This window comes from Tyto alba, unplaced genomic scaffold (genome assembly GCF_018691265.1).
Source record: "Tyto alba isolate M040663 unplaced genomic scaffold, T.alba_DEE_v4.0 Super-Scaffold_2, whole genome shotgun sequence".
Lineage (NCBI taxonomy): Eukaryota > Metazoa > Chordata > Aves > Strigiformes > Tytonidae > Tyto > Tyto alba.
In genome coordinates this window covers 75,172,821-75,244,909 of record NW_024881282.1, presented here as the reverse complement: position 1 = coordinate 75,244,909, position 72,089 = coordinate 75,172,821, and the positions used below count along the sequence as shown (strand labels likewise).

The 72,089-nt window shown below is 41.1% G+C and overlaps 1 protein-coding gene across 2 annotated transcripts; it reads left to right on the top strand.

Moving 5' to 3' along the window:
• The first annotated feature begins 17,654 nt into the window (after positions 1-17,654).
• On the top strand, positions 17,655-53,327 carry PIK3CG (phosphatidylinositol-4,5-bisphosphate 3-kinase catalytic subunit gamma). Of its 2 annotated transcripts, XM_042793099.1 has the most exons (11): positions 17,655-17,825; positions 24,009-26,012; positions 30,312-30,377; positions 30,482-30,707; positions 34,527-34,630; positions 36,930-37,076; positions 38,336-38,426; positions 42,503-42,633; positions 44,321-44,432; positions 46,324-46,481; positions 51,298-53,327. In XM_042793099.1, exons 2-11 carry the CDS (start codon positions 24,021-24,023, stop codon positions 51,577-51,579), a joined length of 3,309 nt encoding a protein of 1,102 aa, XP_042649033.1. In that variant the 5' UTR covers positions 17,655-17,825; positions 24,009-24,020; the 3' UTR covers positions 51,580-53,327. The 2 variants fall into 2 exon arrangements, with proteins under 2 accessions (XP_042649033.1, XP_042649034.1); XM_042793100.1 differs by lacking the exons at positions 44,321-44,432; positions 46,324-46,481; positions 51,298-53,327 and adding an exon at positions 42,759-43,026.
• The last annotated feature ends 18,762 nt before the right edge of the window (positions 53,328-72,089 follow it).

The window sequence follows — 72,089 nt, the reverse complement described above, 5'->3', positions numbered from 1 at the left end:
GGCTCCATGCGTAAATTGGGAGACTCCTCATCAGAAGCCCTTGTCCTTGAAGATTAAGGCCCTCTGAAAAATAATGAACTAGCTGAAGCTAGGCAGGAGATAAGAAAATGCAGACATAAAACAAAGAAAGGCCAATTCCAAAGCACAGAAAAAGTTCAAGAAGGGTTCCTCTCCAAAGACCACTAGAGACCACCAATGACTTCCATGGAAGCCCCTCAGAGGATTAAACCACATGCGTAATAATTATGTAAATATGATACTGAGTTTTAGGAAATTGATGTATATGTATGTAACAGAGTGATATAAACTTTGACTATTGTAACATACGGTGGACATGTTAGGCAGAGTGATTCCCTTATTTCCCTGGCTGAATAAAGTAATGCTGGCTCATTAATGCTAAACCCAGCGTTAAGGAGTTTTCATTCCTGATCTCAGTGACACAACTACATCTTAAAAACACCTTCCCCCTACCCGTCCTGTCTTCTGGGCTTGGCTCCACTCCCAATTTCTCTACCTCCTCCCCCTCAGTGGCCCAGGGGGGCAGGAAATTGGGGTTACAGTCAGTTCCGCTGCTTCTTCCTCTCAGGGGGAGGACTCCTCACATTCTTCTCCTGCTCCAGCATGGGGTCCCTCTCACAGGAGTTGGTCCTCCATGAATTTTCTCTGATGTGAGTCCTTCCCATAGGCTGCAGCTCTTCCCAAACTGCTCCAGTGTGGGTTCCTCCCACGTGTCGTGTTACAGTCCTCCCAGCAACTAAATGCTCCAGTGTGGTCTTCCCAGAGTCCCAGCATTCTTTGGGCTTAGCCACCTACTCTAGCATGGGGTCCTCCACAGGCTGCAGGTTGGCATCTGTTCCACCAGGGACCTCCATGGTGCAGGGGGGATAACCTGCCCTCTGACCACGGGCTGCAGGGGGTTCTCTGCTCTGGCAAACCTGTCGTGGTTTAAACCCAGCCAGCAGCCAAACACAACACAGGCACTCGCTCAGCCTCCCCCACCCAGGGGATGAGAGAGAAATTTGGAGGGTAAAGGGAGAGTCATAGGTTGAGATAAAACCAGTTTAATAATTGAAATAAAATAAAACAATAATACAAAGTACAAGCAGGTAATACATAATGCGATTGCTTACCACCCACCAACTGATACCCAGCACGTTCCTGGTTAGCAATCCTGAAATACCAGGATCCCACAATCACAATCCTGGAAGTGAGAGAGAACCCCCTCATTCCCAGTCACCCCTTTATATACTGAGCACAATGTTGCACGCAATGGAATATTTAACTGGCCAATTCGTGTCTGGCGCTCTGGCCATGCTCCCTCCCTGCTCCTTGTACACCTGCACACAGGCAGGACATGGGGAGTTGGAGAGTCCTTGATCTCTTAGCAACAACTGAAAGCATCAGTGTATTATCAACATTCTTCTCCTATTAAATCCTATACGGAATCCAAAACACAGCACTATTCTAGCTACTAAGAAGAAAAATCATCCCAGCCAAAACCAGGATAGCACCTTCCCCCCAACTCCCCTTCGCCTTTACTCCACTGAACTCAATGTTTGCATAGGTATCTCCTTCACAACTCCAACTCCTCCCAGGTTCCCCTTCTTAAATATGTTATCACAGAAATGCAGCCACCGTTACTAATTGGCTTGGCCTTGGCCAAAGGCGGGTCCAACTTGGAGATGGGGAAGCTTTGAGAAGCTTCTCACAGGGCCATCCTTGTAGCCCCCTCCCCTGCTACCAAAAACACCGCCACACACACACACCCCCAGCACAGAGGGGCAGGCCCCCTCTCTTAATTTCCTTTGCAACAGCTCTTACCAGTGAAGAGGCTGAGCTTGATTCAGCCAGCCAAACTCCCTGGAGCTGGGTGAGGCACTGAGGGCTCTGGTAATGGCATATTGGGATAGACTGAAGGTCCATCTATGATAGTGGCCAGCTTTAGAAAAGAACTGGCTTCACCCTCTTTGTAGACCAGGCACTCTCACTGAACAAGAAGCTCTGCTCTTAGCTGTTTCTCTGTATTTTCTTCTCCCCTAACACCCAAGTACAAAGAGGTAGAAATAAGGATGAGAAGAACCAGCACCACTATGGCTGCAGCCCTCAAGTATCCCCATCACCAGTATCAACAGTGTGAGAATTGCCACCACCTTCTGAAGTTGCATCTCCTGTTATGTTTGGAAGAGCCAAGGACTCTGCAACTACTGCTGCACCCAACAGCAAACCCCACAAATCATCACCCAAAGAAATAGCTCCCGCCATTCCCAAATGTTCCTCTGTGCCCCCAAGGCTATGGGGGTCAGCCTTATTTTGTTAGGTGTATCACTACCCTCAGCTACTGCTTCTCCTGTCCCTCCACCTATTGCCCCCTTTCAGCACAAACAAAACCCATTCACCTTTCACTTCCACTCTCTCCAATGTTTCTTCTGCATGCAGTTCCTTCTGCTCTCAATATGTTTACATTTTCTTCTTTGTCCTTTTTTTTTCATCTTTTTTTCACCTGCCACCAAACCATGTCATTCCTTTCCACCTGTCTACAGGCAAAGAGTGAGCTGTATTGGATTGGATTGCACCTCTTGGCTCCTGCCATTTGACATCTTTAGGTGGTGGTACTGGTGGAGGTTCAGCCAGCAGTGGTAACAGAAGCACTGCAAATTTCGGCTGCAAGGTGGAAATTGTGTAGTGCTGTGGTGGTGCTCCTTATTTCTTTCCCTGTGCAAGAGTTGTGAGGCACAAGAAAAATGTTCCAGTTTACTCGTACATGCCTCCATTTCCCTTTGTGCTGGATGCTGAGGGAGAGAAGATCCTCTGATCACAGGTGATGGCAAGTGGTGGCCAGCAGCTGGGCTATAATCTGCATTAGGTGGAGCACTGCTGCTCTGGAGCAAATGAGAGGCCACAGAGTTCTCCTCCATGACTGCGCTCAGGCTTCCCCTAACCCTTGTGAATTTTTAGCATTTACATCACCACTTGCCCAGAAGCAAGGTGGGTCTCCTGTGCAATGAACAGTCTGGAAACCAGTTTAGATTACTCTGGAAAGAATTGCAAGGAGAATATAAAGTGTTTTAAGAAGACCTACAGAAAGGCTAAGGGCAACAGTCCAGAAGAACCTAATTTTACAAAGATACAAACCACATTACTGCTACCACAAACTAAAGGTATCTGATGCAGTGCACAGAGCCAAAGGCATTATAAAGACGAGGAGATCAAGGCTGAAACTGGATGTCTTGCAGTGGATTAACTAGACATGTGTGGTTCGGTCATTCCATTTTGGAAGGAACATTTGTAGTTGCTGTTGGCAAAAACATTCTCCCTAGCTTCACAAACATTGTACAAAAGATGTGATGTCTCTAGATGGCTGTGGCCTTTCTTGCACTGCAATGGCAACCACTTGGAAATCACCATGGCAGTAGTTTCAGTTAGGCAGCAGCACACACTGCTATCATCCCTTTGCTAGGGATGTATTTGCATAGCATGCAAGCAAAGTTCCTGAAATAAAATTAATCATAGCCAGCCAGTGAGAAGCAAATCCTTTCTGTGCTTGTGTTTGAATTGATTGGCTCTGGTAGAGTGTTGGACTGCCCATTGTGGGTACCTCTTTAGCATCTGTTGTCACAACTCTTCCTAAATCTTTGGGTAGCATGAGACAGCAAGTGCAGATCAAACATTCTCCTTTCTCCAAGGGGCAAATGACTCCAAGTGATACATTATTTGTGAAAAGGCATTATTAGTAAAGGACAGGAGACCAAAATAGAAAACATCAGTATGCAACTATAAATCCATGGTGCACCTTTGAATACAATGTACAGGTCTTACCAATATCTTTGGTATAGCAGACCTAGAAAAATTACAAGGATGAAATTTAACATGGTGAAGAAGCAATGGCATGGTTTCTGTACAAGGAATAAGTGCTTGGGCTTTTAGCTTGTGAAAATAGGTTTATGTCAGAGAAACAAAATCACAAGTGCATGGGAAAGACAAATGGGGAATGATTAAGTGTTGTCTTTCATAATATGAGACCTAGAAGGCATAAAAACAAATTCTCAGGTAGGAAACAAAGGAGACACTTTTCTATGAAGTACATAATTAAGCTGTGGGACTAATTGCAAGATGCTATGGGTTTCAAAATTTTCCATGATTCAAAGAACAATTAGACAAATTCATGGCTGAAAATAACCTACAAAGCACTACTAGAAGAAATCATACCACAGGATCAGGCCTTGGTCTGGATGTGCTACTGAGAAGCCTGGTTGTCTCCCCAGGATTAAGCCCAGAGGATAGCCTGAAGATGCTGATCATCTTCCAGGTGCATAAGTGGTAGTTGCTGTATTGATGATGATGAAAATAATAATTAACATTACAGGGCTAGATAAAATTATAGTTCTGAAGGATGCTGCAACACAGTGGACCTAATTTGAGGGTGGGAAGTGTGGCAGAGACAAGGGCCGTGGGTTCCCCTGTAGCATGTGAAAACTAAATCCTATGAGGAAACTTGTGATTTTCCTTTACAGACTCTGTAGTTATTAATTTAAAATTTTAAAAATATTGGTAAAAGCTATCTGTCATGATTGCTGTAACCCATAAACAGGCCTCAAAGACTATAATTAGAAGAGGGAAAAAGTAATAAAAGGAGAGTCTTACCATAACCAGTTTTGACTGAGAATATGTTAATACAAGGTGGCACCTGCTACACATAGTAGTTTAACAAGAGGAAATAGAAACCTGGAAGGCTGATAAAAATATCTAATTTTTCCTAATGCAGCAGGTGAAGGTTGTAATAATATACTTATTTTAGGCATCTAAGATGTGGAAATGCCCATGGAAAATGCATAACTCTTCAATTTAAAAAAAAATGTGGCCTTCTAGTTTCAGATGCTCTGAATTTGTGTTTAAAATAGGCTAAGGTAGATAGTGTGCATGCCCTGGGATGGCATTCTTGTATTCTTCCAGGCACTGATGTCCAGTGTACACTTCCATTTTCTAAGCATTAGCTGTACTGAGGTGACACGAGGGAGTTCTGGATCCACTACAAGCAGGAAAAATATTAAAGGCTAGCAATGAGACAGTCATCACACTTCACCCAAGATAAATGGACATCAGGATCAGCACAAAGCAAAGGAGAACAAGAGAGATACTACCCTGAAGAGATGACTGTCACTTCCCTAAAGATTTTTTGCCAGAATGGGTGCCAGTCTTGGGCAGGTGCTGTACAGATATTCACTCTGGTTACCTGTAGGAAACACTGAAAAATCCTGAAATTGGGCATCCTTTGTGCCAACACAGGCAGATGTGTCCTGGGCAATCCACCTGTGCACAGTAAACCTCCCTACACCGAGTGTTGCTCTGAAAATAAGGCTACCCTTAGGATATTGTGCTTTAGTTAATGCCAAACAGCTGCAATCCAGTTCTGAGTTCAGCATACACATTTGTAGCTAGCTGTTTGCAGCTGTCTAGCTGTCTGCCTGCAAAGGTTCCAATAATATCAAGGTTATTTTATTAACACTCACTTTCTTAATAAATGGATTTGGTTATGTGACATGTGGCTCTATAAGCACTTGCAAAAAAATGCAAGGCATTGAATCCAAGCCATAAAATAGCTACCTATCTTAAAGTATCATAAAACAAACATCAGACAAACAGTAGTAAGACAACTGACTGAAAAGGAATAGGAATATGTACTCTTCATTGCACAGTACTATATTCTTCCACTGCAGTCTAAAATGTCCTCATCTGAATTCTTACCATTTGTCACTGCAAGGCTGTGAGCACAAGACGTGCCCTGTTTGTGTTACCATTCCTCTCCAGATGGTATGAGCCATTTACCTCCTAGCTGCCTGTTGTACATCACTGATGCCTTAACTTCACCTCCGTGCATAAATTTCTTCCTTCTCCTGATAGGTACTTTGGAGGTCACTGCATGCAGCAGCAGTACAAAGGCCATTGGCTTCGCTAGCGTAGGCAGAACCATCCTGCCCTTGTCCCAGCCATATGCTCTCCCGTCACTGCAGAGTGGCTGAGCATGGTCAAACCTGTTCCCCGACGCAGGACAGCTCACCCGCCCGTGCGGCCCCTACGTCTGGCAGGAACAGATTGAAGGCGGGAGCATGCCAATGTGGAAAGTCCTTGGCTCAACATGTCAGCAAGATACACCCACTCCACCCAAAACAAGCCAAATGGCAGATATTTTCTCTTTCTAAAGGGAAACAACCAGCTTCTTGGCTTTCCCCTTTCTTTACTCTGGGAGTAAACAAACTTTACAGCAGACTTTAGCTTAAGATCACCAAGAGAGTGCCCAAGAAAGAGCAGCATCTGCCAATGGTACCTTGCACTGAGGCTCCCAGTGAGTTCCAGCTCTCCCTGTTGGAAATAAACTGTTGTGCCCTCACTGGTATTCAAGGTTTCTTCCTAGCCAGTGAAGGTCCAAGACCACCTGCAGCTTAGCAAATATAGTCCTTCTCCCATGGCCAGTGACTGAGGACAGGGAGGCAAGGAAGGCCATGCCACCACCAGCTCCAAAGGGTCAGTTCATGCTTCTACCTACCCATACAGATTTTCTGGAATACTTTTTAATCCAAGGAAGCTTTTGGGGGGTTTTGGTATTATTCTAAATTTATTTAAAACTTATTAATGGAGGTCTAACTTTTCTAAATTTCTGTCTTTCAACTTAAAGCTAGAGGTTTCTTAAAACTTTCAATTTGCTCCAGAAAAGCCTAGTGTTGAAACTAATTAATACTGCTAACTTCATACCATTCAACATCATATTGTTTCCCAGAAATTGTGACTTTTCCTTTTTAAAATATAATTTCCCATAAGTCAGCATGCAGTTCGACTTGTATGCTTTTCTTTCTCTTTTTTTGAATACAGTATAACTTGATCCCTTTCTCATGTTACTGGAAAAGTATTTGTTTCGTAACTGTTTGGCTTCTTTTACTGAACTTGATAATATTTGCTATATCCCTTTTGCTAATATCTTGACTAAGATCTCTACATCTGAATTTAATAATAACTTTGTCCTGTACTCTGTTTTCCTGTGTCAGGGATAACTACTATTTTAGCTTGAATAGAATCTGGCTTATCAGCTCCCTATCAGATCAGCTGGTCTTGTGAGGGTGCAGAGTCTTACCATCCTTCATGGTGATATTCTGGCAGGTAATATTCTGTCATAGATATCCCACTGTGTCTAATAAATGGAGTGACAATAGCTTTCATTTAAGAGTTTTCAAAGATTTTTACCTGAGAAGCTGGAGAGAGAAAGTGACTGCACGAAAGCAGAGGGTTTGAGGAAAAAGGCTAGACTGGGCGTGAGGGGAAGATTTTAACACCTTCAAGTTTGTGCTTGGCATCACACATGGCAAGGTCAGTATTTCTTATATCACTCATGCCGCCCCTTGTTCTTGGGGTGGTTTTCTGACTCAGATAGCAGGAGAAATAAAGCATGTAGGTTCCTCAGATCTAACCAATGCACAGCTGGGAGAAGGGAGAGTGCAGGGCTGATGGAAAGGTTTGACAAAAGCACAGGCAGTGCTCAGGCTCCTGGGTACATGTATAAGGTAGGGAAACGTTATGCAGAAAATGGAGTCAGGAAGATGAAAATAAATTGAAATTAAAATGGAGTCAGGAAGATTCATGTTGCTGGGGAATTACAGCAGCCAGAAAGCCTGAACCAACCTCAGCATCAGCAGCCACCTTGTCAAGCAACGCACGTTCCTAAATGCTGATTTCAGACCGACCTTGTATGTGAGAAAGACCTATACGTTAGCAGCCTAAAGATGTCAGCAGTCTCACTGGTCTGTGTGGTGCCCCTGGGCAAGTGACTTTTGCTGATCACCCCCAGCTGTAAGCCCTGGCAGAGGCAAGCTGGAAAGTTGTTGAGGTCCCCAGGCCCACATGTGAGCTCCTTAACCTGAGCTGTCTGCCCAGCTCTGGTAAAGCCTTGGCTCAAAACATGGTGGGCAGCTGGCAAGCAGCTCTGGAACAGGCACTTCCAACAGACAGAGTTCTCGCGTGGAGCCTGTCCTCAGCAAGAGAAGTCACTCTCCTTCCTCTCTTGCTCCTCTCTGCCAAGTCATGTCCAGAAGAAGATTTTGGTGCTCACATGAGACAGTTTACATGGTGACTTGGTGGGATGTGAAAGTTCTGCTAACGCTCATTTTGGAGGACATCTGTAGCTGTAGCATAGATATGCTAAAATCACATCACCAACTCTCTTCCATAAACACACAAATAGTTTGCATTTCCGTACCCTGAAGATCTTCAGTTACTTCAGATACTAATGTATAGAAACATAGAAGAGCCCCATGGGTAACTTTGGTAAGCAACAGTCTCCACTCCCCATGGACGGACCAAGAGGCAGGTGGTGACAGAAAGCCAACTACTTTCCTTCCAATCACACTGGAAGTGTGAAGACCCGGATCCATCATCTCTCAAGTCTCCTCATAAAAGTTCTGTCTTCCAGTTTTGTTTCTAAGGGACGTGAAAATACGAAGGAAGAGGACACACTCTTTGAGGTACAGCTTTCCCCTGGGCGTATTTTCCTCGCCCCCATCACCAGAGCAGCTCAGGCCCCTTGAGGCGGGCCGCCCCGTGCCGCGGCAGGGGTGTGCTGCCGCCCCGCTCCTGCTGCCCCCCCCGCACACGGATGACGCCCGCGGGGACGCGGTGATGTTCCTACTGGCCCAGCAGGTGTCACCCCAGCACCAGGGTCGCCTCTGTCCCGGCGGCATGACGCAATGGCGGCGCGGGCCGGGCGGGTGCTGACGTCACACGCGCGGCCGGTGACGCAGGCGAGCGGCGGCAGCCATAGCGAGCAGGCAAAGGCCAAGGGCTCAGGAGAGCAACAGTTTGCCAGGAGCGACCTCGTTTTGCAGCCTGTGGCCTGGCCACTGTTGCCATTATTTATGGCGTCACAGCAGGGCACTGATGCCTGAGGAAGGGCCGGGGCCCCGCTGCGGTGGGTGAACACAAGGTGGGTGCCCATGAAAGGCTACCCGCTAAACTGCCAGGGCAGAAAATTGGGGGCAAGGGGTGTACCTTCAGCTGGGATGGCAGGTCAGAGAGTTTAGGTAGCAAAGCTCACGGCACAGTAAAGTCACAGAGAATTTGTGGTCAGTGGCGCAACTGAAAGGCCTAGCTTCATGCCAGCTAATGCAGTCATCACAGATAGATACACGCCTCCAAAGGCTGATTTAAATTCTCCTCCATGGGCTGAATCCGGACTTGTGTTCAATTTCCTGGCAAGTTACAGTGGCAGAAATTGCTCATGTATCTCCCCAAGCGCATCAAAGACAAGACCTTCCCATCTCCCTGACTGCGGGACCTGTGATGGATTTGCTTATCTAAAAAATCCACAGTGTTTCAACATACATAATTTGTTTAAATGGGATTATCAGACTAAGATTCAAACAGCTGTTTTTTTCCCCAATCACTACCAAAGAGAATCCTTGCTTTTTGCACTACTCCTTTCATGGAATTAAGGCTGGACAACCGGGTAATGCCAAGTCCCTTTGAAATGACTGCCAACACAAACACCGCCACCACAGCATATGCATCCTGTGTGCACAAAATCAGATCCTTTTGGGACCTCCAGTGTTCTTGGCTCTGCACTTTTCATCCTTAACTACAAGGATCCCTAAAATATATTTTTTTACCTGTGCATTGACCATGCATTACCTAAATAATGCTTTTGTTAATTAAGGATGGCTTGTATAGTCCACTGGCCTCCATACATTTTATCTGCCATAAGTTTCAGTGAGGTTAGTTCATGGTACTCACCTCACTGATACTGGAGCATCGTCCAAGCTAAATCTGGGACTTCAGATCAATCAGCTTTAGATAGGCCTTCACCCTTAGCAGACAGACACTGCCCTGAGTATCTTGCTGTTTATCTACACTGAGTGACACTAAGAGAGTTAACTCAGCCAACACTCCTCTTTCCTGAACTATTAGCACAGGCAACTCATGTATTGAGCATGTCACAGTGTAGCCATGGTCTTCTGAGCTGATTCCCTTTGTTAGTACCCTCCTGGATGCAAACCCTCAACTCCTAAACTACCAGCAATACCTTTTCAAAGGTCCCTTTCATCTACAACTCTTCTGATGCCAATTACTTGAAACAGAGGCAAAAATAAGGAAAAAGCTGAACCAAAGTGTGGTTGCCACCCCCAGTACTCAGCCTGCTAAGATACAGGAGTCATTACACTCTTCTGAGGTTCACTTTTTGGGAAAAAAGTCTGAGAAGCCCCATGCTCTGCTCAAGTGCAGACACCCGACGGACCATGCAGGCTTGTGACAGTGGGTTGCCCTTCCTCAGGGCCAGCTCCACAGCACTGATGCAGTACTTACCATCCTCATTTGTAAGCACCAGCTTTGTACCACATCTGCAGCCACTCCTCAGAGGCTGGCCCTGCAGTGCCTGCTATCCCAGTACCAGCAACTTCTGTTCCTAAAACAAGCTCTGCTATGTAGCCTTCTGTGGTCCATTGGGGCAATCACCTCTTCCTGGGGGATTTTCAAAACACTGCTTTCAAAGACACTTATCCATTTGGGTTTGTTACACAACCCTAATATTTGTCATTCCTCCAAGGTGTTCTCCTGTCCTCCACCTATGGACATGCAGGGATTCACCTTCCATGCATCTGTTTATTCTTTCTAGTGGAATCGAGGAAGAGCTCAAGGACAATCTGGAGTATTTTAGATCATAAGACCAGAAAGGGAATACCCTTTTAGTATCCTCCCATGTGTTCCTCATCTCTATATCCTTATTCTTGTCAATTTACCAGACAGTTTTGGGGTACTGTTGTACTTTGGAAAGGCTGCAGCATCTGGCCTATCCAGTATTAGGTCACCCTCTTCAAAGAGGAAAATCACACCGTCTCAGCCAAAGCATTTTGTTATTGGAGGCATATGGGAAAAATACTGGGAAAGAACATCAGCTTCCCAGAGAAGAACAATTGCTCCCTGCTGGGATGAAACACAAGGCTCCTGCATGTCTGCCTCATTATGTGAATTTAGGAAGACTTCCCGTAGCTTCTGAAATGCATCAAAGAGACTCCGAATGTTGTTCAAGAGATGAATATTGTAGGCTATGTCTGTTCAGTAGCTGATAGACAACCAGATGAACAACTATAAAGACTCAAGGGACTGGGAAGCCTGCCATGTGAGGAAAGGCTGAGAGAATTAGGTTTGTTCAGCCTTGAGAAAAGAAGGCTTAGGGGAGACCTTATCACCATGTCCAGTATTTAAAGGGCGGCTACAAAGAAATGGAGACTCCTCTTTTTACAAAGAATCACACAGAAAAGACAAGGGGCAATGGGTACAAGTTACTGCTGGGGAGATTCCAATTGTACACAGGAGGAAAATTTTTCACAATGAGAACAACGAGACACTGGAATAATCTCCCCAAGGAAGTGGTGGATTCCCCAACATTGGACACTTTTAATATTCAGCTGGACAGAGTGCTGGGCCAGCTTGTCTGGACCATGTTTTTGCCAAGAAAGGTTGGACCAGATGATTCTTGAGGTCCCTTCCAACCTGGTATTCTATGATTCTATGATCCAACTCCATGCCCTGGTTGTTTTCAGCCACATAGCTACATGTAGGCAAGGTGGCCTAACAAAGCCTGGAGGTACATCAGTCTGATCAATGTACTTGGAATCACTGTGTCCTACACGCTCCAGAAAGCATGATCTGGCTATCTGCCAAACCGTAACTGCTGATACTTGAGGTGGCCGACTCCAGCTGAGCCATGGTGCAGAGACAGGCATTGCAGCATTCCCTTTGGGCTTTGGGCTGCAGAACTGGAGATCAAGGGAGAATAAAGCACAGCTTACTTTCCTGGGCACAGGGAGCATGGGAAGAGTAGGGTCTGACCAGCACTTTGCAGCAATTACCACCTCCCACGAGGGACCAGGATAGTCCCACCCAGCCTGGGTTCAGTTACGTCTTCCCCTGCTGAACAGCCCAGGCTTCGTGCTGTAAAATAGAAAATAAAGAGGCTTCACAAAAGTTTGGTAAAGAGCCCTGGCTTTCCACTGCAGCCAGGAAAGAATGGGGACATTTTATAGATAATGTAGTATCTGTGATGGTAATTCAGGGAATCCTAAAATACACGGGATGTCTGGCAATACCAGCTGTTTTATCTGGACGATGCTTCCATGTTTGTCTTTAGCCATCCCTAGCAGACATAGACAATGGAAGACCATCTATACAGACCAGACTGCCACATGATGAAGCACTAATATCCACAGCATAATGCTGCCCTCACTTTGTATGTAAGTGTTGACACTTCCCATCCCACATGTTCCCATCTTTTCTTAACCTTACATTTCTAGGAAGCAAGTATACAAATTTCCAGGTCTGAATCTGGCTTTTTACTCATTGTGCTGGCTGTCTGTTAATGCTTTGATTTGTCTCTAAAGACATAAGCTCTATATTCCAGTGTGAGGAGTTTATTTAGCAAAGCTACCACTGTGATTGAGGTACTGTCTCCTGCGTATGAAGTGCTGTGTATGAAGTGTAAGATGTGACCCCAGCACCCCAACGGGATCCCCAGCACCCAGATGGGATCCCCAGCACCCAGACGGGATCCCCAGCCTCCTCCTGAAAGAAAGAGACCTGCCCGCAGGCTCTTGGTACAAATGATTCAGCACTTTGGAGAGAAATCCTCTTACTCACTCCAAAAAAACCCAAATGCAGTGATCTTCTGGGCACTCTGCTAACAGGCCACCTGTTAAAGCTGCTGGGGAAGGTTAAGGATATGTTTCCAGAAAAGATCGGGCTGGGAAAGAGCTTTCTTTGTAGATGGTTTTGTATTCAACTAAACTCCGTGGAACAAATATATTCCTACTTGAGTGGTTTTTTAGTATTCCAGAGTATTATGATAGAAGATCAATTAGCCTGCAGGATGCCTGGAACTCTGGTAAGAAAAACTTTTGTGTGTAAAGGATACGTTACTTCAATATAGAGAGGCAATGAGGTAGTTCAAAGGGAAAACGTTTTACATTACTCATTTACAACAAAAAAATACAGAAAACCTCTGATAAAAGTCTACCCTTACATAACTCCTATGCAATGTGAATATATTTACCTCTTCACAGACAGGAGGATGCACCAACAAATAAACTGAGCAAATTTTCAAAGACTGAGAGTAATAAATGTCAGGACAGGAAGATAACACAGCCAACACAGTTCAGAGAGCTTGTCTAGAGAAACCTTGCAATGTCATCTCCGGGCAGCAAATTAGACTCATTATTTGCAGTGTCAGAAACTTCAGAGACTGAGGAAATCCTATCTGTACCTTATATGTACGAGTACTTAATATAATGCTATTAGGCTAGAGGCCTTGTTGGAAGTATGAATGTCTTTTCTTTCTATTTCTGACTTCTTTTGTTCCCTCTGTCAAGTCAACACCACGGGATGATGCAATATTGCATCACCACCTAATATGGAAACCTCTGACAGCAGCCACAAAAACTTGGGAGTTTCCCCACCCCTTATGAAGACCAGCGGTTTTAAAGATCTCCTTACATACACTCTGCTACCACAAGGGGTACATCTCTCTCTGACAAACTCATACACATATGAACAGACAAAAATAGATATTCAAGCCAGTAAGAGGTATTACGTGTGTTTTACATCTCAGCTGATGTGTGTACATATGTGGTATAGAGGAAACAGCTTGCACTCCCACCCCTGTACTTTAAATACCTATTCTGAAGTATAAGAGCCTAAATCAGTAAAACAGGAGACAAAGCTTTCAGCAGATGTATCTCAGAAGGCTTCCGAACACCTGCTATTTCCTGTTTTGAAAGCTTTAGATGTTTGAAGTGAGGGATTTTGTGCAGAATCTTGATCACCAGGAGCACCAACCTGGCAGGAGAAAAGGAAAGAGCGGGTATTGCTTGGAGGAGAGGGACTAGAGATAGACAGGACTCCTCTTTTCCTTGTTTGAGCTTTCCTGACTCTGCTCTGCCTACAGAGGTTCACAGAAATCATTGTGGATCAGGCCACACGGCTGTTTTCATGCCCAGCAGATCTTAAAAGATTCCCCTGGACTCCTCTCCCTGGGAACCCAAGACAGGAGACATCTTACAGAGGATTTAACTGCACACTGGCATCCCTTCATAGGGATGCAGCAAGAGCTCACCCTTAATTTATTAAATTAATTAAATTTAAATTAATTAAACCCCTTAATTTAATAAATCCCCCAGGGCCTTCTACTGCTTCCCTAAGCAAAGACCCAGAACCAGCGTAAAAAGAGGTGGGCTGCCTTTCCCATGAAATAAAGCTGCAAAAGGAGGACAAATCTGCAGGTAACACTTACCTATCAGTTATATTCATTACACGAGCAACCTAGAACATGGTGCAAAAGCCAAACTAAAATCAAGCTCACTCCTCCTCTGCTTGTTGGCAAGTTATAGCAAGAAGAAAAATGTATTTTTGATACCAAAGTTACCATGTGATCATGCATATGGACAAAGCAACTGCAATGATGTTTAACACAACTGATTTCATATTTACATGATCGGTTTTCAGAGCAGAGCTGTAAAATAAAGGGATTCTGTCAATTTATTTTAAATCCTGCACCGAATGCATCATAAAGTGCTTACAACCCAACTAGCAAAATCCAGCTTATAAATTCTGCAAGAAAGGAGAAAAGTACCTACCATTCCGTCAGGAAGCACAATGTATCCCACAATGTTTTTTTTTCAATTTTCTTTACATAAGGAAGCAATTACAAAACTGAATGTCGCTTTGCTGGGATTAGGCAAACAGGTTCTGGCTTTGTTGGTACAAAGCTTCTGCACTTATTTTTTTTCTCTGCTGGCAGTATAGAAAATAAAAAAACAACCCAAACTATTAGATACTATTTCCTAAATTGCAGTGAACCCAGTCTGTCAATGACAACAGATCATTTACATCCAGTTCTAACATATGTCAGCATATAAAGCTGTTGAGCATTTAGTGCGGCTGTTATTCTTTATTGCAGTTCTCTGTGAAACAACATAAAAACTGATGTTTGACTGTGCAAAAGACACAAAAGATACCATCTTACACTTTTCCAACCTCCAAAACTCCCATTTAAGATCATGACAGCAATTCCTTGTCATATTTTTATTACACCTGAAAGATAAAGGAAATAATTGCATTTTGACTGCACCCTACAAGATTATATTAGTTAAATGATTGCTTCTTTGCATGACTAATTTTGATTAAATCAGCTTAATTTAAATATCAAATTGTGTTCTTCACCTTCCTTCATTAAGCTATGGTATTCCTGACTCTTTTATAGTTCAACTTTTTATATGGGAAAATGTGCTTTTCAATTTATTGAACAGGCTCTTTTTGACTGGAAAAAAATAAAAAAAAATCAACAGGTAATTTATGGGAAAGGGTTTAAGTCACATTTGGGAATCAACAGGAATAAAATAATGTTAAAATATGTATTTCCAAAGAATACACAACCTATAAGGAGAGCATCCTTGGCAATAGGAAAGTTTGCATTACTTGATTTTCCATAGAAGGCAATAAAGAAAATTGTGTTGTATACAGAGGAGCTGAAGATTAACTGTAAAAAAATAGTACGTTATTAACTTACTAAATCTTGAAAAGACAAAGATTTTCAGTTTACCTCCTTTTCTCAAATATAATACATAAAATAATTTATTCTTTCATTGCAAATAACATTATGCTGACTTATAGCTATTTAAAAATATTTTATACAATTCTGGCTGAAGTCAACATGAAACATGTCATTTGCTCTGGCTATAAATTATTCCCTCTATAGTTGTCTTTTGACAAATGAGTCTTTTTTATTCAGCTGCTCAAATCTCCATATATTTGTGCATCCCCAAATAAAGTCCATGGATTTTAACAGGATTAGTTGCCAAATTGGCTACACTTGTGTTCCTGGAGTGATCCATCTGGGGATTCAGCCAACAATGTCAAAAAAAGGCTTCCTATTTTGATAAGGTTTTAAAATCTCTTTTAAAATGTTCAGTAATATACATGATGTGCAAAGCTGAACTTCTTTGACCGGTATTACCCATTGTATCAGGCAAAACTAAGCACAAAGTGAGTCTTCACTGTGTTTTCCCTATGCTGCACACACATCATGTGAAGGCTAGTTTTTGCTTTGCTTTCATCTTTGTAAAAAGGAGAACTTGAGGCCGATACAGAGTTATGATTTCTCACAGCCACAGTTCAGTGTAACGTATATTCATTTTGAAACTCCATGTTTATACAGTAGTTTTTCAATTACTTGGTGCTTCAGGCTGCTATTATGATTCTTGATGTTGTTATGCAAATGTTTTTTTAAGTCAAAAGAAATCCACTGCTATAATGACAGTTACTTTTTATAATAGCATTTATATGAGTGACATACTAGTTATTTCCTTCTGATGTTTTCTTTCTGTGGAAGTTAATAATGTGTACCTAGAAAAATCAAATTCATTTTTATAGTCTTTGTGGCAGTCTATGGTCTTGTAAAGCACTCCCTGAAGATGTAACCTTATGTCAGCACGGCTTTCAGGGCAAATGTCTGGGCTGTACAAGCTGTACAAGGTTCACCTGTAAATTTCATTGCAAGATCGGGGTCAAAAAAGGTCTCAGCACAATCATGGAGAGAGTTTTGCTGTTCCTTCCCAAAAAGAGCTGCAGAGATACAAACACTCAGCTCTGTTCAGAGCCAGACAGCCAGGGTGGGGAAAGAGTGGTGAGGGGGAGTTGTTTGTTTGTTTGAATTGGAAATGAATGGTTATGCCTGAGCTGCATTTGGAGTCCTGGCACCATAAAGCTGATGAATTAATCCTCCTGCTGTGGGCAGCCTTGGCAAGGCCTTAGCTGGAGTACTACTATGTCCAGTTTTGTGCAGCGCCTTCCAAAAACAACGTGGCCCATTTGGCAAGAGCCTGGAGGCAAGCTACAGGAATCACAGATGATCTAAGGAACATGACCTAAAAGGAGATGGGAAAATAGTAGGAAAACAAGAACACAGCACCTCTGAACAAAAAGTAGCTGCAAAAAACCCCAAAGGAATTAGTCAAGTAAGAGACTAAACCTGTAGGTGCAGACATATAAGACTGCATGAAAATCTGTCCAGAGGTGAAGGCCACAGGGTGCTAGAGCATATCGCCATTGCCGGGGTTTTCTGAGGACAGCTTAGGCAAACTAAGTTTGCCCTTGAATGCGTGTGGGCCCGTCCAGGCAGCCCCAGCAGTGGCTGCTGTCCCCGCCGCGGTGGTGGCTGCCCCGCAGCAGCCTGGGGACGGGCACGCCGGCGTCCGGGGCGATGAATACTTCTCGAAGCTGCTTCCAGAGAGGTTTTGCTGCCAGTGCTGACACCAGGACCGGTCCTGCTTGCCTTATGCTGGCGATTACACCCCACTGAGGCGGCGGTGCTTTACCCTAATGGTGGAGCTATCCCCACTCCGGCTGATGGGGTCGTACCGGGCCACAGGGTGGGCTGCCCGCCGCCTCCAGGCGCTCCGCAGACCGGCGGGGCTCCCCGGCCCCTTCCCCGAGCCGCCGCCTCGCTCGGGGAAAGGGGCCCAGCCCCGGTGCCCAGCCCGGAGGGCCGCGGTGAGGGCCGGCCGCAGCGGCGGGGGCCGGGGCCGGGCGGCGGCGGCCGGGGCCGGGCGGCGGCGGCCGAGCGGGGCGGGGAGGCCCCACAGCCGGTTCCCTCTTTGCCCGGCGTGTGATTGGCGGCGGCTCCGGAGCTGCCTACCGCCGGCCATGGAGCCTCCCCTCCGGCCCCCGGCCCGCTCCGCTTCCTGCTGAGGAAAACACCTGTCCGGAGCCGGGGCCGCGGGCGCGGCCGCGCCGCTGCGGTGAGTAGCTCCGTCCCGGGGGCCGGCGGGGGTCATCGGCGGACCCTGCCCAGCCCCGGGCTCGCAGGTGGTGGCGGGGGGCGCGGGGCCGGCGCAGCGGGGCCCGGCTCCCCGCCGTGGCGGTGGGCAGCGGCAGGGCGGCCGCGGCCCCGGGCTGCCCCGCCGGGCTGGGCGCGGCGAGGTTTGCTCGCATGCGGCGGGGACTCCGCTGCCGTTCCCGCGGGCGCTGCCGGGTGGCGCGGCGCCGGCCGCCATCTCGGGGCGGCGGGCGGGCCGGGCGGGCGCGGCCGCGGGGCCCGGCCGGTGGGCCGGCTGAGGCGGGGAGCCCCGGCCCGCTGCTCCTCGCCGTGTCGTGCCTCCCGGGCCTGGCGCAGGCGAAGCTCTTCGGCCCCAGCCCCCTTCCAGCAGGGCATGTGCGACTGGCCGGTGCCAGCGCTGCCGTCTCCAAGGCGAGGGCTGAGCCCCTCGAACGCTGCCGGGTCCTTCACTCCTCACGGCCTCGGTCCCGGCTTGCGGCCTGGCCCAAACAAGAGTTACAGGTGTGATGGAAAACCTGCTGGGGAAACTATTAGTGTGTTGAATACAACAGAGCTGAGTGAAGAATCACAATAGACAGTGGTAACTGTTCCTTCTGGTCTTAAGATCTATGAGTCAGCTCTGCTACAACATAGCTTTTAAACAATAAATAAATGTATTTCCTCATCCAACAAATAATAACCTCTTGTTCCTATCCAATACATATAGACTATAAAACCTTCCCCCACCACAAATGGTCTGAAATAATAGCTGAGGCTGTTCAGGAGTTGGTTGTCGGTGGGTTTTAGATCACACTGCTAAAGCTCAGCATTTGAAGAACTGGGCACAAGTTGAGAGGCCATATCCAAATAGCGAGCGTGTCCCTGCAGGAACCATAGCTGCGATCTTCATGTTTTCAACCTCTGTGAAGCGTTAGTTTAAGGGTAGATCACCATCATTTGTGTAACTCCAGTTAACTAGAACTTTGCCAAAATTCTTACTTGAATTTTTGCAACCAGCTAGAAGTTACTTTTTGTTCTAGAAGCACACCCAGATAGCCACCTCCTGTAGAAACTAAAATATACAAAGGCCTGTAGTGAAGGCAGGGGGTTACTGAAAATATTACAGCCATAATAGCAGATTCACTGTAAAACCTCCTGGCAGAGATGTTCTGCTGTATCTGCTGATTAGTGCACTGTCTGATGAAGAACGTGACTATATTAGCCGTGAAGTTCTGTGATGATGATGATGATGAAGTTGTTAATAGGAAGCTGCACTGATTTAATTCCCGTGAGAACTAGTAATTGCTAGAGGATTTGACAAAAGAACTGAGCAAAGCAGTTTTTGTGGTTGTGTTCATCCATAACATATTAGTGATGTATCTTGCCTGCATAGTTCAGCACTGGATCATTCATAAATGTAGGGAAGATGTACTCCTATCCAGCAAATGCAAAACCGTCTCCTGCTACAGGACAATGCTGGCAAGCAGATGTAGAATGCTGCTTGTAAAACTTTGGGTCATGTCCTAGGTGTTTTTTTTCATTTATCTTAAAGTGTGAATGTAAATAGATTATTATTACATTTGCGTAATATGTGCACAGGGTGATTCTTACTCTGATAGAGAGTGCCTATTTTCTTGCAGGTTATGTTGTCAGGGAAGGAGCTGACACTAAAGTGAGAAGAATAATTTTAAAATGAGGTTTTCACGTAGTAGATTAAATCAGAAGCAGAAACTAGTATATAATAAGCATAACTGGTGAAGGATAAGTAACTGATAAAACTCTAACAAAGCAGTGACGTTTGACAGGTATCTTGAATTTTTTGTAGCGGAATATATGAAGTAATTCATGATAATGCCACATTGTCTTTTTAAAGCACCTTTCAGCCAGTGTTCTCAAATCCTTTAACAAGTTTACCCATGAGTTTATCTCCTAATCCTGCTGTGAATTATATTTTGGTTTCAGTTACCCTAAACTGTGCTGGCTTCATTCCCTTCACTTTTCTTCCCTTCTCTACCACTCCTGCAAGTGATGAGTCAGATTAAGGAACTGATCCAGCTGAAAATTAACCAAATTTTTCTGTTGTTGCTGTTATGATCAGTTTGCTGACCTGAGTGATGAGATAGGAACACGACTGGAGACAAAGGCAAGCCTGTTTGCTTTTCTTAGTTACCTTTTATAGGTCCACCTCCTCTTGCTCCATTGCACCCCATCAGGATTTGTGGACTAGTGGTAGGACTGTTCTCGTAACACAGGGGAATATGGTGTTAGAATTAAATTAAATTAGAATTAATAATAAAAAAGAGTAACTTTTGATTTTTTTTTTGGTGGTGCTGCAGTAGGTGTATAGAAATGCCAAGACTGTAAGTAATGCTTAGACATGACAAAGGTTTTAGTGAGTAATTTTAAATGATTTTCAGTTAAAAACATCCAAGTTTTATGGTGCATATGCGTGAGGAAATATGGTATCACCCTAAGAATGGGGACACTTTTGTGTTCGTCGTTGCAAAGACAGGTTAGAGACAGTCATCACCCCAAGAATTGGCTTCTGGAGCTGATAAAAAGGGGTCAGAGCTGAACTGGAGATGAGCATCTGGGTTGGACTGGACTGGACTAGACACAGCAGGTCACAGCCCAAATGAATGTGGGAGAGGAGAGTCTTGCATGGGCAGTTACACAAGCTTCATGCATTTTGCATTGTATCTGATGCATTTTGGGGGGGAATATTTGAACCTCTCACAATGTTGCTCTACCAGTCTTTTTGAGTGGATCAAAGTGTCAAACAATTATGTTCGTTGAGCAGTGTACAGGGTAGGTCTCTGCTGCATGAGGTAGAGATGCTGCCTTTGATTATCTTGCTGGTCTTGATCAATGGAGCAGTGCTAGAATAGTTTAGCAAGAGATGGAATATTTGTGTGTATATGTGTTTGATAAATTCATCTTTACATGCATATCACATGGCAGCAAGACGAGGACATTTTAAGTTGGCATTCTTTCTTAGGTCTGGCAAAACCCAGTGAAACTGTGGTGAGTCCAGGTTTACTAAATAGGGTCAGCACAATGACTTTTAGAATGAGGGATATTTGCAGAAAACATACATAGCCTGTTGGCATGAAAAAAACTCTTACTGCTAGTTGCTTCTTTTTACATTAAGACAAATATGCAACTGTATTACACATTTTAGAAATTATACTTCAAAATACAGACCCTGCAAAAGTGTTGCAAAGTCAAGCTCTCTGAAGTCAGGGAATTTCAAAACACAGTTTTTGCAAAACACATTTAGCATTGCTCTATTTATTTTCCTACATGTCCAGCTAGCTCCTTTTCCTTTTTATGTGAAACCAGCAGCTTCCTTCTCTGTCATCCTGGGCACTGCTGTTGAGGTTACAGGTGCCCAAGCTTTCCAGCACCTGAGTGCTTTTTGCAGCCAAGAAGAGGACTGGGGAGGGAAGCAGTGTGTAGTGCTGAGATCCTGCAGGCAGTGGCTGATGAAGGCTGACAGGCTGCACATGTGTGAAGGATGAGTGTTGAAGATCATCTGGCTGAGATGGATAGATTTCATGGCAGCAACAGAAAGTTCAGGGCAAGTTCACTTCCTTCACAAATTTCAAATACTGGCTCTGAAAGGTAGAGGGAGCTGAGACAGAGTGTGTTTTCCCTGAACTCACTTCCTGAGAAGAATAACCTCTAAAAAGAAATCCTAGCTGCTAAGCAAAATGATGTTCTGAGAAAGCAGAGCTATGTCTGTGGTGGAGGGTATTTTCTTTTTTTTAACCCTGGCTAAGTGTTAATTTCAGAGCTTGAGAGTGGCATGTTGGAGGCAGGTAAGAGATGATCAGATATTTTTGGCAATACAGAGGGAGCTTTTTTTTTTTTTCCCCTTTTTAATAAGGAAGGTGTCTTACAAGATAGGAAGCATCCATATGTTAAAAAAACAAAACAGAACAAAACAGAAGGACCCCACCACTTCTCTGTTACTAAAAGGCCTTTCGGTTGTTTCCAATTTTTTTTTTCTCCTTCACAAGAGTAATAATTTTTGTAGGATATGTACTGCTGTAGGATGTGTACTGCTTATTGCTTTTTAAAATGGTCAGTATTTCACTGGAAAAGTCATAAGGAAAAAGGATACGATTAGAAGATTTTCAGTCTTTTCTTTCTGATTTGTACATGTTTTCCCAAATCTTTCCCTATGGGGATTTTTTCAGTAAAGGAGCAACTCTTCAGGTTTGTAGTTAACCACAAGAATTAGGGTTGAAAGTCCACAGTTTAAATTCCTCCTGAATCTTAGATCATCATTTCTAGTGGATTTCACTGTGTGGTTGTAATCATAAATGGATAATTTAAAAATACTGGGAGGAAGCTTGCTCAGCAGTTCTATTGATGAGGGTACCACACAGGATCCTTGGCAGATACCATCTCCATGTCATGCCTGTATGAAGGTTGGCTTAAAAAACTCTAATGAATTTAAGTTGGGAGTCCTCAGAGGGCTATAACCATAAAAATAAAAAAAAGGAGATATTGCAGATTTAGTTCTTTTTTATATAGTATTTTTATTTTACTCTTTTATAAAGTAGTTAGGCTCTCCAAAGTACATTGTTTTTAAAATATTTTATTTGGATCCTCTTGATTTATTGCCTAGATTATTCTTGGCTATTTTTAAAAGGCTCTAAGCATATCTTCTATACATGTGTGTTAAAATTAAATTGGTGTACTGTTAGTATATTTTTACTGTTGTAACAGGAAAAGCATTCTGACTTTTTTTTAAATGAGCAATCATATGTATAATCAACTTGGTTAAAACTTCCTTCCTGGTAAGCGCAGCACTTCCTTTGCATCTGGATATGAGGGCGAGCAAGAAAAGCAGAACAGCTTAAACAAAGAATTTTTTTGTGTGAATGATCTTCCATTAAAAAAATAGGAACTTCAGAAATTAAACAAATGAATCTTCTTCAGCAATTCAGCCTTTGTTTTTTAAGCAGGTAATATTTCCTTATACTTTGTCAGTTATAGAGGTGGCGTGTCCGCAATCATTGTTTTCCGGAACTTGAAAAATTAATTTTAGTTAGCATGCTATGTTGTTTCAGTTTAACCTTTTATATTTACATCTTATTGTTTTGTTGTTTGCTAAGGCATTGTCACATTGGTTTTAGTTTTTCCATCAGCTAGAGAGATTTTATGTGTAAAAAGCATTGTCTGGGAAAGATGTTCAGTATGTCGCTGTAACTTCGCTTGTGTGAGTGCACTCAATCAGCACTGCGTTCCTCTTCCAAGCTTCACCCCTTTAAGATTAATCAATAGAGATTAACTGTGAGCAACAATATTTTTTGTTTACTGAAAGCTGATAAGGTAGGCTACTTGTCTTTGAAGTTGTTTTTGGGTGTGATTTGATGTGTAGGGTAGTACATTGGTATCAGCTTAGGAGTTTTTTCTTCTGTAGCAAACTAATAATTTATAATGGTTTACTTTAAAAATGGATGGATGTTTTTGAGTCTGGTGATTGATTTACTTAAAAGAAGCACATTTAAGAATACTAGGCTTGACTTTAGATGCATATTAAAAATCTTTCTTCAGAAGTAGTCCATGACTTTTGAATCCTAAGGGCTTTTTTTGGTGTAACTTTTTATTCCTCATCACTTAGAAGAGAGGCAGAGAAAAATGGGAATAGCCTTCCCTCTGTCCAGTCTGCAAATACATTTCTTGCTACTTTCTGTCATTCCTGCAGCTCAGTAGGATCACTTTTGCTTGTACACAGTAGTATGTCTTTTGATTTCTATGAAAATACACTTATGTTAATATCAACAGCATCAAAACAGATGAGGCAGCAGAAGGATCAGTGCTTGATCAAATAGAGGCGTGAACAAATCAGTATAGGCAGACCACTTATCCTCAGTGAAATCTGGGAAGGCTGTTTAAAAGCTCTACTTTAATTATTTAATCACTGGGTTGTTGGTTTTTTTTTTCCTATACTTGGTCTTGAATTGGGTACATCTGAGGTGGTTTATGTAAATCAAGTATTTATGAACAGAAATTAAGGGGAAGGGGAAATATGAAAAGCATGTATACTTAGCAGGATTTTGACTGGCCTATTATTTCAATTAAGAAGAGTTAAAAATAAGACTAAAGAAAAATGTAAATGAGAAAGTAATCAGATATTTGCATGTTTTGTTAGATTTCTTCTGGCATGGAGTTGGGGGATTATGAACAGCCCGTTGTTATGAGAGAGGAAAACAAACGAAGGAGAAGAAGAATGAAACCTCATTGTACATCAAGTAGTTTGTCATCAATGGAACTGATATCCATTGAGTTTATTTTACCTACAAGCAATAAACATACTAAAGTACCAGAAATGATATTACTTGAAATAGCTGGCAACTGTACGGTTGAGCAAATGAAAGCACAGATTTGGATGCGTGCAATAGAGATGAGTCAAACCACAGACTTCTACCGTGCATTCACCCCTGATCAATTTATTCTGCAGTATCAGAAGAAAGGGCAGTGGTATGAAATTTATGATAAACATCAAGTATTGCAGACATTGGACTGCATACTGTACTGGAAAGTGTTACAGAAAAAGGTGGGCAAGATCTTCGTTGTCCAGAAACAAAAACCATCAGAAGAAGTTCAGGAATTTCAACAGCAGCTTAACGATTTAATTGGTTATGATGTCACTGATGTAAGCAATGTGCATGATGATGAGCTAGAATTCACCCGTCGCAGATTAGTCACTCCACGAATGATAGAGGTGGCCTGTAGAGATCCTAAATTGTATGCAATGCACCCATGGACTACATCTAAGCCACTCCCAGAATATTTATTTAAGAAGATCACTAACAATAATATTTTCATAATCATACACAGAGGAACAACTAGCCAGAAAATTAAAGTGTCAATAGATGACACTCCAGATACGATTCTTCACAGCTTTTTCACAAAAATGGCAAAGAAAAAGTCTTTGATGGACATTCCTGAAGATCATAGTGAACTGGATTTTGTTCTCAGGATTTGTGGCAGAGATGAGTACATTACTGGAGAGACACCAATCAAAGATTTTCACTGGATAAGACAATGCCTTAAGAATGGGGAAGAAATCCACCTTGTCTTAGACAATCCCCCTGACCCGAATGAAGATGAGGTTCAGAAGGAGGAGTGGCCCTTGGTGGATGACTGTACAGGAGTTACAGGGTATCATGAACAATTAACAGTCGATGGAAAAGATCATGAGAGAGTCTTCACTATTTCTTTGTGGGATTGTAATAGGAAATTTAGGGTGAAAATAATTGGCATTGATATCCCAGTTTTACCGAGAAATACTGATCTTACTGTGTTTGTGGAGGCTAACATTCAACATGGGCAACAGCTCCTGTCACAGAGGAGGACTTCATCAAAACCTTTTACTGAGGAGGTTCTGTGGAATATTTGGTTAGAGTTTGATATCAAAATCAAGGATTTGCCTAAAGGAGCACTCCTGAATCTTCAGATATACTGCGGCAAAGCACAGGGACTGTCCACAAAGACACATGAATCCCCAAACTCTGATTCAAAATGCAAAACTCAGCTTCTGTATTATGTAAATCTTTTGTTAATAGATCACCGTTTCTTGCTACGAAGTGGGGAGTATGTGCTCCACATGTGGAAAATACCAGGCAAGGGAGAAGAACAAGGAAGTATCAACGCAGACAAACTCACATCAGCAACTAACCCAGATAAAGAAAACTCAATGGCTATCTCTATCGTGCTGGACAGCTATTGTCACCCAATTGCCTTGCCCAAGCACAGGATAACATCAGACCCCCAAGGGGATAGGACACGAGCTGAAATGCCCAACCAACTTCGCAAGCAACTTGAAGAAATCATAGGAACTGACCCACTTAATCCACTTTCTCCTGAAGACAAAGAACTGTTGTGGCACTTTAGGTATGAAAGCATAAAGCACCCCAAGGCATATCCTAAGCTCCTTAGCTCTGTGAAATGGGGACAACAAGAAATAGTGGCCAAAACATACCAGTTGCTAGCTAAAAAGGAGGTTTGGGATCAAAGCACTTTAGATGTTGGACTCACAATGCAACTTCTGGACTGTAACTTTTCAGATGAAAATGTCCGAGCAATGGCAGTTCAAAAACTGGAAAGTTTAGAAGATGATGATGTTCTTCATTATCTCTTACAGCTTGTGCAGGTAAGGTGTATTTGCATTCTTGAACTCTGCCTTCCAGCAATATTTGCATTGCCTCATTGCCATTCCCATCTTAGTAGGTTTAGTTAGTAATCCCTGGTTTTGAAGTCTTCAGTGTTTAGTCAAAGCAGTGGTAGTAACCAAATTACCCCAAAACACACTTTATATATTCGCCATTTGCCTGTGTTGTTATTTTTGTGTTACCGTTGCCTTGTGTCTTACAATTTGCATCTTGCATTTACAGTAGTATGTTTTTCTGGAAATTGTCAACACTAGCACAGCTGTGATAGAAGCAAATCCTAACTGTGCTGTTTCTAATCCTGTTTGTATCAGGTCTGAATCACACAGGACTGAAGAATTGTTGACTGGCTTTACCAATAGTTTAGAAAGAGTGTAGACAGAAAGAGAGTAAAGGCAGGTGTTGACCCAGGCAAGGCCTGAATTAAAATCTGGGGTAGGTCAAAAACAACAATGTAGTTACACAGTATGGTGCAGTGACTTCAGTATTCTACTGTTAAGGGGACCAAATTTATCTAGAAGTTGCCAAACAATGTTTAAAAGTAAATAAAGGGTTGCTAGGATGCCACTATAAGATTAATTCATTCTGGGAAACTGGGTGAAAAACTGTGGTTTTAATGGCAGTGAATTACTGCTGTATTGATTTGAAGCACTTTGTGTGCAGATGAAGCATCGGGAAGGTTTATATCAGTTATAGAAGAAATTTGATTTGTTTGCTTTTTCACAATGTGGTATTGGAGCTGGGCACCCTGTCAGCAGCAAAGTCACATCTAATAGCTGATGAAAGGTGTAACCCTGTGGTTCTTCCCGGTAAACGTGTTCCCTGAAGCAAGATGATGCTTCAGGCTTCCCAGATCCAACAGGGCTCCGGTTCATGCAGAAAGGCTGTCGCCCCACATAACAGGAAATACTGGGTTTCAACGAATCAGAGGACAAAATTGGCATTAAAAATTTAAAAATAAAAAAAAAACAAACAAACTGCTGCAACCAGGGAGGCTGCAGGATGGGACTTTTAATTTCTGCGGGTTCAGAGACAGCCAGGGTTCCCAGGAAAATGAAGTTAGTGTTTCAGATTTTGCTGTGCATCAGTAGTGCTTTAAACAAAGTCTTTTTAGCCTTGTCTTTGCTTGTCTGAAGATTAGGCTCCCCAGGCAGAATTTATGCACTTCTTCGTTAACCAAAGGAGTCGCTACGGTTACCTCATTGGGCCTCCCACGTAGCTGCTGCTATATATATATATATGCTTCACTTGTGAGCTTTTGCTGTCTACATGTGGCTTAGCAATTTTATTTGCTTTTGTATCCCGGTTAGGGGGTTGGGATAGTGATTGGTTGATATCAAAGTGCTTGAGAGAATGGGGGAAATACTGTGTTTTTTCCGTTTGTTTTTGAAATTATTTGGTTTTGAAATTAATTGTTTTCAGGAAGTACAAATCTGGAGAGTTTTAAAAAGAATAAACCTGTCTAACAGTAAATTAAAATACTGTAGTGTAAAATCATAGTAGTTTAACTTCACTGTGTCGTTTTTAGTAAGAGATACAGTAAGAAATTCAAAGATTGCCATCCGCAAAAAGGAAAAACAAATACTAGATCCCAGCTTTTACTTCTCTGCTGCTTCCTTGTCTTTCCCTACTTGGCTAAGAACAGCGCATAGGCTGTCAGCATCCTGTAGCGGAGTATTGGTACCATAGTGCATTTGAAAATCCATATTTTTCAGAGAATGGATGTCAGCCATTCCTCTGCTCTAATGGACACATCTGAGATGTCTCTTCTGTCAACCATCATCACTTTTCACATGCATGCCTTCAACATGAAAGCTTTATGGCTTATTTCAGTCTGCACAGGATATTCCCATTTTACCTCCCAGTAGAGTTAGAAATCAAACAAACCTTCTTTCCCCCCCCAGGTTTATCCCAAACAGAAGTAACCATGCCATATATAAACCGGTTGAGCTTCCTATAAAGGTCTGTTGTTCTCTGTGCAGTTGATAAAGCATGCATAGAACAGTTAAAATACAACAAAATCCATTGTAAAGCAAACACCAACGACTGTACTGCTTGTATATGACAGTGAGTAAAACTCTTCTGCTGAATTGACAAGGCAAAGGTACGTTCAGGGACCTGATGAAGTGCAAGCAGACATTTTTTAATAGTTTTTACTGTTGCAATTCAAATACTGATATTTGACTTTGTGAAGAAAAAAAGAAAAATGGGATTTACTTTTTGAGTAATTATTTCTAAAACATAAGCATAATAAGGATGCTCATAATACATTTTTCTAATATTCTTTTATGTTAAAATATATTTACAACTTTAAGGAGGTTTTGTTTTGAAGCAATGGCTGGTTGTTTTTCAGGGATATGCACTGAGAACATTCAGAAAAGTCTATACCAGAATGAGGTTTTTAATAGCTTTTCTTGCAAGTGTCAGCAAAACCATTTGGATTTATGTAATAATTACTGCTTTTGGGTGCCTTATTGCAGTGAAAATTACTTTTTATTAAAAACCCTCATACCTCGTAATCTCATACACAAAGTAAAAGGGTCTGTATATTTTAAAATCAGTTTATGTTTGTGAGTTCTTATTATCTTTCCTAAATAAGATGGTGTTGCTTGGGAAAATAAAACAGAATTGCAGAGAGTCAGGACAATTCTTGCAGAATTATGATACTGTAGAAGGACAAGTCTGGTGCTTGGCTTGCTTGTCTGCCTCATAGCCAGCAGCTGGAAAGAACAAGTCTTCATAGCATTTTTATAAGTTGGTTCATTCTAGAAGGTTAACTGAAAAAGCTCAATTTTTTTTTTTCTGTTTTGTTTTGTTTTCTCTTGAATATACCCACAGGATGATTTACATTTCAGAAATAGTGTTTTATTTTAGATATTTCAATAATAAAAAATACAACTATGTGCCACAGTACTTTTAAGAGTTTCTAAAATACTGTGATTTATTTGATTAATTTAGTGGACCTCTGCTGATGGCTTGGTTGCTTCTTCACAAGCTGCAGACCGCAGTGATCTTGAAAGAGCCATTATATTCTGTTGAATAACTATGGCTAGAGGTTTGCATACTTTGTCACTTCTGAAAGCTGAGCGTACTACGTGCACCCAGCTCTCCGCACATCCCTTTGTTTTCCTTTAATCTCCCTACATGCTGCTTCCAGGCTCTCTATTTCCAGAACCTGAAGCCATTCACCAACCCCCTCAGTCCATGACAGGGATTTTGTGACTCTGTTCCAGAGACTGGATGCTTCCTATTACTCTTTTCTTGCCATGGGATGTACACGCATAGCTTTTTTCTGCCATTAATCTTAATACAAACCTCCTATAAACTTGAGTCCCTCAAGCAATGGGAAAGAAGCTGCTGGAAAAAACAGTTGAAGTGCACAAGTTCCCTGTCACAGCCCATTACATGAAATTGTGATAGTGTTCTGGTAGACCAGTTCACTTGGTTTTGGGGTAGGGGAGAGAATGACAGCAAAAAAAAATCCAATCCTGACATTTCAAAAAAGTTGTTGACTTCTTGTTTCCACCCTTTTTTGGCAGTAGGTTGGAAATATCGGTGGGCTTGGGTGGAGGGGAGTGGCTGTTGGAAGAGAAAAAGTACATCTGTGCTCACAGAGTCTTTAGGAAAAAAAGCTCCGGTGAAGTCTTCCTCTTAATTGTACTCCATTAATATAGCATGTGTATCAGAACCTTTATTCTATTTTGTTATTCATTTAGGGGCTAAAGGCCAGATTAGGTGCTCCAAAAAGCTGCTTCTGTACACAGTGCTTGCTGGGGAACCCAGTAGTGAACCCTCATGCCCCAGTCCCTAAGTGGCAGATGTTATAAAAAGCCAGTGCTTTATTATTGAAAATTTTTATTAGGGAATTATTACAAATACGTCATTTAATTTGGCAATTGTCTTTTCAAGCCTTCTCAGTGTCAGTCGGACTACAGACTGTTTTCTGATCTTGCTGGTTTTTGCACTGGCCTGAGAATGCTGTTGCTTTGTTCACGCACCTTCATGTGCTCATATCGATCTTGCTGATTAGCTACTCCCTGCCTTGCTTTATTTGTCACATTAATAATACACCTGAAAAGAACCTGTTGTAAAGAAAAAGTGCTTCTTGAATCATGGGGAAGCCTTGCTTTGTTTTTTTTCAACTTTGTTTCCTTGAAAGACCTGTTTTGTTACACATTTTCTATTCCTGCAGCAGTGTGTTCTCTAGATGTTAGTGGTAAAGTATAAGTGCAATGGGATCTTAAATACATTAATAACATGTCTTCTATGTTTGTGTTACTCAGGCTGTGAAATTTGAGCCATATCATGACAGTGCATTAGCCAGATTTCTGCTAAAACGTGGCTTGAGAGTAAGTACTTCAAAATACAGCCAACTTATGCTCAAGTTACTGGCATTATTAAAATCCTTTGTCAAGAAATGTGTGCTGATTGTAGTATTTTTCCTTACTTCTAGAACAAAAGAATTGGTCACTTCTTGTTTTGGTTCTTAAGAAGCGAGATTGCCCAGTCCATGCATTACCAACAGAGGTTTGCGGTCATCCTAGAAGCTTATCTTAGGGGCTGTGGAAAAGCGATGCTACATGATTTCATGAAGCAGGTTCAAGTAATTGAATTGCTGCATAAAGTCACAATGGAGATAAAATCAGTTTCTGCAGAAAAGTATGATGTCACTTCCCAAGGTATTTGCTAGCAGGCATTTCTTTGTTTGTAATAATATTATCGTTTCTTTTTGTGAAAATCTAGACAGCAAATTTTACTGTTTATTTAGAAAATTCATGGATAAATTACTGTCTAGGGGCATCATTATTACTTTTTAAATGCCATTGTGAGTTAATAACAGTTGAACCAATAATCCATTTGTTTGTTCATTCCCCCCCAAAAGGGAAAGAATGTCAGTGTTATAGGCAACCAGTACTTTCCCAGGCTTTGGCTTATCTTCCTGAACCTCACGCTATGCAGCTGGGAAACATCTAAGTTCTTGTACATAACTGTTAGCTGAATGCCAGCACTGAAGAAAGAAAGAACCCAGGACACAAATATTAACTGGAAATAAAGAGGAAATGTGACACTTGCCAAGAAACACAGCCTTACCCTAAGCAGTTACTAAAAGACGCTTGGCAGGAAGACTTGGGGGGGAGTCCAGTGCAGCCTCTGCTATGCCACAAAAGTAGCTGGTGGATCGTCAGTGAATATACAGAGCGCGCATTTTGGGGGCTTTGTGATGTGCTGAATAGGAGTCCTGTGAGCCACAGATGTGGTATTGTTATTTCTAGTTCTTGTAAGCACTGCTTTGGAAGCCACAGCAGGGTTATGCAATGCCTGTTTACCTCTAGGTTTTGCCTGTCATTTTTTTTTTTTTTTTTCCCCCTCAACTCCCTTAAAAGCTCTTGTCATCATTCCTGTTAGTTGCTTGGTGTTGGGAGTAAGTACGAGAAGACCTAGGACAGTAATCACATTCTAAAAGCTGTAGAGAGACCATATCTTCATGCCTGTTCAGTGTGGTATGTTCCAGGCTAGGAAGTCCTTGGTTCAAAAGCCTTTCCGCTCTGGTTATGCAGAAGTGGCTCTGGTGGTGTTTCAAAAGAAATTTGAAGGAAATAGGCTTTTATTCTTCAGTATATAATATATCAGTTACATGACCACATAGTCTAAGTTAGGTGACTTACTGAACCCTCCATATAAAATATTCTTTCTAAACAATTTTCTAAAGTTTATCTTAAAATGGTCTACAATCTAAATATATTTGGTCAGAATCCCATGTTCTGGGAAGAAACTTTACAGGCTTGCAGATGTACATGTCTGTAACACCAGTGGTTTCCATAATACATTATCTTTGAAGGCTATGTGGGCAAAGAAGACAAGTTTCAAGAGAAAGCAATCACAGTAACACCCACCAGGTTTTGAAGTTGAAGAATGTGTGTAAAGTACAGCAGAACATTGAAAGATGACTTACATAATTGACGTTTTAACTGGATAGTCTTCCTGAAGCTATGGAGTGTCCCACTAATGCTATATCTAATTTAATTTATTTTCATATTATTGAGGATATGATTTTTTCTGCAGGCACCCTCTGCTTCTTACATTTAAAAAAATGTATATCCTAAAATTTCTTCTTTAGTTTATTGCTTGGTTTTTGCCCCATCATTTGCAATGTTCATAGTTGTTTCTATTTTCAGTCTGAATGTTTCGGACTGTTTCATTTCATTCTGTTGTGCAGTATCATCTAATTCTCTTTAATTCTCCAGTATTTGTGTATTTTTTTGAAGAATAAATGCCTTCCTGTTAGGTCCATACTAGTCCAGTAGCAATCATGCTGTCAAACGGTTTCTTTCACTTTTCTTGTAATCTCTTTGCTTGTATTTGAATGTAGTGACTAATAATAAATAAATAAATTCTTAAGATTACAGCTTGCATAGGATTATCTGTTTTCATCACCACTCTATTAGATGATTTGTCTCACAAGAATGTGTCTATGCAAATGTTTCTTCTCTTAAAAGGGATAGCACTTTGTTCTTAAGCCAGATCAACTTGAAATTGTTTCAGCAAGCACCTTCACTTGCATTTTAAAATCGGCTAATTCCTAATCTTTACTAGCTTCAATTGGTTGGCATAAAATTTTGAAATTACATTACATTGCAATGAGACTTACTGAAATCAAGCTAGATTTGTCTAGGAAATCAATAGTTACATTTTAAAAAGCAGTTTCATGACCCAAGTTACTACAACCTACTGGGGTTTTTTGTTTTGTTTTGGGTTTGGGGTTTTTTTTTGAAAGGTATCTAATTTTAAAGTCCATTTATTAGCTTCTGTATCTTGCTGTCAGATTTGTTTATTTTTTACCAGAGGAAATATCACATTAGTCATCTGACACTGATAGGTAGTTCTTTTCTAAAAGCCTTTAGGATAAGTGTAACATTTGTGTTCTGTGAGTTCTGATGTAATTCTTTTGGCTAGACTTCCTTAATTTGATAGCAACTTTTGAAATGCCTTAATTTTCTGGACATGAGCTGACAATCTGCACTTGCAGCCCAGAAAGTCAGCAGTGTCCTGGGCTACATCAAAAGCATCATGGCCAGCAGGTCGAGGAAGGGGATTCTGCCTCTATGCTCTGCTCTTCTGAGACCCCACCTGCAGTGCTGTGCCCAGCTCTTGAGTCCTCCCTTCAGGAAAGACATGGACCTATTGGAGGGGGTTCAGAGTAGGGGCACAAAAATGGTCAGAGGGCTGGAACACCTCCCCTGTGAAGACAGGCTGAGAGAATTGGGGTTGTTGAGCCTGGAGAAGAGAAGGCTCTGGGGAGACCTTATTGTTCAGTACTTAAAGAGGGCTTAGAAGAAAGATGGGGACAGACTAGGTTTAAGGAAGAAGTTTTTTACAATGGGAGTGGTGAAACACTGGAACCAGAGATGTGGTAGATGCCCTATCCCTGAAAACATTCAAGGTTGGATTAGATGGGGCTCTGAGCAACCTGATCTAGCTGATGTCCCTAGTCATTGCAGGGGGGTTGGACTAGACAACCTTTAAAGGTTCCTTCCAACCCAAACTATTCTATGATTGTATGATTTTATGATTTTGTCTACTAAGTATCCAGGTCCAACTCTAGCTTTCTCATTACAGTTTTTATCTCCAAAATTACTTGGTCATGTATACGTATGCTGTGTAGCTGCGATTTCTTTTAGAACAGTGATCAGGTCTTTGTCATAATGAAGGGTAATACCCAGTGTATTGTTTACACTGCTGATACTAGCTAGCTGATATGAACAGAGTACATCATGTGTAGTATAATGCATGCTGTTCTAAGTTGAAGATTAGGAAGCTTGAGATTCGGTTTATATATGAGCATTAAAATTCTTGTTTGTATAAATACACAGCAAATTTTCTTACTGGAATGTGAGATTAACAAGGCTGCTCTATGAAACCAGTTTTAGGAGGATAGGAAATTCAGTACCTCTATAGTTGGAGTCCTTATGATTATGGAATAATTGACTCCAAGAATTCAAAAGACAGGAGTCTGTCTGCAAAAGCAATGAGGTAGTTCAGAATAGTCCTGGAAAATACGAGGTGCTTTTAAATGCCTCCTCCTTCTGAGCCTTTGAGGTAGATAGTTCAACGTTTCCTTGTCAGTTACAAGGGCAAAATATTTTTTTGTGGTTTGTGCTGTGTTTTGTTTTGTTTTTTAAATGAAAGCTGACATTTTCATGTAATCTTATGAGTCTTCAGAACACCAAGCGCTGTGCAGTGCTTCTAACACTGTAGAGAGCACATGACTTGTGAGGTGCTTGAAAACTTCCCATTTAGGTATCTGACACAGCCCTGACCATTAACAATGTAAGTTAGAGTATTTCTCCATTCCTTAAATCAGGAGATCCTTGAGGAAAGCAATTTAGAAAGTAGCTAAACAGAGGAGGGTTTTAGCTAAATCTGATGCTTAATAAGTTTGATTACCTATAACTTTTTGCCTTCCAACTTCTGAATTGTTTTCTTACTTGAAATTGCAGTTATTGCACAGCTGAGACAAAAGCTTGAAAAACTACAGAGCAGCAATCTTCCAGAAAGTTTCAGAGTTCCATATGATCCTGGGCTAAGAGCAGGAGCCCTAGTGGTAAGTATATTTTGAGTTTCCATAAATCCTTTTTGAAAAAAATCTCCTATTTGCAAGTATGTGTCATTTGGTAACAGTTTTTGCTAATATGTCTGGAGGTCTTAATTCACCATGAATACGATGACATTTCATGGACTCAGTAAGTTTTTGTTCCCAAAGCTATCAGCATTTTCTAAATGTAATGGCATGCCACTAAAAAAATGCAACAACCCATAAAATCCTAATCATTAAATGGCAATTATGTTTTTTCCATTAATTTAATCTAGGATTTAACCAGGTAACTGACTTTTTTTTTTTTTTTTTTTTTTTTTAACATTAAATACTTGTATAAAACTGTTCTATCTGACTTCAGGGGCTTTGGGATATTCATTATCTGTTCCAGTTAATTTCTTTGTTACCCTGATTCACATCTGTCATTAAGGTTTAGGTCCAGACCTTCATCTTAGCTAAGGCAAACATTTTTGTTAGTATTTCTGATTTTTCAATATCTCTATATGTTGCTTTTGTTAGACAATACATCAAGATTTCATAGAAATACAGTAAGAAACACAGGGTTTTCTCTGTTACTGCCTCCAGTTTTGTGATGAGATTGCAGTGGTTTATGTCGACTCAGAGTTAAAAACAAGATTAATTAATCAGCAGATGTGTAGTGAGAGGGAATTGGCTCATGCATCTACTGTGCAGTGTGAGATTTGGGTAAAGCAGCACGGTGAGGATCCTTGGATTCACTTGATGTGCAGCAAGAAGCCTAGAAGAAAAAAAATCCCTCAATTTTTCTCTTAGCTAAGGACAGACAAACCATCCAACCTGTAGGGTACTCATTTGGATAACTGATTTAGTTGTCCAGATCTAGACATGTTTCTATTAAATAAACCTGTGCCTTGATAGACAGACTATAAGCTAATGTATCTTCAAGCTGAGAGAGTTAAACACTTCCCAGTTGGGCATGACTGAGGTGCTGTCAGTACAGAAGTCAATTCAAACATTGTTTACTCAGAAATACAGAATCTGTGTCTTCTTCGATATTATTTTCTTAATTGTATTTCTCCGTCCTTCATCTTTTGTGTACAAAAATCACTAACAGCATGACAAAAAGTGGATTTCAAAATAAAATAAAAGATCTTTCTGGATTTTCTAGTTTTCATTCACTTAGAAAGTATGCAGCTTTACCAGCACCTTCCTAGATAAGAAAGCAATAGATTTATGAGGGAAGGTAGCTATGTCCAAAATAGACTGGTTAGAGCCTTTTTTATTTTCCTCAAACTATATGAACAAAAATATTTGATATAACAAATTGTATTGGTAAGCTTTCATTTCATCTTCATTCTAGCAAATGCTACTTGTCCATAATCTTCAAACCCTGAAATTTGATTAGTCTGAACCAAATATTAGAAGTAAAATCAGTGTTTCTAGGAAGTTCAAAGATTTAACAACTTTTTTCCTTTTTAAAAACAAGGATGGTAAAAACTGTTTTCTTTTAAACTACAAGCTCAGCAGATCAATCTATGAAACACAAATATTCCAAAATACTTTTCTCTCATATCATTGAAACTGTCAGCTCTCAAACATTAATGTACAATCATTGTTATTATTTTAGATGGTTTTATTGTACATAGTAATATTCAGCAATGAACCAGGAATTCCAGAATAGAAAGTATTACATATTACAGTTGTATTAGACATAATTAATTGAGAAAACAGTTGAAATAATGCAATTTCAGTAGTTTCAGTACTGAATTTCTTGAGATTAAAAATGTAGTAAGACTAAATAGGGAATTTTTCTTTTTTTTATGAATGATTACGTTAAATTGGTTTTGCAAATGCCATTTTCCCCATAAATTTGAAGAGCTTGCTAAGGGCATTGAATCAAGCAATCTGGAATAACTGAAGTTGCTAGAAGTCACAAGGGTGGATGATGTGGTAAAATTGAACAATGATTATGTTGTGATTTTGCAGAGTACCTGTCAGAGTGCTGTGAGGGTCCATTATTTGACAGTTTTGTCAGAAACTCATTCCTGGTTGAAAAGGTTTTTTTTCTGTCTGAAGCAGATTTACAAGCTAAATCCAGTTGCAGAGAGTCAAAGCATGCTTTTTCCTTTATCGCGGACAGTGTTAAAAGTTGTGCAGGTTCAGTAGGGCTTTATATGCAATTGAATACCATTCCTTACATGTGCTTTCAGTGTGTTGCTTGTGGTATAACTAATTGGAAGTGAGTAAACTACTCTGTAGCGGGTGTGTAAAAAGGTTAGTTGTGTTGATAGTGGAGTACAGTGGCTAGCAATAAATATGTCTTTCACAGATAGAAAAATGTAAAGTAATGGCATCTAAGAAGAAGCCCCTCTGGCTTGAGTTTAAATGTGCAGATCCAACAGCTCTATCAAATGAAACCATAGGCATAATCTTCAAACATGGAGATGACCTCCGTCAGGACATGCTTATTTTACAGGTATGGTAGCTAAAATGTATAAAATGAATAATGTGAACATTTTCAAATATTTTTAAATTGTTTTACTTTTCAGAACTGTGTATACCTTATCTTTATTGTCCATACAAAATATGAGGTTGTTTTTTGTTTTTTAAACTGTATATGGCAAGGCTGACATCAAAGCTGGATCTTTTTCTTGTAATACAGGTTTTTATGTTACTGTGTTGTGAGTTAACCCTGGTGGGATGGGGAGAGAGGAAAGGAAGAGTAAAAGCAAGAAAACTTGTGGGCTGAGATAAAAATTGTTTAATAAGCAAAGGAGAATTGGAAGAAGAGAGAAAGAAAACAAAACAAGTGATGCAGGGGCAGTCACTCACCACATCCCATGAGCAGACCAATGCCCAGCCAGTTCCTGCGAAAAAGATGGTTAACCTACCTAAGCCCCTTCCTCTCAGTTTCATTGCTGAGCATGATATTATTCAGCATGGAATATTTCTTTGCTTGGTTCAGGTCATCTGCCTGGTTGTGTCCCCTCCCAGCCTCTTGTGAACCCCCAGTCTATTCCCACTGGGGAAGAGTGAGAAACAGAGGCAGCCTTGATGCCCTGAAAACACTTTTCAGCAATATCTGGAACACCAGTGTGTTACCAGCATTGCTCTGGTCACCAGCCTAAACCACAGCACCATATGGTCTGCTCTGAAGAAAATTAACTTCATCCCAGCCAGACCCAGTACATACTGTTACCCTACTTTCTCCTGCCATGTGCCATACATACTTCACATTTTGGAGTTCTAGAGAAGGAACCTTATTTAGTGCAAGATGGCCTGTTTTTCTGATGAAATAATTTTATCATTTATTTATGCAATGAGTGAAGTTACAAATGAAAAATTAATTAGTAGGGAAAATTGCTCTAGTAATATTTCAGTGATTGTTCTGACAGACTGGTTTGTTAGCACTTTGGGGGATATTTATGGGAAAAAATGGACGTACGAGCTAATGTATTCAATCTCAGCTCATGTGGGAATCATACAGTATATTTATTAATACTTTATAAAACTGCAGAGATTGCCTGGGCACAGAACACATGAGGAAATATAAACCCTGGTTCTATAACTGATAATCTTGAATGGCTGCATACTCTCTGTATTTATCTCTTAATCTATAAAACAGACATGTAAGTTTAGCCCCATCTCAGAAGTCTGGGTAGTGTTATTTGTATGAGTAACAAGTAATGGCCAAATAATTTGAAATAACGTAGTGTATACGTTTGTTTTTACTAGATTCTTCGAATTATGGAATCCATTTGGGAGGCAGAATCATTGGACCTCTGTTTGTTACCATATGGTTGTATTTCTACAGGGAACAAAATAGGTATGTGATAATACCTTCTGTGATTAGAAATTCAAAATACCACAGTTATAGAAGTTGTGTATAGGAGAACTATTCTAGTATGCACTGTAGTCCTGAGATAAATAGCAGGTTATTACACTTTCTGTGAGCAGCCTTCAGCTGCATCTTAGCAATGGTTTCTCGTTTTCTGATGGGTGTCCTTCCATGTCTGCACTAGCTTAGCTGACTGTGATTCCTGTGCAAGTCCAACTGTTTGGATGCTGCTTCAAATTTCTCTTTAATAACTATATTTGATATGAAAAAGTGAAAGTCAGTGCCTTAAGATGTGTTTTAATGCGTTGATAAGAATAAAAAAAGAGAAAAAATAGGAAAACATTTATGTTTTTTCCTGACCTAAAGCTTCATACCCTCTACTACATAAAAGTGATAGCATTACTCAACAGGATGCTTAGGCAATATTTCTCAGTGGGCATTAGTTCCTGCAGCACAGATGGTCTATTTCCAGAATTCATGGTGAGAGAAATCAAGTAGTTGTTTACAAAGCTTCCGGAGAACTGTATAATGGTGTGTAAAGCAACCTGATCACCTCTGGAAGAGTCCAGTTACATCCAGAAATGCCAACTAATATATAATTTATACATCCCAAAGGCACCAAACTGACTCTTTGTGGTTGGATTTGCATGTATTATGTACCCTAGCCCATCCATGTTGCACATTTTCCTAGTATCCAGATAATACAGAATTGACTGTTTTGCTGAGTCAGTTTTGCTGAGCAGTTCTTGAACAATTGCCTGGAGGAAAGCCTTCTCGGTGTAGAAAAAGTGGCCATGCCCAAATAAAGCTATTGTGCTGAAAAAAATGCTTTGGCTGGTATAAACAGTGTGTCAGTGAAACAGATTAGCAAGTACAGCTCTGCCATTTACTTAAAGTTTGAACATGTGTTAAAATTAACAAGCTTGTTAATTCCTGTCATGGGTATAGTTGGCAGTATGATAGTAACTGCATGAATTGATAAAATAATGATAATATAAGTATTGCTATGTGTCTCCCACAATCTCCAGCTTTTTAGTTCTTTTCTTTTTAGCAATATATTTTGCTTTATGGATCAAAGAAAAATTAATGGAGCCCCAGTAAAATTAAGAACTCTTTTTAATATATATCTGTAATGTACTTCCTGTGTAAAGTCCATCACCACATAAAATTTTTATCATCCTTGCTTTTGACTTCAGGATAGCTCAGCAATGCAGAAAACCCAAACGCACTGATAAAATACTTGGTAGTCTGACACAGAAGAGATTGCTTTCTCCTAATATGTGTGTTTTAAAATTAAATAAATGGCATTGATAGAATTATAATAATAAATGAAATGGAACATTATATATTAAAATACAAACTAACTGCAAATATAAGGAGAGTTGGTTTTTCTTCTCTCCTTTAGGTATAAGAAATGTAATTTTTTAGAGATATTTTTAGGATTTCATTTTATTTAAAATCATTTTAAGGCAATGTAATGGTTTGAAATCATGGAGGAAGATAGAGGATTTCTGCCAGTGATCCTAGCATTCTTATATTCAAGTTACAGACTTCATTACTCTTTCATGAATTCTTAATTGACTCCCTGTTCTTTTATCTCAGGGAAATAATTGCTTATTTTCCTGTATGCATGGGGGAGATGTAAGCACCACAGTAGGGGTATGGTCAATCACATAAAGACTCCTGTTCAGTTTGCTGAGAATACCTGTAGCCTGAATTAGTAATACCCAAGGTAGGACACTTTGTTGGAGAGCTTATGCTTGTTTGGAACAAAACCAAGGAGTAGTGTCATGCAAATGTTCTTTAACAGTATTCATACATGCTCTTCTTCCAAGCTGCTTGTTCCCTCCCTCTTAATATTTCCATGGATCTTGAGGCAGTTTTTGTGTATTGACACAGGGACAGTACCCCATTCTACACTGAGCAAGGGAAACAGCCAGGTGTCTTACACCTGGAGCTGGCATCCCCTCCTGTGTCAAGCTTTCTCAGTCTGTTGAAGACATCTGCATTCAATGCAGTTTGCAGTTTTGGAAACATCTGTCCTCTCCACTGCTGCTGACAAATAGACCTTTGTAGAAGAAACTTTCTGTTCTGTGTATCACTGTTGAAAGATCATACCCTATTCTCTCTCCCTTTGACATGGCCATATGTTCCCAGCTCTGCGAGGCAATTATCACTACTTACTATGCTGCATCACTGCCAAATTTAAGAATTTCAAGCTGACACTTAATGTAAGAGTTACCTGCTTTAATACCGCAGACCCTCAGAAACACATAGCATAGTGCATTTACTGCTGCTCTTCCTCCCAGTTGAACACAGCCCCGCTGAGATCCTTTATCCCAGTTACTGAAGCCTTCTCTAAGACTGACCATACCTCCCAAGCGGCATGTCTGCATTTAGAAGGATTTGCCGGTAGAGCTATACTATTCCAGCAGATAACTTTTTTACCACAATACCTTTGAAGTATCCACTTGGGCAGAATAAACTGCACAACATTCTGTGTAGGTTTTATACCACTCCTTTGGCAGTGCAGTGGAGAATTGTCAGTAAAGGGTTTTCATTAGCATCTGCTTTAAAATCTGTGGACTTTTTACAGTGCTAATCAACACATTTATGCTCAAGAAAGTTTTAAAAGCAAGGAGAAGCAGAAGGTGCCTCCTGCAACATCTCCGCTCCCCTGGAATCAAGGTGCTGATGGCCAGTAGAGGGAGATTTGTGAGCACAGGCAGGGGAAGCCTTTTCAACAGCTGGAATGTGGTCTGGAGCTCACTCCCAGAAGGAAAACAACAGCTTGACAAGTGCAGACCAACATGTGGAGCTTTTTAATTTGATGTTGTTGGCGGTGTGTTTTGGAGGTCATATTTCCACAATAGTTTTGTTACAAACAAATCCAGGTCACTGTCAAGACAGAAGAAGTACCTCCAGGGGATATTCAGCCATGTGTGGAAGACACGGGCAGGAAGAGATTACTGTGTTGTTACTCTGTTACTGAAAAATTTGCTCATAATTCAGTAATTGCAAAAGAGTAGGACTGTAAATAGATAAAAATTAATCCATTTCAGAAAAAGAGTCAAACTGAAACCAAATCAGAAACTGCTTTGAATCACTCTGGGGAGAAAGTAATATTTTTGTTTGCTTGCTTTTCTTTGAGCTGGAGCTGAAGCCAGGCTTTTACCTAGAAGACACTGTTGAACTTCAACCAGAGCAAGAAAACATAGTATTTCCAGTTACCAAATAAGTTCAACTAAAATCACACCTTGCCCCATACATGCATGCCCAGTATGAGGGCAGACTGCATTTGCTAGTCTTGGCTACAGTACAGAGTTGTGTTGCAGCCTCTGTTTCTGCTTTTCTCTCTAGCTTCCCCTTCATCACATGCCATGTTAGTATGAACAGTACAAGTCTTTGTTGCTGCACAGTATTGCTGTGATGTGCTAATTTGCCTTTGCGAGGATCTGTGTAGTTTAGGGACAGGCCTCTGGGCCTCAACAGCCAGAGCTTTCCACCAGCAACCCCACTGCTGTACCTCACTGTGTACTGATATTTCTGAACCTTTCTGTGCATATGTGCACTTAAGCTTAAATTGGATTTACTGCAGGAGGGCCAGCTCGGTTCCTCTGCCACAGCTCTGGCAACCCTTGCATCCCTAGGCTGCTGCAACACTGCAGCTTCTCTGCAGCTCCTCGAATTTGTGAAGTTGGAGAGAAGCTGGTGGGAATGTGAATGGTACCTGGGCTTCTGCAGGGGATCCGGACAGGAGGTAGTTCCTCTCCTTGAGAAAAGCCTTATGCAGAGGGTCCCATCTCATCATGTGTCTTACTATTTTAAATGGTTTTACGTTCTCATGGAGGAGTTTAGGATGCCAGGCTGGTTTTGGGCTCTGGCTGGTTTCATCTGGGAATGAACAAAAAACACTGTTGCTTGCAAAATAAATTTCTGCTCACAACGTATAAAGTTCTGCAGTTGATTTAAACAACCGAGTTTTAAATTTAATTTTGCATCTTTTAAATACACTTTGATACAAATTTAATAACTTCTTCAAACTTCTTCCTTGTTTTCTCTAGGAATGATCGAAATTGTGAAAGATGCTACAACAATTGCCAAAATTCAGCAGAGTACAGTTGGCAACACTGGTGCATTTAAGGATGAAATACTAAACCAGTGGCTCAAGGAAAGATGCATGATTGAAGAGAAGGTGAGTTCTTTGAATTTTTAAGTAGGATTTTCAAGTGCACCCTACTAATTTAGGAGCACAGAGCCCATACGGTTGTGTTTTTGTTACATGAGTTTGAAAAATCCATTAATTTTCGCTTTACTCAGCCACGGGTGTCTATGAAAGAGCCTTAAGCATCCAGCTGGCAACCGAGCTCCTGAGAAATGAGATGCTTTAGAAATTACTTCTTCGTCAGTGGTATTTGGAAGTGATACATGAGGAGCAGATTGAAAGGACATCTAAGAACACTGAAAGTCAGTGTGGTTTTAGAGGATTTAAATACAGGTTTGGGTACTCAATACTCCTTTCCTTAGGTAGGTCCACTGACCTACTAGAGCTTTCTGCCAGCATTATTTCTCAGCAAACATGGACAACTGTTCTGGGTTGAGTGAGTGGTGGAGTTTTTTGGTGGCAGGGGAGGGGGCTATCGGGGCGGCCCCCTGTGAGAAGCTTCTCGAAGCTCCCCCAGCTCCACATCAGCTCCACTTCTGTTTGGGAAATTGAGCCCATCAGCTGCGCCTCTGCGATAACGTATTTAAGAAGGGACGTGGTGACGTGCAGTCGGACTTGTGAGGAGGAGTGGCTGCAGCTGCATGAACACCAAGGTTAGTGGAGGAACGGAGGAAGAAAGGAGGGGGGAGGTGTGCCGGAGCAGAGACCCCCCTGTATCCTGTGGTGAGACGGCAGGGCAGCCACCCCCTGCCACCCATGAAGATCTACGGTGGAGCAGACACTGATTTATGGCCTGTTGTTCCTGCTCGGATGATCAAGGTTCTGTGCCCAAAGAAGGCCGGGGTCTCGTGGGAAAAGGCAGCCCCGCTGCTGTAATTCAGCACTGGGAGGATTGCAGCATGCGGGGGAGTCCCACGCCGGAGCAGCTCAGGAAGGGCTGCAGCCGTGGGAGAGAATCCAGTCGGAGGAAGTTAGTGACCCCTGACGGAGCAGTGTGGGGAACGCTGCGGCCCATGGGAGGAATTCAAGTCTGAGAAAGTTTGTGGAGGACTGTCTCCTGTGAGAGGGGGACCACAATGGAGCAGGAGGAACAAGTTCCGGACACTCCCCTCACCGAAAATGAAGGAAGTGGCAGCGCTGACTGCACCCCCCATTCCCTGCCCCTGTGCCACTGGGGGAGGAGGTAGAGATATCGGGAGCAGAGCTGAGCCCGGGAAGAAGGGAGGGGTGGGGGGAAGGTGTTCTCAAGATGTGGCAATGCTTCTCACTGTCCTACTCTGTTATGTGTTGTTAGTGTCTGTAATAAATGTATGGGTTTTTTTCCTTCCCCTAACAAGTCTGCCTTTTGATCGTGATTATAAAGGGGGATTTTTCCCCATCCCAGTCCTATCTTGAACCCCAAGCCTGGCTCTCTGTCCCTTCTCATTGCTGGAGGGGAAGGGAGAGAGAGCTGTTGCCTTGTGGTTGGCTGCCAATCAGGCCAAAACCACGACAACAACTATATGCTTATTTTACTTGTGCTAAGGTATACAGCCTGCTCACACAGTACAGGAAGTGCAGTGCAGGGCTGTGATCTTAATCTCTGCTGTGCAACCATGTAAGACAGTTTGTCTAACTGTTGGTAGATATGTGTCGACAGAAAGGCATATGACTTTGAGAATGTCTGCATTCAGTTTCTGGCATTGAAGCATTTAACATCTCTAAGATTTATTTTTAGTTTCAGGCAGCTGTGGAAAGATTTGTTTATTCTTGTGCTGGATACTGTGTGGCAACCTTTGTACTTGGAATAGGAGACAGGCACAATGACAACATTATGATTACAGAAACAGGTGAGTTATTTTCTGAGAGTTTCATGGAAGTGGGGACTGTCTATACTTGACTAAATTTATCTTTCATTTTAATAAATAATGGGTTTAGCAATGAATGAAGAGACACAATCCAGTTCTGTCAGCATTGCTCACAAATTCAGGTCCTCCTGTGATGTTATTGTCACCATTTTGGGCCTTCATATAGACTCTAGCTATTTATCATCAGTAATGCCATGCTTTTCCAAGGACAAGTTTTTTACAAACTAAATCATGAGGAATGTAAAACTATGGGGTTTTGGTGTCTATATCTAAGATCTAAAACCCAAAAAACTTTAAAAAGCAGATTCACCTGTCTGAAGTGGATGTGGTTCTGACAGTGTTCAGTGAAACTGTATTTATGTCAGAATTCAGCTGTTACTGTGCTGTTTTCACTTCCGAGGTACATAATTGCTTTATGTACCTTTGTAGAAAATAAGTGTACATAGAGTGTATTGATTTTGCTACGGTAGTCTGTGGGATGGTTGCAATCCTCCTCAAAGAACTTCAATTTTTTTGTATTACAAACTTTGGGAATCACTTCTGTAGCTGCACATTGGTTCATCCCTAATTTTACTTACCTATGGAAGTCCCAGAAAGGACACCAGAATGAGCAGTACATATGGAGGAGTTTTATTTGGTCTAAGAAATTCACTTTCAGTTTCACGATCCTCTTACTTCGTAATTAGTCTTTACATAATCCTAAAAGACAGAAAATACTTGTAGGCTTAGTTAGAAGGCTGTATGTTTAATATTAATCATATTAAAGTTAAAGTTTTGCCCTTTAAGGCTAGAGAGAAATATCCTGAAGGCAGAAATGAGCTAATTGAAGACTACAGTAAAAAAGTTCACCAGAAGTCCTTGAGGAAAAGAAGACAAAGAAATGCTTTAATTTCTACTTTACATACAGTATAATGCAATGTTAGTGCCCACTGGCAGAAAATGAGGGACAGGTCAGTAGAAAGGGAGACAGAGTGAGGAAGGTTTTTCTGTTGTGGTCAGGAGCTGGTTTGCCATAGAGTCGTTAATGGGAGCTGTCTTGAGAAACAGAAGCCAGAAGGAATGTCAGTCTGAGAGGTCTGCAGAGAGCATCAGATTTAGTAGGTTGGGAGCACCCAGAAACAGGCTGAAGTGCTGGAACATCTGAGGATGTTCTACCTACAGATCACTGTTAAGTATCATTTTACATCATTTGATGTTTTATCTTTTCTATACGTGTACCACTATTACAAATCTGCATTTTTAAATAATCATACTCTTTTATCCTTACGTCTTGTCTGTCAGTGAAAGTAATAATGTGAAGAGCAGCAGCACACTCCAGTCATGTAGGTGTAGCAATCCTTAAAAGGGGAATTTTTCATCGTTTTCCTGGGAACTGATACCCTACTACAATCTCAAAGTTATCCAAAGGATGACAGTGCAAACTTACTTTGCACAATACAGGTTGGTTTAGAGATTGGTAATGCAGGTCTGTGAGGAGGAAACATGTTCTAGTGAATGACATTAGCTTAGGAGCTAGATAATGCCAGAATCCCACAGGTATTTGAAACATAATCCACCCACCTTTTCCATATAGTGGAGTGCTGGGAGCTTTCCTTGTTTGATTTTTGGAAAGTTGTGAGTGTATATTTAGAAAACATGGCAGTTCTGCCAGGTTTTTAACAACTGCCAAAGATAAATAAAAAGTAACTTTGCCAAGAGGACAGAATTTTATATTAAAAAAAAAAAAAAGAGAAAATAGTCTTTTCTGCTGAACTGAAGAGTGATCATATATACCCCAAAAAAGAGATTTTGGAATTATTGTGAATGTAAGTAAGTGGTTTTGGCTGTTTATTGTGTTTGAGCCTAACTGTGACTTCTTCTTGTCTTCATGAAGGTAACCTTTTCCATATTGATTTTGGCCATATTCTTGGGAATTATAAAAGCTTCCTTGGAATTAATAAGGAAAGAGTTCCTTTTGTGCTGACTCCGGATTTTCTGTTTGTCATGGGGACTTCCGGAAAGAAAACAAGTCTCCATTTCCACAAATTTCAGGTAAAGTGTGAATATCTAGTTGAAAACCAATTAAGCAATGTTTTTTACCCTCTGAAATGAACATTAGTGCCTTAGTTTTTAAAGGCCTAGGCTCCTGGGTATTATGTTAATAAAATGTAATGAATCATAATACAATTCTGGGATATTTTAGGCCCAACTAAGAACAAAAATTATCTGTAGGATTATGGGAACTAGAACTCAAACATGCCCAAATCCCTCATTGAAGAGCTTATGTTAGCAGCAGACCAGATAGGCAGTCCTTTCTTTGTTCTTGTCTTGATTGAAAATACCTTGTAGAGGGCCTCAGTAGTTGTGCAATTAGAGATTCATAGCACTAAGCAGAGCCTTCTGTGTAGTTCAAGCAGGTACGAGGTATTCCTCACCTGGCTTTGCCAGTGTGATTTTCTCATGATTCTGCCCTTGTGTTCTGGGGCTCAAACTAGTGCATCTGAATAGAAATGTGGGGTGACCCTAAGTTATGTAACATTCTGGTTTTGCGGATGGACTTAACACTCTGAAACAAAGGAATGATGTTAAAAAATCTATTACAGCTTCTATTTGAAATTGAGCCCCTCTGAAACAGTTGTGATTTTTCAAGATTGTGTAGGACCTGGGTGAGGAGGGAGCAAAGCAAAATGCTGGTTAGTATGTTTGATGAAATGGCTGAGCAGAAGTAAATGGATGCCTGGGGTGTTACTCCCATGCTCGTCTTCAGGGCCTTTAAATAAGTGTCTGATTTAGAAAGCAGGTTCTCTATAATATCAAAAGAAAAAGTCTCCTCCAGAGTGTGAGTCAAAGTAAAAGCCTAACTTAGATGTTCTGGATTCCCTGTGGATGAACCAGTCTCTGTGTCCTGGTAAGGAGTCTGGTTTTCTAATGTGAGCATCCAGTTAAGGTTCTTATTGTTGGATAGTGAATACATTCCTTTGAACATATACATGATTGTACTGCTGTTGTGGTTTAGGCCCAGCCAGCAACTGAGCACCACGTAGCCACTCACTCGCTCCTCCCCCACCCCCAGTGGGACCGGGAGGAGAAAATGCAACAAAAGGCTCATGGGTTGAGACAAGGACAGGGGAGGGCTCACTCACCAGTTATGGTCACAGGCAAGACAGACTCAACTTGGAAAAAACCCATCAAATTAAATTTGATCACCGCCAATAATCTACCAATCAAATCAGATTAGTGTCTGCAGTGAGGTAATGTTGTGTTGATATATACAGATCATCCAGCCTTCTTAGTGAATATCTGACCTTTACTTCAGCAGCCCAAATACCAGACATGATAGGAGGTGATTTTTGGCTTAGCCTCTCTTCAATAAGTTGTGCCTTTGTCATACAGTCCTGGGTTTGACTGAATACACACTTTGTTACTCCAGTGCGAATTTCTAAATACTGCTACCATCCCACGAATGCAGACAGTTTAGGAATGCTGTGATATAGTGCCAGCATCATTTCCACTAGTGTCATTAACCAGATGAAGGGTGATTCATGTGCTTTACCTTTGTGAACTATGACCATGATATGTGACCTGATCATTTTAAGTGGGATGATTTAGGCACAGACAACAATAACACTGACCAAAAAAGCGTAAGTTCATGTACAGTTCTGCTGTATTGGATACTGTTTATAAACTGCTATTGTGGTAGCACATTAAAAGGCTTTTCTGTCTCAAAGACCAATAAAAAGAAAGTTGAAATACTTACATAGAAGTAAAATAGTAACACACAGCAAGATCTCTATTACATATTTTGCTGTAAAAAATATATGTTTTAATTATATGTTCAGAGTGCAGAAATAAAATTATAGCTTCACTTTTCAGCTGGCTGTTTTCATCATGTTTCCTAATATTGAGGTATTCATTCAGTATGCCTGCTGACTCATTCATATCTTAATGGAAAGCCCTCAGCATTTATCCTTCATTAATTTTTAAGAGCCTCTCATTAATTTGTACTTCAACTACATAGGTTGTATTTTAGAGGAATCATTTGTTTGTTACAGGCTTTGGTGGTTTTAATATTTTAAAATACCTACTTTTTTTATTTCTCTGTTATCTCTTGGGTATAGTCCATACAGATGTTTTAGCATAGCTCATGAAGGTGTTAGAGGTTAATTAGACAAATAATTTTGACCAAAGTTCGCTGCAACAGAGTATAGTTCATTACTAGTGAACTTCTGAAGCTGTGAGTGGGCTGGCAACTTTTCTGGAACTAGCAATAAAAAGCTCATTCCTATTAGCTCTTAATCTAAATTTTGCTTCCCTTTTTGTTTACGTTCCTTATGACAGTTTAATGAAACTTAGAAGCCAGAGGTTATTAATGACATCACAGAAATGCGTAGTAGGAAGCAGTGTTTGATGGTCTTTGTCCTAATCACAAAAATGTATTTAAACATGACTTCATCTGAGAAGACAAATATTTTTCTGTTCCATCTATGAATTCTTCAGCTGCCTTAGTACTGCCCGGATTTCTTTTGCTGTAAGTGTCACATGTGGTGGCATTTCCTTTCCAGCCTTTGGCTGAAACCCATGCAACTCTCTTACTCCTGTGTAGACACAACTTTTTCACTTCTTACTTGTAGAAACCCTTGAAAGACCCTCATCTAAGATCTTCATAGTCTCTTGAGCTTTGTCCACCTACCTATTACTGGTTTGCAAAAAGTAGCAAAGACAATTTTAGGCATTAAATTTTGAGTGCATTTTTATTTATTATACTTAATTTATTTAATTCATTATTTTTTTCATTACTCTGATGACTTGATAATGCAGAGATCTGTATTTTCAGTACTAAACAAATTCTTCTATAACATTTGTTTACAAAATCTCATGTATTTGATTGTCAAATAAAGATGACAGCACACAAGTGTAAAACCAATCATTGAAAAATACTTATTTGTAGTATACTGTACAGGGAAAGGATGGCCTGTATAACAGAGCCGGGACACTTTATATTATAAAAATGCCTGACCTTTAGGATACTAATACTTAGGACAGTTTGAAGCTCTCAAAATAGTTATTCTTTATTGTTAATTCAAAACTCTGTTCAGTTTCTGTGTGAATAAATAACTATCACAGGCAGATACAAATTTTTAAAGTATTTTGAATTCCTGGAAGGACTGCCTTTGGGATGCAGTGATGCCAGGCTCTTGACTGCATAATTGTTTTTCTGTCTCAGACACCTGCAGTAGTGAGATACATCATCCATAGAGAAATATAAGATCTTCTTTGATATAATTATAAAGAGCTTTCATCTCATTCAAGGGGAACAAAACAAACACTAACTCTTGTGACAAGTTTTTCCTATTTGAAGTTGATAATACATAAGTAAAATTTTTTTTTTTTTCTTTTTTTTTTTTCCCTGGTGTCATGGAGAGAAACTAATCCCTGCGAAAAGATGATGGTGTTTTCTGTTGTAAATTGCACTTTCACCATTGCAATTTATCATCTGCTTTGCTAGAGCTAAACTAGCATTAGTGTTCACAGTTATGATCTTATTTCAGGACAGAATTTCTCAGGAAACAGAGTGAAAGATTTATGGGCCTAGGCAATAGGAAAAAAAATCCTACAGACAGATCTTCAACATACCATCTTCCTCCCTTATTATAATCCTGACCTGTCTGGTTGGTTGTCCTGGTGTTGCTGATGTGAACAGTGGTAGATGTTAAGATTATTTGTGCACTTCTTACTGTTCGTAAGGAAGGAAAAAACCCATACACCTTGTCAAAAATAAATGGTGTTCTAGAGGGCTGATGAGATTTGCTGGAACTTTACATTAAAATATTTGGATTTCTTAAGAATTCTGTAATAAATTCATATATATATGTGGAAAGATTAAATTGAATATTTAATTGGGTAGAAAGTAGCATTTCTTCAGCTTTGTTTTTAATAGCAACAACCTTCTTGAAAATATTTTTCATCTTTCTACATTACTGCATTGCAGGCCCAATTTAACTTTCTAATATGTGATTGATTTCTTCATTGCATTGTCTTCTTTAAGATGTTAATTCTAAAAGTAAATGAGTAATAAATTCAATATAAGAAATAACCGTTACGTATTAGTCACTTAGCATTAAATATTCTTTTAAAAAGCATTGCGTGTTTTTCCAAGCTGCAGAAATTTCATTCTAAAGGTTATGTTGTTATGCACAAATTACTTACATATGGAAGTGAGAAAGCTATAAAAAAAAAAATATGGAATCCAGTATGATAGTACATAAACATAGAAGTCCTACAGCAAGTCAGTGTGCCTGAAAACTAGAGCTGTCAGCTGGAAAAATTTCTCAGAGCACCAAGCCTGAAAAATCTTCCCCATTAGATAAGCTGTCACCTCTGCAAAGTTAATAGACACATATATATGAAATGAAGGACAGTCACCTGAAGGTGCTGTTTTATGCAGTATGACTTGCCAGCCATGGTCTTTGAATGGGGACACAGCAGTTGGAAAGGAAGACAATCAAGTATCGCTGTCTCTTTTAACAGCCACAGAAAAAGATGATACAACAGGGAAATTAATTTGAAATTTTGGTGAAGCTATGGTTTTACACTTCCGTAATTAATATAATATTATTAAAAAGAGCTTTTAATTTGTACACCAAAACAGTACTTGTTGCCCCAAGGTGTGATGGTGAAGGAAGTAATACCGAGGGGCAGATGCAGAAGCTCGCCTCACGTTTCTGCTCAGGTGAACAGTTCTGTTGAGTCTCCTCTCTCTGACGTACTCGAGTGATTGAATAGCACTGGTTAATGAGAGTCTTGTGACATTCCTACCATCCCTCTCAGTTCACCTCATCAATTAACAAAAAATTCTTCTCTCTTGTAGGACGTGTGTGTGAAGGCTTATTTAGCTCTTCGACATCACACAAACCTGCTGATCATCCTCTTCTCCATGATGCTAATGACTGGAATGCCCCAATTAACCAGCAAAGAGGATATTGAATATATCCGGGATGCACTGACAGTAGGGAAAAGCGAAGAAGATGCCAAAAAGCATTTTCTTGATCAGATAGAGGTTTGCAGAGATAAGGGCTGGACTGTGCAATTTAACTGGTTTTTACATCTTGTGCTTGGAATCAAACAAGGAGTAGAAAAGCATTCTGCTTAGTATTTTATGTAAATTAACTGTAGGTGTGAATAGGAGGTTAGTGAATCTACATGTTATTTATGAATTCTGAATAAATGAACAGTCAAAATTGCCTTTACTTTGCTGGCAGCTTAAATGGATCTTCTAAAAAGGCAAAGACTTTTGCTCTGCCCCTCCAGAAGATCTTCCTGCAGTTAAGATGTTGGGTTTTTTTAAAATGTTTAATGACACTTCAGGTTGCTGGATTCTTTTAACAGGTTGCTTTACTGGTGTGGCCTGCGTTTTTCTTGTTTTCTTTAGTAATAATTTCAGATAAATATGAAGGAGGAGCTTGAGTAAGATGATAACCTACAAATTCAAATAGAAATCCCCTATGACATTACCTTAATTGTTCATGAGGGTCAGGCCCTTCAAAAGCAGAAGAATCTATTTAAAATCTATCGTTAAATTGAAATCCCTGTAGGCAATTCATTTCTTTCTCAGGATGGCTTACAGTCAAGTGTTCTTCACCCACATCCTTCCCTTTTGTCCCTTCCTTAACACTTTGTCCTTATTGGATGTTGTCAGTAGAAAACAGCTTTGGCCCTACCGTTAGAGGAAATTACCTTACTGTTATTGTGACCTCCTGACATAGACAACTGAGCTTGACTGTCCTGTCAGGAGAACTTCATAGTTACCTGGAAGTTCCTCAGGTTTGAACCTGAAATTCTGAAGATTTAATTTTGAAAGGTTTTTTACTGTAATTTTTAATGGATAATATCTGTATTATATTACAGGTTATATTCTTACTGTAAAGTTACTAAAATTCCACCTGTATAGTAAAAGCTTTGTAGAAAAAGCAATGGTACTTCCTTATTCCTCAGAGAAAACTCCTTATGTAAGAGTAATTGACATTTTACCAAATATTTGAGAAACCCAAAGTTATTTGTTCTTTGGTGATATATTTTCAGAATTTACCTAGAAGGAATTAATTGTAATCTTTGAAATTGTGTATATTTTGCTATTTATTTTTAAATTCCTTAAGAGATTATACTACTGGAAAGCTATTTATGAAAGAGAAAGAATCCTTATTTTTAATTTCAATATTTAAACTTAAAAGAGGAAAAAATGGACACTGTTAAGTAGAATTTTAACTTCTCCACTGTTGGATGCTTGCAAATCATCAAGTCTGCCTATGGTAGGAAAGGAAAAAATACAGAGCATGAATTAGTCTTTGACTTGAATTATTATGGTATGCTTCCTGCTAATTGATTTTTACCAAAGAGAGAAGATGGCTTACAATATTGCTTTTTTGCACTTGTGCCCGTGTAATTTCTTCCTTCATTGTAGTGTTACATGGGTTTTACTTTACATATAAATGATTAACTGAATTTTTAAATTCTGTTATCATTTGCTTTGATCATTTCACAGAACTGTTACGATTTTAACTACTGCTACCACTGTTACTACTGAGTATATTCTCGAAGGATTTTTAATAACTGTACTGTAATTAATGTCTCAGTTATGAGATATAGCCAATCTATTCTTGAAATGTAGATGTTTAATTCGCTACTGTGCACAACTATTTTTTATGTATATGGTAGATTCTAGTTAAGGAAACCTAAAAAGTTTAAACATAGAATATTGTGTTGTTCTGTTACATTATTATTCTGTGCAAGATAGGCCTAAGATCATACTAAAATATAAACTAAATGGTGAATATTGTCTGTAAAATGGTATTTTTAGATTTGTATTTTATAGCTCTGAAATAAATTGACATGTTCTATTAATTTATCATTCATGAATAAGCAGCTCAGCCCAAAATACACATAAATATTTTTTATCCCGTTACTTAAAGACTATGTAATCTCAGTAAGAAATCATATTCAGAGTCCCACTAAGAGGAATTGTTTTCGTTCCATATTAATAACTCCGTATGATGTTAGATATCTTAAATTTTACTAGTCTATAGTATTAGAATTGCAATTACTGTAATTGTAAAATGTGAATAGAATATTACCACTTTCTAGGAGCACTTTATTAATTCCTGGTTTGTTCTGAAGATTTTAGTAAGTTCCTAGTTTTAAAAAGTAAGTAAATCTACAGCTAAATTTAACTCCGGTATGGGGAAATAAATGTTAATCATAACTTCAAGGGAAATGGCACTCTAGAAGCAGCCTTCACTTGCAGAAAAAGGTCTACGAGAGATCTGCACCCAGAGGGAAGCAGTTTAGTCCTGCACTAAACTTTGATGATTTTTACCAGCAGTTTAAAATGTGCTGTACTGAGTTGCATACAGTGTTTGTTACAGACACCTGAAACATCTCTGTGCTGAGCTAATTAGCAAACTTGTTCATTGCTTTCCTTGCCCATGGAGCCTACGGTTGGGCTGCCTGGGCAGTGCTAAGCTACCTTCTGTCTTCCTTTGAACACCCACTCTGTGTTGGGCGTTGGGTGTTTGCCAGCCTGACTTCTGGGAGATCAAAAGGAGCTGCCAAATCTCCTTTTTACCTACAGAACAAGCTATTAGGCAGCTCAGCAGCACTTTATTTATAAATAGCTGTGCATTCATACAGCTGATTATCTGTTGGCTTCCATGCGCCTCTGGAAACCTCCACCCACAACTGACTGTTTCCTGGCAAGCCCTGACATAAGCGAAAACAGCGCAGAGATGTGGTTTGAGGCAGTCCAGCTTCAAGGTGGAGTGGGACTGCTTTTCAGGTGAGGAGGTGGACATGAGTACATGTTTGCCTGTCCCAGTGCTGAATACAGCCATCGCCTTCTGCATTAGCGGCCACGTACCTGAGGCCTTGAAAGCTGGAGCTTTAGGACAGCCGCCACTGCCAGAGCAGGAAGCTGAACCACAGTTTCCTGAATTTAGACCTAATGTCCTCCAGTGCATAAATACACCAACCCTTCAGAATAGCTCGTTTATCAGGGCTATAAACCAGGAAATGTAAGTTCGTCACTAACCACATTTTTTTGCGGTCTCTAATGCAGACTGCAGAGGTAGAAAAATGCTAAATTTTCTGAGAAGGTCTCAATTATCATCCTTGTTTCCTGTTAGCCTTAAGATTATTTTTTGAAAATTACTTTTAAGGGCTACTTTTTCTTTAAGATGTGTTATATTTTCTTGGTAGTCTAAATTCACGTTACTACTGCACCTAACAGTGGAATTTGAATCTCTTCTTAGAGTCAGTACCGCAGAATAAGTTGTGACTTGACATATACTTTGGCTCCAGCAAGATCACTGAGATGTTGGTTGGCGATGAGTGTGTCCCCAAAGCTCCAACCTAATTATATTCCAGGACAGGAAGAGCAGTTGAAAGGGAGCTAAGGTGTACAGTGTGTTTATATTTAGATCTTCATTGGTTGCACTTCTTAGAGGTACTTAATCTATCATTAGCAGAATATCTAGCCGTGTTTAACACATATGTAGCAGAATTTCCTTTAAAGTGATGTGACCAATGATACAGAAATACAGATATGAACAACTGACGAGAAAAATATCAATAGAAATTATAGCTCTTTAGGGTATTTTTCATTAGAAACCTTTTTTACTGTCTACTAGCAGCATTCTGCAAATTCGCATGAGTAGTCCTGAGGATTATGTAGGTTACAAATTCCGTGCTGATGATTTTCTAATTCAGTTTGTATAAAGTAGTCTTAAAAATAAGAAATTATTAAAATTAAAATCTGGGGTACCAAACCGTCTTGCAGGGGCTGGTGGGGCCTTTGAGTATCCCGGTAACACCAAAGAATCTGAAAAACACTGATGTGCTTTTGTCATGATTCTTCTAACTGTAATTTACACAATGTACGTTGGAAGCAGCACTCCAGAAATTGCCTATTCTCCTGAACAGAAGTCTGCAGGAAGAGGTTCTTCCCATGCTTACCCCATTCCATATTTTGGAGGCAGAACTGGCCAGAAAAAGTACTAATGCATTTTTAAACTTTGTGGCACCTTTACAGAAAGTAAGATTCATGCTGGAGAAGAGAAAGCAGTTTGTCTGCAGTTACACCATTAATAATAAGGATTAATCGAAGATAGAAACAACGTGGTGACAATCACGTGAGGTTTGTGTGTCATTATGTCACTGGAGAAAAGAGGCATTGGTGACCAGTTCTAGTATGATACAGGGAGACAGACAGAAGGACATGGCTTTTCGATCATCAGTGGCTCTCATACCCAGCAAGAGAGAGGCTGCTGTCCTGCCTGTTGATAACCAGCAAGTGAGCACTTGATGGGAAAAGCTCTTTCCTTCCCACCCCTGAGAATGGGGGCTTGTCACTTCAGAGGGTGCACAGCAGCACTTGACACGGCATGAGCCCTCCACAGGCTGCGGAAGGCAAGTCAGCAGTGTTGAGAAAAAGATGTACCGTTTCTCAGGTGATCTCCCCGGGGATGCAAAAGAAGAGGCTGTCACTTTGGAAACAGCAGCAGCATGGTGCCAGAAACACATGCCAGTTAATTTTAGCTAACAAAAGAGACCTGTGTATAGCAGAAGTGCTTTATCTAGTGAGTACGAGCACATCCCACGCTTCGGTGCAATCTCTCTGGAGTTCAGCATCAGGAGTTGTGGTTTGCAAATGCTGGTCATGCTCTCAAAGCTATAGTGTCTATGGCCAAAGTTTAGCACCAATCCATTTATTAAGTGCATGAAGAAACAAATGGAAAATAATAATCTGTAGATAACATCATTTATTGAAAAGATAAACATTGAGTAGGTACACAAAGAAAGGTCAAATCTAATGTAATGAAGAATAAACAGGCAAGGTCCCTGAAAGGAGAAAGAGAAAGAAAATAGAAATGTTAATGGCCCATTGAACAAAACAGTTTTAAAACTACAGCTCAGACTTTGTATCAGATTCTCCTTTGCCTTTGAGTAATTTTCCTTTATCAAGACTAATTATCTTGCAAACAGCTATGAGGGCTGTGACTGTTTAATATCCAAGAAATCTGCTGCCGTAATGCAGTTCCATGATAAAAAGTTCATTAATAATTCAAGATCTGGCCAGAGCAAAATTTTGCTCAGAATATTTACCATTAAATTACCTGAGATTAAAGAAAAAATTAAAAAAAAAAATGCAAAGAAACAATTACTCTTGTGCTTCTTCCCCAGATTGACCCGCAAGTGTCTGGAACTGGCATTAAACTCATTACATAGCAAAGTTATTTTCCATCATGATGGAAATACATTTTTCTCTGAAGCATTTGGAGCTGGCCCCTGTCAGGGACAGGATACCGACCTGGACAGTCTCTGGGTCTGATGCAGGATGGCAGCTCTTCTGCTCAGCTGTCAAATGTCTCTGCGCGAAAGAATCTCGGTGAGATAAACAGGTCTCCTTAGGAAATGCTCTCCCTCCAGCCAAAGTTATCCTTCATTTTGATGAAGTTCATGACAGCATCTCAGTTTTACAAACCTGCTTCTTTCTCACAGAATATGATGTATTTCCCAAAGCCTATAAAACAATAATTCTGTCTGCCTGGAGAGAAAAATACCCAGAGATCTCAGTAACTTTAAAGCAGTCTGAAACCAAAACACTCTAGGCAGGGAGCTTTTGATTCCAGGTGATGCCTCATGCGAAGGCAGGCAATTATTTTTCATGCCACTGCAGACCTTGTGTTCTAGGGAGATGCTAATTAGCTAAACATGTTCATTTTCCAGAGGTCTATCTTTTGGAATATGTCATTGCAACAGCACACTGAAGCAAGGGCGCAGAGTAGCTTCTAACAAGACTTGAAGGTCCTATGGAGACTGACACCGGCTTTGTGGGGAGTAGATGGCAATACGGTGCAGCTGCATCCTTCCCAGGGCAACAGGCACCCAGTGGCAGTAGCCCTGGCAAAAACAGGCGTAGAAGTCAGGGTTTAAGTGCCAGGATGAGCTGTGTGGGGGCTCCGAGGGAAGGGTAAGTATGCAGCACTGAAGGCCAGACCAAAAGCCATTTGATGACAGATTCTGTCCCCATTGCTCAGCTTTTCTGGAGAAGCAAAGGCAGACCCCTGACCCTCCGTCTGAGGGGGGAACCACACCACTCACCCCCATTAAGGGCTCTGAGTGCACAACCAGCATCACCCTTTCATGGGATTCATGCAGTTGCTGTGCAGAACTGTAGTTTGTTAACACTGTTCATTAAGTGTCTCTCTCAAGGATTTGAGGAATACATCTCTTGGAAGACTTTTTCCTAAAGTCTTATTTATTCCTGCTATTCTTTTCTTATTCTCCCCCTGCTTTCTTCTGCAAATGCTAAGATTATTCAAAGATCAGTGTGTGCTTAAACCCCCTTATTTATCCTTATGTAAAAGCTTGTTTAGTTGACCCTGTCCTCTGGAGTTCCCACAGGCCATCTAAACACAGACAACAATGTATAGCTTTAGGATTTTAAAAAAGATCAAGAAGACTGTTTTCACAATGTTGTTAGCACCAGAAGAAAGGAACCAGCTGTCTTCAAGGGAGCTGAAACACAAGACCCTCACCCCAAGTTGGAGATTAAAAAAACCCCAACTCATCAAATATGTTTTTAGAGTGTTGACTTTTTAAACTCAATTCTCTTCCTCTGTCCCTGTGTGTACGTACACACAAGCATCTTATTCTGAAAAGCCAGCTGTGGATGTGCACACAAATACACGCCTCTCCACGGCTGCTCCTGTGGTGTCTCCTCTAACCTGCCATCACTCCTCCAAGGATCCAACCACCATTCATTCCCTGCCCTCAGTTCTCTGATGGATGGCTTTCCCACAGGGCCCCATATTCCTTTTCCATACCAGGCCTACAAAGTGCGTCTGGAAAAAGAGCAATGAACATCCGAGAAAAATAAAGCGTTCTCCTTCTACCTCATGTTTCCCAATAAAGATTTACATGAACTGCAGAGATCTGTATGTGGAGGAATATTTTTATGACATCAGCTACCCACATAAATGCTGGGAAAAACTCACCCTATTCGGTGTAGTCTTCAGATAATGCAAAACTTATCCTCACAGTCCTTAAGTACTGGTGTTATCAGGACTATTCAGTCAGAATAAATACAGTTTATAAAATATCGGTGGGGGTTTTTTTGTTTGTTTGGGTTGTTTTTTTTTTTTTGTTTTGTTTTTTTGGGTTTTTTTTATTATCAGTAGGTAAAGCCATCATGTGAATGATTATTCCCTGCTGCTGCTCAAGATCTTTGCCCCAGTTCCTCACTTCTATTCTCTTGTTGCTGTTACTTGGACCTCAGAATCTAAAACCAGAATATACTGTTTGCTTCTTACAGCCAGGAAATGCACAGCTGAATGTTAACAAAAGAACAAAGTGTCAAAAATACAGGTAGCTAGAGACACTGTCAACACAGTTCTAACAGAAAAACAAAACAAAACAAAACAAAAAAACCTGGAAAAGCTATGCACATATGCTTCAAGGTGCAAAGCACTGGAAGACCAAGCTTCCCCAAGTTTAATGCTCCGTATTCACCCTCCTGACTACTAGTATCAATTTGCTCAAGGTGGAAAAGGAACTTTACAGTGAATACACATTTGACTGGAAAAGTGCAGAAATCTTAATGCATTTAGGGCAGTAGTAACAGAAATACAGCCCTTCTTCAGGGTGACCAAGACTCAAGCAATAATGTGGGGTCACCACAGTCCAGTTGTCCCAGCTGGTATCTAGCTGGTGGCACCAGCAACTGGACCTGCTGAGAAGCAAGTTAGCTACTTTCAGTACTCCTTGTAAAGCAACACTTCCGAGAGCGCCCTGTAGTATATCATCTTCCCAAGAGATAGATCACTAAAAAAGATATATGGAAGAGACTTTATTATAATTGCAATATCCTAATTTACAATATCATTAAAGACGAAGCACAAGAAATATCCGTTAGTGTTATTTACAAGATCGAGAGAGTATAACCTGAAACGATCACAGTAAAGCAATTAAAAGCACCATTTTGTCAAAAAGACGTGGAAAGCACAGTACAGATGGTAACAACCTGCCAGGATTTGTTTAAATACAGCAGATATCACACAGTTCAGAGCAAGACCTCACAAAAACTTAAAGGATACCACAACCCTTGAAACACCATTTAAACACCACTAGAAGTAGACAACTTGCTGGCACCAGTGGGAACAGTAGTTACAGGGAGAAGCTCCATGAGTGCAGATGAGAGCACAAACATCCATATAGCAACTTTTCCTTTCAAACAAGGAAATTAAATATTTGTAGATGTCAGAAACTTCACAAATCCACAAAGGGCTTGATTTAAAAGTTACGAAAGTATGCCATGAAAACATATAGAAGTCCATAAGAAAAAATACCAAGACCAAAGGCTGACAAAACCCCCAACATTTGGAGAAACACAAACAGATAATTCCCCCAAATTGCTCAGTGCCTACTAGAAAGGAAGATAAAATGAGGCCAATGAGACAATGAGTCTTTTAGAACAATCAGACCTTTAGAAGAATTTAGGAAATCTAGTTAACTTGCAGAATTACAAAGTCTTCTTGGCTATCAAAGACTTTTGGAAGGAAGAAACAAAGTTAACTATAGGATACGGACTGCAGAAACAGAGCACCTAATCATTACAACTAAAATACCTCAATGGCTCTCAAATAGATCCTCAGGAGACCTCTCAGAATGGTACAGAGAGGGAAAGATGGGCTGTGCACTTCCCCAGCAAGAATGATCAAAAATAGCTAGACATCATTTCCTTCATTCAAAACATCAGTACCAGAAGCCAAGGAGCTTGATGGCGGTGTTGATGCACCCAACAAAGCACAGAAAGAGTTGGCAGCTGCTCTTTCTTAACTCGGAGGAAACCATTACCTGCTGATAGTTGATTACTATGGTAATTTTTCAAACTCAATCAAACAACACAGGACCCAACAATACAGCAAATCAGGCTGTGATAGAGTCTCACGAAGCTCCCAGGTTGAGAGGGGAGAGAATACAATGCAAGAAACTTTGATCTTCAATACATTTTCACATTGATGTGTCCCATTTGGTCTCCACAAATTGCTGGGAGCAAGATGTTTCTTGTTAATTTGTTGTGTACTTCTTCCTAAAATCTATGTTTTACAAAGCTTTATACCGAGCTAAAGTGACTGTCTGGCACATTAGGAAGACTAATATTAGTATCAAGCCCAGTGGAAGAATCCAGCCCCTTCACGTGGGCTGTATTGGCGTCACTCAAGCCCTGGCTGCCTGACCAAAAAAACAGCCTGCAAAATGCTTTTCTGACACTTTTACCAACACCTAACATTAACACACAGTGACTTGTTGAACTGAGTATGAGTAAGTGCAATAAATAAAAGAAAGCACTATCTGCCACTAGTCTCAACATTTTGCATCAGGATCTAGTCCAGGAATTCATCTGTGCTCAATGGTTTTCTTGATTAAAAAGACCTGTAAAGAAGGGACAGCTGGCAGTGGAGATGCAATAGGACAAGTTCTTGCCAGAGATTGCTTTCAGTTCAAATGACAGCAAGTCCCTGAAAACCAAGAGCTGGATGGAAAACCCCTTGCTGTAACTTAGTTTCTTGACTGTTTTGCCCAAATAAAAGCATCTTTTCCTTAATGCTGACTGTTGTGGTTTGAGCTCAGAGGGCAACTGAGCACCACGCAGCTGCTCACTCCTCCTTTCCCTCTAAGTGATGAGAAGGGAACAATAAGCCAGGCTTGGGATTCGAGATAGGACCAGGAGGGGAAAATCAGCCATTATGGTCATGAGCAAAAGGCAGACTTGTTAGGGGAAGAAAAAGAGAACATAGATTTCCTACAGACACTAACAACAACACTTAACAGAGTAGGACAGTGAGAAGCATTGCCACATCCTGAGAACACCTTCCCCCCACCCCTCCCTTCTTCCCGGGCTCAGCTCTGCTCCCGATATCTCTGCCTCCTCCCCCAGTGGCGCAGGGGCAGGGAATGGGGGGGGGGTGGGGGGGTGGGTGGGGTGTGTGTGTGTGTGCAGTCAGTGCTGCCGCTTCTTCCATCTTCAGTGGGGGGGACCTTCTGGAACTTGTTCCCCCTGCTCCATTGAGGTCCCCATCTCACAGGAGACAGTCCTCCACAAACCCACTCTTATGTGAGTCCCTCCCATGGGCCGCAGCATTTCTTTACACTGCTCTAGCGTGGGACACCAACTGTCTCCAACTGGATTCCCTCCCCGAGCTGCAGCCCTTCCCGAGCTGCTCCAGTATAGGACACCCCCTCATGCTGCAATCCTCCCAGTGCTGGAGTACAACAGCGGGGGCTACTTTTTCCCACAGGATCCTGGCCTTCTTCAGGCACAGTCACATTGATCAACCATGTGAAACACCTCACAGGCCATAAATCAATGTCTGCTCCACCGTAGATCTTCATGGGTGGCAGGGGGGGGCCACCCTGCCGTTTCACCACAGGATACAGGGGGGGTCTCTGCTCCGGCACACCTCTCCCCTCCTTTCTTCCTCCATTCCTCCACTGACCTTGGTCTTCACGCAGTTGCAGCAACTCCTCCTCACAAGTTCGACTCTTCCTCACCACGTTTCTTCTTAAATGTTATCACAGAGGCACAGCTTATTGGGTCAGTTTTGGTGCAGAGGTGGAGCTAACTTGGAGCTGGGGGAGGTTCGAGAAGCTTCTCACAGGGGGCCGCCCCTATAGCCCCCTCCCCTGCTACCAAAGAAACCCCCACAACTCACTCAAACCCAGGACACTGACCAAGAAGTCTGTAAGGAAAGCATCAGAATTGTTCCTGTAAAAGTAGGAGTGTGCATTAGCTTACCCTTGATGGCCTACCCTTCAACAACTGGTTTGTGGCTTGCACTTTTCTTAATGCTACTTTTTAATGGAAAAAGGGCTCCATTGGAAGATGCAAACAAATACCTTCCTGGCAGATAAGTGGACTAGAGGTGGTTTATGACTTGAAGAATGTCACCATGTGACAGTGTTTGCTAGACAAGGGATCTGCAGTGAATTTATTCAAGTACTAGTCAACAACAAACATCTGAGGGATTTAATAGATCTGTACAGGATGGATGTTTCAGACATGCACAACCCACTCTCCATATTCTTCTTGGCCAAATGGACAGAAAGCTGAGAACGATATAAAAATAGTCAATCAGCTACTAATCAAAACAAATGAAGGTTGTCAAGACCTTCCCTCAGTTTACTGAACTACTGAAAATAAGCAAAAGCTGTGAGTTGTTTCTAATGCCAAGAGTTATTAATCAACATTTTTTCACTGGAATATGAGCTAGAAATTGTACTACGTTAAAAAGTGTCAAATCACTTAAAACTTCTACAATAAATGTCCGTATTGTGACAAGAAACCTAAGAAGATGATCTGTCCTCACCGTAATTAAATCAGCAGAACAACCTAATTTTTATGCCCACAGAAAGGACATACAGGGAAAAAGAAAGCTCCTTGCTCTTAGTTGTGCAATATGCTGTCAGCAGTACTGAAACAGGAAATGAAGAGAAAATGCATGCAATATCAATAAGCCCTGGGAACCTCCTGTTTAGCATATAGAAGAGAAAATTTCAATACAGTCAACACAAGCACAGGTGATTTTTAATGTTTTGGCTATACCTACAAGAACCAAAAGCAACATTTGCTTCAGATGGAAGAGAAGATTTAAATGTCCAAGCAAAGGATTATGGTACATTTTGAAAATGTTTTTAAGACTACCTCCAAAATTCCTTTGTTTATGAGAATGTGTGGCAAGACACAAACAAATAGTCATATGGATTTTTTAAGCAAGGAAGAGGAAATTAGAGTCCTCCTTAATCATTTTTCCATGTGCCTTGGGCTGAGTTGTAAGCAGAGTGTGTGTTTGAAAAGTTTTGTTAATAAAAAGACTGTTTAGTTTAGCTCATCCCATATGGATCTCCATTTCTTCACACAGCCTAAATTAGGGCAATAAAATCATGTTTACATTGGGATATTTGCCTTTTTTTTTTTTTTTCTCAAGAGGTAATTTCTTTCACACTCTTGCTGACACTGCTATATATGCAAGCTTAAGTATAGAAAAAATTTCCAGTTGAAAACTTAAATACAAACAGTAGATAACCAAGACCATCATTCCATAGTCATGGCCTTTTGAGGAAGGAACTTCAGATGCTCTTCTTGAACACTGGATGCCCCTGTGGCAAATTTGGGATAGAAATAAGATAAATAAGATAACCCCATGGCATCACTCCATTTGGGAGGTTCCTGATATTTCTGTTTCACAAGGAGAAAGGGCAAAGGTGGTGAAATTCCTACAGTGAGCATCGGGGCTCATATTACCTTCAATCTCAGGAGCTTTTCGAACTGTACCTAGGCTACATGCCCATTGCAGATGACAGGCAAAGAGGGTTTTGATGAGAACAATTGCTACTGCTCTCTCCTTCTCTGCTCTCAGTTTTCATATGTGCTTTAGGGAGTCAGGACAACACGTGTCACCAGGGTAGCAGGAAAGGAGACATCAGCAGCCAGGGTTCAACAGAACAAGGAGAACAAAGTTTTGGACATCAAGCTGTGTATCAGAATAGCCAGCTTCGTAGGAATCCCACCAGTGCCAAATCACAGTAAATGAGCTCGAGTTTAAGCTGCAACACCGCAGGCCTGGGCTTGGGATCAGGATGTACTGTACTCAGAGAAAATATGGACAAGAAGATTAAGAGCTGGAAGTTCAAAGCCCACTTCAACCATGTCTTCTTCAGCTCTTGGAAAACAGCCTCAGTAAATCTCTAGACGCATCATCATGACAATTTTCCCAGCTTGTTGGCTAAACAGTACCAGTACTAAATATAGGCCTCTTTGGCATGCCAGCAGGAGCTTGCCAAACATGAAGGAGAGCAATTTGTCCTTCCTGAGAAGACACATGCCACCATCAGGCATAGGCACCAAGCCAGAAACAATCTGCCCCAGAATGGCAAACAGCCCACTACTGGCTTCAGCCTGATGTAGTCCCACATTGCCATGTTACCATACTTGTAACTTGGACATTTAGGTAATTAGAACATTTAGGGCAGTACTTTTTTTCAAGGTGAGAGTCACTCTTCTAAGAGAACTCCTGAAGTGCAAAGTTAAAAAGTAATGTCATCATTTAAAAGACCAGGGAGTAATCTGGTGAATCTTCACAACGTGTTTTAAGGTCCTAAACCCACAAATGAGACTGCTCCACCTCCAACTACTTTTAATATATAAACTGATATGTACTAAGCTCTGTGACAAACAGATTGTCACATTTGTCAGAGTGGGTCACAGGGAAATGAGCTACATTTGAGAGGGAATTGGCTTATGCTTTAAAGAACATGCCTGCAAACAAACAATAAACTGTGGAAGACCTATTTAATGTGATGTATGGGTTTACTTTCCTCAGAAAATGAGCTAATCCTGGGAAAAAAAAAGAACAATTTCTTTGTGAATCTCTTCTGATGGATTTTATCCTCATAAACTCTGACAGACTGGTCCAGTTTTTAGTAGTTTAGTCATGAACAATGTCCAAGAACAGACTTTAAACTAACACAAACATGACATTTCAATTTTTTCAGGACCCCTGATCTTTCCCCCAAGAAAACTAATCAGTTGCAGTCATACACTGGAAGTGGATTATTTACAAAAATACTTCTGAGAAAAAAAATACTAGACTTTCATCCAACAGTGAAAGTTGGTCAGGCACAAAGGTCAATAGGCATACATCTACTTACAAGATCATGACCTAGAACTACAGAGGAAACCACTGAGATCTGGAAGAGGCAATCACTCTGTTATTCCAAGTACAACAAATACGTTCAGAGATAACCAAAAGTAAGGAAGGAAATCAGCATTGACTAAAAGTAGGTCTATACTTACATAAGGGGAAAACTCTATAGAGTTTCCCATGTAAGGAATTGTAATAGATATCTTCAAAGAACAATTTATTTCATTTGGAAAGGTTGAAGAGAAGGAGAATCAAGTGCACTGCAACAGTAGAAAAGACTTTTGTATTGCCCATTAACTTCTCCACAAAGGAAGAACCAAGATGTACTAAGTGAAGACCTTTGCACTGGAGAAATTCTTTAATTTCCAACCTACAGCTAGGGAGTGTCTGCCACAAACAACATATAAGAAGCAAGCTAGGAAATTAGTTAACTATTCATGAGTTCATCATCTTTCAGAGGAAAAACCAGAAATATTACAGAAGGAGCAAAGGGCAATGGGACCAGCAATTCAAAAGCTTAGATGCCATTTTGCAGGCTGAGAACTACTAGTTGCAATTACATTAGCTGTGCTGTTTTGAAAGAGGCAGAATTATGGACCTTCCTCTGTGGTCAGACAACATCTTTCAAACTGGCTGGGTGTGGCAGAGTCCTCATGCAGGGTCTGGTCACATCATCTGGAGTGTTCTCGAACCCTGGAAGTGGGGTGCTGGCTCTTCTAGTGAACTTAAGTTGAAGGTCAGCATAGAGGTCCTCAGAACCAGAGAAGGTGGTGCTCCAGGTAGAAAAGGGCCAGAGAAGAGAAGATTTATGGGTTTGGGGGATTTTTTTCCCCCTTCACTTGACATAATGAAAGAAGAGATAGACTTCTGTAGCCTGTATCAATATTCTTTAATCACTGTTGAGCTGTGAGTAATGTTCACTTTTAAAACCTCCTTGACACATACCCAGCTTCTTAGCTGAGTGCTCTTTGTCTGGAAAACAGCTATTAGGCACTCACCCTTATCTCAAGAGTCAGGCAATCAATGTTGTGGTGTTGTGATGTGTTCATTCTCTTTAAGTCTTGTATGTACAAACGGGATTCCTTGGAATAAAACTGGCTTTTCTGTCCTACTGTGTCAGGAAATAAAGATATTTCTGTCATATAATACTTTCTTTTTCAAGGATAAGGTCATCTTACTGTGCCAAGGAAAATCTTTTTAAGGCCACAGAATGAAGTAATTCCAAAAATGCACTGATTTTTATTTATGTTAATACATAGTTTTCAAGCTTTCTGTCTAGCCCAAGGCATTGATAATATTGACATGAATACATACTTGGCTTCCAAACAGGCCTGCAATCACTGTAGCTCATCTATGTTAAATATAAAAACTCTAAAAAACCCCCCAATTGTCAAGACATCACTGCAGTCTAACCACTTATCAGGAGGTACTCATCTGTTTTCAAAACAGATTTCCAGTGGGTTTCAGCTGTGGTCACTTCTTTAAAAATCACAGATTTGTACACTCCTGTACTCTTGTCCTGTTTCATCAGAGAATGAATAATCTTTTCCATGTTTTAGCTATTACTATTTTAGTAGAGGAGCTCAGCCTCATTTTGTAATTTCTGCTGGGTGAGTAATTCCTCCTCACCCAAGTAGTTCCATTGAGTTTCCATTTGAGCAAGAACTTGCAAGATCAGGACCTTTCACCCTCAGCACTGCCCCTTTTTAGAGTGTAACTATTTTTATTCTCCAGCTTCCAGGCATATAAATGTTGACATCTAAACTGAGGAATGCCAATGGTCGAGACATAAAAAGAAAATAAAAGCCATCAATTAAATTATGTTGAATTTTTTCAAGTCATCGTACTTTTAAGCAAGGATTTGTTTACACAATTGAGTTATTTAAAACTACACGTTTTAGAAGTTAAAGTCTTAAATGCTGCACATATTTAAAATGAAATAATGTTTAATTCTTTACTAAGTAGTAGATATTTTGAAATAGTAGATATCTTAGTAGTAGATATTTCAGAATAAATTCTAGAACTTATTAGTCTGTATCCAATAAAATATCCTCTTCCATAAGCATTTAGAACTATTCTTACATTTCCATATATTTACAAGCAGAAGTTAAACCCTTCCAGGGACAAAATCATTACCTGCTCCTTAAAACAACTTGGGCAGATGTTAATCTGTACTTATCTATAATGAAAATATGGAAAATATATCAGCTGCTCTGAGATTCTGTGATTTTTCTCTGTACTTGAAAGACTATGAGACAGTATTCTTATCTCTTTTTCACCTCTAATTAAGTTACCATTTCACAGGAGAAAATAATATGGATCCAGTAGGACCTGACCCAACACCTTCTGTAGCAGGCAGCATATTTCAAACAACTTCAGTGAACTCTGTATCAGTTCTGCACATGATGCACTGAAACACTGACAGGACATGAAAGGTTTTCGTTGCTTGTAAAATGTAGCCATAATCCAAGCTTGCTGCTTTCTGTGAATGCAAATCAGTTTTACTACAATGTAGTCAATACTGGGTCTGCACTGCCCTCCATGATTTAGGAGCACCGTGCCATTTCTGTGGCAGAAAGGAGCATGCCCAGCTCTGTACCAAATCTTCCCCTCACAAAGGGAGGGCTGCCTGGGGTGGCAGAGGCCTGCAGTGCTGCACTCCCCTTGCTTGCCAGCTTTCACTGAGACCACCTCGGCTGCTCAAAGCCCACTGCTCTTACTTTGGCAATCAAACGCTGAAAATCTCAGCTGTTAAGATCCCCAAATTTACTTGGCAACTGGACACGTTACAGCCCAGGACATGATTAGTTGCAGTTCTCTAGGATGGCCCCTGCCAGGATGCGATGCCTTTTAGTCCCAGGAGAACCAGTGTGCTGTTGTTTGCCTGCCCTAGTCTGCCCTCCCTCCCCATTCCCTTCCTCCTGTCTTGCCATCCAGCTGGGCCGATGTCGAGCAGGGAACAGAGCTGCCTGTACCAGAGATACACCAACACACACAGGTGTAGGTGGAGAAAAGGTCTGTAACCAGGCAGCCCTTCCTCCTGCTCTGTTATGGTACTCCATTCTCTCTGCCTCTGTGTTGAAAGGGCAAGAAAGAGGGACAAGAAATGGTGGAGACTCACAGAGAGCTGTCTCACTTCTGAGAGCACACACCAGCATTGTAGATGTGCCTGATCTGGACCTTTCCAGGACACATGAGGAGACCAGCACAATCCCAGCCCATGTTCCTTCCCTCCCACCCAGATGCAGTCGTGCCTGGGTTTCTCTATGTATCTTGATCCATGTGAAGTTGATTCCATGGGAGGGACCACAAAACTAGGTTAGCATTTTCTGGATCAAGGAAAAGATATTGGCCTGGTGAGTATCACATTGGAAGCTGGCCAAGGCAGCGGTATGGCACTGATCACACACTGAGAATCTCTCTGTGCTCTCCATGATAATTATTCCATTCTACAATAAGGATAAGACCAGTTGGACCTTGCTGCCAGCTCCCACAGGACAATCTGGCTGCCTAATGTTAGTAAAAGAGGATATCTACTGCCTGCATCTTCCTCTTCTCTTCCTGTTCAGGGAGTTTGTGAAGCATCCATATTGCAGGCTTTCCAGCTGCACCTTGACATTTTTGAGAAGGTTAAAAAGCTGAGGACTTACTTTGAAAAATGACTGGTTCTGCCAGTGCTATGGTTGGTCAAGAGGAATTTTCTCACCCAAAGATCCCCACACTTCCATGCCTGCATTCCTGCTGCATTCTTTCTTCATCACTTTCAGAAAAAAGAACATCAAAACAAGCATCTAATTATTGCAGTCCAACAAAGACAGAGAGATGCTCCGTGAGTGAATCTTATCCTTCAAAGTGACTGTTCTGGGGCAATTTCACTCCCCTTTATTTCTTATGGAAAAGGCAGACAGGCTATGTTTTGAAGTCTCTGCTAGTGTTTCCACCCCAGTGGCCTGTCCTAGGACACCTTAGAGTGGGACTACAAGGAGACATTTGGATTTTTCAAACATGCACTCAGGAGAAAGAGGGAATATGATTTTGAGAAGCATGCAGATCCATACAGACTTTGGAATCTGTGTGGTCTGCACAGACCCATTTGAGCTCTGAGGCCCTAGGATGCCTTAGCCAATTGCTCATGACAATCTATACAAACAATGTGAAAAAAGACTTGACTTATTCTCAGAGCCAGGTCTCTTAATAGGCACCATCCTTTGAGATGTTCAGAGCACAAAACTTAGAAATATCTGACAGGCCAGACATGTTACCAGGAACAAGCCTACAGCCCTTGCAGTTCTTGATCATACCAATTTTTCCTTTTGCTTGCTTTCCTTTAGTTTTTGTTTTGGGAGGAAGGAAGCATTCTGGAACACATGCCTAATGTAGATTTCTCTTGGTCAATTGACTTGGTAGACCATCTTTGAAAGCAGTTATTTTGAAGGCTGTCTAGAAGGACAACAGTGTACCTTTCCTTGGCAGGAGGTTTTGGCTTTTCAGGGAAAGATAATTTTGGCACAATAAATTCTGTGGAAGAACCTGGCCTGGGAGGCTCCTGTTGATGTTGCCAGTTTGAAAGGCTCCACTTCCATGCCACTTCATCAAGATCTGGCTCCCCATAGGTGGCATATTTCAAAATATTTCTTCTCTTTCTTTCATGAGTTTTATGGTTTTGGGAGACTCTGAGGTTGTCAGACCTTGAGAGAGCTACATTTTGCCTGGTGCCTGTGTGAGTTAAAAGGCCTCAACAATGGTATCAATTGAGGAGACTTGCTAAGGAAAAGTGTGCATCTCTTAAAACCTTGCAGTCTTGCTTCCTGACTCACTGTCACAGCAATGGATCACAGCTTTGAGATGTAGTCATTAACTCAGACCCGAGGAGAATCTTCTCACCTTCTCGCATATCACATTTGAGCTACCAGGTGTAAATCAAGGCAGATAGAAAAAGAGGGAAGGACTACTGACCTAAATATCTGGCCTCAAGACCACATTTCTTCCTTTCTATATTTGTTTGAAAGTTTTGCTGGATAATGCTGTGAGATAAGGGTAGGGCATTTATGCAGGATGTCATGGTGCAGTTCCTGTGGTGCACTGTCGTGGTTTGAGCACAGAGGGCAACTGAGCACCATGCAGCTGCTCACTCACTCCTTCCTCCTCAGGAATGTGAAGGAGAAAATAAAGCAAAAGTCTCAGGAATTGAGATAAGGACAGGGAGGGTTGACTCACCCATTATGGTCATGGGCAAAGGACAGACTTGTGAGGGGAAGAAAAAAGAACATAAATTTAATTCAAACACTAACAACAACAACACTTAACAGACAGAGTAGGACAGTGAGAAGCATTACCACATCTTAAAAATACCTTCTCGTACCCCTCCCTTCTTCCCGGGCCCAGTTTAGTTGCTCATTTCTCTACCTCCTGCCCTGCAGTGGTGCAAGGGGTGGTGCAGTCAGCTCACTGCTCCTTTCTCCTCGGGGGGGGGACTCCTCACATTCTTCCCCTGCTCCAGCATGGGGTCCCTCCCACATCAGAGAGTTCTCCACGAACTTCTCTGACAAGAGTCCTTCCTACGAGCTGCAGCTCTTCCTGAACTGCTCCAGCATGGGTCCCTCCCACATGTTGCAATCCTCCCAGAGACAAACTACAACAGCGGGGGCTTCCCACTGAGTCCCAGCCTTCTTCAGACATAGATACCTGCTTGGGCATGGGGTCCTCCATGGGATGCAGGTTGGCATCTGCTCCACTGTAGACCTCCATGGTGCAGAGGACGGCCTGCCAGCTGACCACAGGCTGCAGGGGGGTCTCTGTCCTGGCATACCTCACCCCCCTCCTCCTCCTTCCTACCACTGATCTCGGTATTTGCATACATGTCCTCCTCACAATTCCTCCTCACAACTCCAACCCCTTCTCTCAGGTTCCCCTTCTTAAATACATTCTTGCAGAGGCACAGCCACCATCGCTAATTGGCTCAGCCCTGGCCAGAGGCAGGTCCGACTTGGAGCCAGGGGAGCTTTTGAGAAGCTTCTCACAGGGGTCACCGCTGTAGCCCCCTCCCTCACTACACACACAAACCCAGCACATGCACGTACTGCAGATGAACCAGGGTTGTGGCAAGTATCAAACCATCTTTGACACAGCACACTGCAAGGGAGTTTGGAAGCTATCTTCACCAGTGGTGCCCCATTTATATGCAGACTGGGCATGTCTAGGACACTTTGTGAAGGACTGTGCTGGAACTGCAGCTGTATCTGAACACAAGAGACCTTGACTAGGCCTTATGGTAATGATGTAACAGGATGGTTTGTATTGGTGTAAGGGCATTTTCAGATTGATTTTAACACACAAATAAATACTAAAAGTAAATGAGAGAAAAAAGTCCATCAAGTAAATGTGATCTTAGGGCAGAAAATTATGCTGATCTGGAAAGCACCATGCAAATTTGAGTGGATATGTTGACTAAGGACCATGTCCTTATTTGAGTAAGTTGTCCTTTTGGGGCAGGTTTCACTGCCAAATCTGCTCTTTTGTACAACAGATGCATTATCAGCTTGACTCTCTATATAGTTCCTTATGCAACTGTTATGTTGTAATTCAGTCTGAAGCCTGATGTGTTCTGACTAGCCCCAGCTCATGGACAGTTCCTATGCATTAATCTGCTATGAATTTGTGCAGCCTCCAAATTGTCCTACAATGTAGGCCCAGAGAGGATTTCAGCAGAACATCACCATGACCCCAACAACCACTGGACTCTGTTACACTCAGCAGAATCTGAATAAAGCAAAGATTCTGCCCCATTGGCTCCAGATGCAGCTACATGCACACAGCCTTTAGGTGGAGTGAGCGTGAATAATGGTAGACCCTGAAAAAGAAGAACCAACTGTTATCACCAGTGTGGGAGACTTTCACTAAGTGACAT

Coding starts and splice junctions, on each gene's coding strand:
- PIK3CG (XM_042793099.1), top strand. CDS start 24,021: ATGGAGTTGGGGGATTATGAACAGCCCGTTGTTATGAGAGAGGAAAAC. Junction 37,077..38,335: donor AGGACATGCTTATTTTACAG/GTATGGTAGCTA, acceptor TGTTTTTACTAG/ATTCTTCGAATTATGGAATC. Junction 42,634..44,320: donor GATGCATGATTGAAGAGAAG/GTGAGTTCTTTG, acceptor ATTTATTTTTAG/TTTCAGGCAGCTGTGGAAAG.